The sequence below is a fragment of the Rattus rattus genome, chromosome 3, assembly GCF_011064425.1.
Source record: "Rattus rattus isolate New Zealand chromosome 3, Rrattus_CSIRO_v1, whole genome shotgun sequence".
NCBI classification, from domain to species: domain Eukaryota; kingdom Metazoa; phylum Chordata; class Mammalia; order Rodentia; family Muridae; genus Rattus; species Rattus rattus.
The window spans coordinates 173,628,847-173,691,319 of NC_046156.1; the positions used below are offsets into that span (position 1 = coordinate 173,628,847).

Consider the following 62,473-nt stretch of genomic DNA (forward strand, 5'->3'; position numbering starts at 1 on the left):
CCTAACACAGAGCACAAAGGATTGTGTTTACGTAAGATAAGGACACTTTAAAGGCACAGCAGAGTGAGGAGCTGGCCTCAGACTGTGAACAGAAGGCTATGTCTGGCCAAAGGAAAGATCAGAATGAGTTTCTCACATTCAATGCCCAAACTCGTGTGGGTGGGGTTATAAAGTTCTGGAGAAATGAGTAGACTTACTGACAATAGTTAATTTCAATAGAAACTATGCAGGATGAAGAACACAGAGTAAAAGGGGGGGGAGCAGCGGGTACTTTATGGTCACTTGAATCTTTATCAAGGAGCCAACTCCCATGTATAATGGGAGTGTCAGAAAGAGACAAGAAAGACAAGTGAGCTCAAAAAGCACTGACTGAAAATTCCTCGAGTTTGATTTTAAAAGAATGCATAAACTATTAAACTTAAGATCAGTAAATGTCAGTCAGGATGAATAAAAGCAATACTCTTTAAACCTTTACTACACCAGTGACAAGCGAATGACAACCAAAGATGTGAAGAAAATAGTCAAAGTAATCAGGGAAAACCAGGACACATTTTCTTTCTTTTTTAAAAAAGTGTATTAAGCATTTCATAACATGCGCATAGCGCATAATACCCTGTGTAGCCTTAGAGCAGGAACAGATGACCATAGCTGAGTAATTTTTTTCATCAGCCAGGAAAATGTGTCCTTAGTTCTCCAGGCCCTGGGCACACAGTAGCGATTGACTCTGGAGACAAGCTTATCCGTTCCATCAAATACCATTGGTTCTGATTTCAAGCAACTCTTTTTTCCTCCTCCTCCTTCCCCCATTGGTGACCATGTGGATATATGCAATGGACCCCCTCAAGGATAATCAAGTGCACCTCATAATGGCAAGGCCAGGGAGAATATTGATACACATCTCTACACCATTCATTACTCACACTCCAAGTAGTCACTGACTCTTCAGAGGTGACCTGGTTCCATGTTATTTGTGTGAAGTGTGTGTGTGTGTGTGTGTGTGTGTGTGTGTGTGTGTGTGAGAGAGAGAGAGAGACAGAGACAGAGACAGAGACAGAGACAGAGACTACCCAGATATGATTGTCATGATGGACGTGTGGATGTCACATGACAATTTTTGGAAGCCCTCTCCCTCCATCTTGAACTGATTTTGAATTAGGAACAAATTGGTCTGAAGTACAGACGAAGGACTTACAGTGGAAACAAGTATTACCTGCTCATTTGTACACAAGTGACTACTGGTGTCTTATAGGAAGGTGCTCATCCCGGAAGGAAGAGGCAATTGTCAGTGGAGGGAAGGATCCTAAGTCCCATCTCATTGGGGACAAATGAGACTAAGCAGCCCTACAAGGTAACAGAGAGATGAGAATTGGGTGTGGTGGTACTCATGTCTTTAGTCTCATCAGAGGCAGGTGGATATCTGAGTTCAAGGCCAACTTCATCTACCAAACGAGTTCCACTACAGCCATGGCTACACAGGCGAGTCCCTCCCTGTCCCTAAGAGAAGAATAAATCTGTATTCCTGCAGTCCAGCTGTATCAGTGCTAAGCAAGGATGGAGATTTGAGCCTTCAGCTTTTTGTCTTTTTTGTTAGGGCTATTTTCAGGCCACCTTTAAAAACTAACCTTCGGCATGGAGCGTATGATAGAGTTTCCTAGACGCCCAGAGCAGCACAAACTTGACAGCATTTAACTGCAGTCAATTTAACTTTTTCCCTCATCTCTGGAGGCCAGGAGCATGGCGCCAAGCTGTTACTGGTGTAGGTTGCTTCTCCAAGGCTCACAGGAGAATCTCCTACATGTCTCTCTCCCAGCTTCCGGTGGGTGTCAGCAGTCCTTGCCCTGCCTGACTTTGGCATGAGGCAAAATAGGTTCAGAGTCTGTCTTCCCGGGCATACCGTGTTCATCCTGGGGATTTGGGTCCAGATTTCCATCTTCTTATTAACATGGCCATCGCTGTGCTAATCCACAGTGACCTTGTCTTAATTCAATTAATCCTGAGATTACAATGCATATACCAACTAGAATGTTGAAAAAGGGAACATATTTAAGAAGTTACAATGGGACAAAAGTAAATGAACTAATGATTTTTATTTTATTTTTTCGGACAGACTATTATGTAGACCAGGCTGACCTGGAGATCACAGAGATCTGCCTGTCTCTCAAGTATTGGGATTAAAAACATGCCCCACTACTCCATTTTGACAGAGTCTCTTTCAACAACACTATTAATAGGAGCCCAAATTGAGTGGCTATTTATCCACAGAACTCAACCACAGAAATCCTTGTACCTCTGTGTTTATTGCAGCACCAGCACTGTTCGCAGGAGCTGAGCTACGGAGCCAAGACAGATGCCCAACTGTAGAGGGTTGGGTGAGGGAAACATGTATGCACATGCAATCAGACTTTTTCCTGACACACAGAGAGAATTATATTACTTATAGGACAATGAGTGCAAACGGAGATGACAATACTATGCAAATCAAGCCAATTTCAGGGAGACAAATGTCACCAGATTTTTTTCTTACTTGTAGTTCCTAGATTTCACATACATACATAAACTTATGCATCCATATATGACACTGAAGGGGAATTAGAACTGGCTTGGGGGACACTGGTGGTTGGAGAAAAAAGGGGAGATCTGAGGGAGAATACACTCCACACACAGGCATGGAAACCAAAAGCGTTATCGACATTGATGACTCTTGATTAATATGTGCATCTGCTAGAGGAAACCCCTCGCTCAAATGTTCCCATAAAGAAGATCCTGACCCACCCACACATTATTTTCTTACTTAAATAAAATCAAAAGGCCTTTTTAGTGGGTGAGAACTTGGCTCCACAATGTTCCTGAGGCCGTTCACGGCCACACTAATGGACTCACTTAAACTAAGTGATAAAAGGTGTGGCAAAGGAACATTCATTTACTAGACTCGATGTACCTTTTCCTAATTCTCTTCAAATATTTACTGTGCACTTCAGTCTTTGAGGCACCATTAGGTATTAGGTTTGAGAGGATTAATATCTTTAAAAAAAAAAAAGATCCTGTCCTGAAATGTCATTAGGGAGGAAGAAAAACATGCACGGACATGAAAGTAAGGCTTTGTAATAACTAATGTTGTTTCTGACATTGTTTTGAGGACTCCCAACAACCCAGTTACTGACTCTAAGATTGACTTGTGGAAGTCCTGATCTATCAGGATTTCCCTCAGTTCCCTTTCATTTGTGACTTTTAGGTGGTTTCCAAATGTGAACCGAACTGTGCCTTGGAGCAAGGTGTAATGTGTAGGTGGGCGGTTCTCCTGGCTTGTGGGTCTGGAGACCGACCGGTGGGAACTTGTTGCCACACCTGTGGCGATCTTTTCACGACAGTTCCCAAAGCCAACGTGGCTGTGGACATTTTACCATGCAACCATAAAGAGAAGTCAAAAATGTCTTTTAAAGTGCCCGGGCAATAAAGATCTGATGGCATTCTAAGGGAAATAAAAAGAAATGAGCTTTTCCTGGACAAAGAACTCAGGTCTGCAGGAGGCGTGGTCAGACAGGGCGTTTCCAGGTGGTGCAGAAGAAGCACGGTCCGTGGACCTCTGTTCTAACACGTTTGTCTTGCTCTGAAGGCTGAAAGTGAACACGATCACAAGTTTGACCCAGGAGTTTGTCATTTCGGGTAACTTTCAGACAGAGCGCTTGGGGTTGGGTCTTCCAGGCATCACAGGTGGCTCCGTGCAGGACACCTGGCACGGGGCACTGGGTCCCAGCTCGTCCCCTCTCCCTCCAGGAACAACGGGATGTTAGGGTGCAGCTTTTCCTTCCCAGGCCGCTCCCACTTCCCTTCTCACCGGTCCGGCCCGCCCCGTCCCGGGAACCGCGTCGATCGCTGGGTCCCGATCGTTCCCCACTACATCCCCTTTGGGACCAGGAGGCAAATTCCTGTGGGTCCCAGGAGTGCCAAAAGTGCTCAGCGAGACGGGAAATTGCAACAGTACTGGCCCCTCGGCCCTCCCCCGGCGCCTTCCCGTAACTCCCGCCCCTGGACACTTGCCCCGCAGCTGATTCATAGCCGGGGCGCGGGGCCGCCTCCACACGCCCGGACAGACGTCCGCACCCGCGCCCCTGAGGCCGAGGACCGGACGGGCTCCGGAGCAGGTCGCCAGGCCGGTGAGTATGGGACCCATGCGCCCAGCGCTGACCATGCGCCTCTTCCATCCGCTTCCCCGGACGGGGCGAGCCCTGAGCTTTGGTGCCCCGCAGCCTCTGCTCTGCCCTGCGTTGGTTTTGCCTCCCCTCTCTCCGGGACCGCAAGAGGTGTGCCAGACAAGTGCCGCCTACTTGATGGGCAACTCTAAAAGACTAGATGCTCTCAGTGTGAAGTTCAGGCCTGCTTTGAGGTTCACCACCTCCTGGCCTCTCACTCCAGTGGTTGGGAAAACACTGGCTAAGTTAGGATTCCAGTTTGGGCCAGTTTGATTTCTCTCCTAGTCCCTGTGGGAGTGGGAGTTGATGGCTTTCCTCAGTCTTTTGCTTCCCAATCCTTAACTCTCACCCATCCCTGCCATTTCTCCGGGAATAGGTGCTTCCCTCTCCACTCAGAGGAGAGCACCTGCACCAGAGGGATGCACAAGGTGGAGAGAGCGGGTACCTCTTCTCAAGATGCTTGAATGGAAGTGGCACCATTAACAGGCAAGGAAGCCCATAACGGTCAGTGTCTCTGAGACTAGGTAGCAGTGGGATGCTGAGATCAGAGCATGAATACAGAGATTCCTTTCACAGTTCTTGATTGGCTGCTTGTCCACACACTCTTCTTCTGTGCTTCCTTCTACCCTGCCTGCCCTGTGAGGGACCAGAGACACAGAGACAGGGATTGCTCTCAGACAGGCTGCCTGCCTGCGGGACACTGTGAAAGTGCTGTTTCCAGTTCAGGACAACCTGGACGACGTGAGAATGGAAAGTGCAAGCTAGATGCAGACCAGGGCATTCTGCTTTTAGACGCTAGAGTTGGGGGGGGGGGGTGGCAGGCGGTGGGGGGGAGGGGCGGGGGGGGGGGAGGCGGGGGGGCAGGAAGCAAGAGCCTCAGTAAGTCCAAACCATGACGTAAACAAACTTGGAACCAGAGTCAGGATACCCTTTTCATCTTAGTTTCAGTTTTCTTGTTTACATAATAATAAGGTTTCCTATAACTTTTGACCTGGAACTGTGAGCTTCCTTTTTATCAATAAGGAAAAGCCAAAAGATAAAGCGACTGGATGGCAGTCAGATAGTTAGGTGACAGAGTGGAGATTTCACTTCCGAGTCTCGTCTCATAGCCTCTCTGCTGTACTTCCAATGCTAGGGTTTTTTGGAATGGGACTGAGGTAGATGATCCTGCCTGGTCTCTGTACTACCTGGTATGAGTCATTGGAGTTCCCCAGTTGACCTGTGTTTGAGAATCATCCTGGCATTTTTCAACCACACCTACATCTGACACCTCCTGGGGATATCTCAGAACAGTGAGGAACACTCCTAGGTTGGGAAGGTCAGCTACTTTCACCGCTGGGCAGAGCTAGGTCTGCGCCACCACCAGTCTCTTTGGGGCTTTTGAGTCCAGTTCTGTCTCTTGTCTAAATTTTTCATCAAAGGCAGCTATGAGAGAATGGGTCTGGTGTCCAGAGTTGAGCCACAACACTCACTGCGGATGGCTTTCCCTGTCTTCTTCGCTTCTTCTGTACAGCCCAGTCTACCGGTTCCTATACCCCACCTCCACCCCATCATCGCCTGCCCCGATCCCATCTCCAGTGCACAGGAAGTCAGCGGGGGTTGATGTTTTGTTTTCCTCAGTCTGGCACACTGGTACGGTTCTGAAAGAGTGGCTGTTGACCATTCTACCTTTGACAAGGTTTGCGCTTTGCCTGTGGGAAGTGGGCTGAACGTTTGCAGATTCTGAAAGGAAAGCAGTGTGCACTCTCATGCTCGTGTATGGGAACAGTAGGTTTTGGCCCTCTTCTCTGGGCAGGAAACCTGTCTTAGAGAGGGAAGAATAAAGAACAAAACAAACAGCATGAGGTAAAACCGAAGCAAAGCACACAGCATTTTAGCATCTTTCTAAAGAAACTCTCTCCCCAAAGTAAACTTCTTTGTCCCTACCTGAGAGTTTCTTTCCTGTGACTGACCCTGGCTTCATGATCTTCCTTCCCTCCCACTTTCTTCTCTGGCTTCCCAGGTTTTGCTTACCTCACATTACATTTGATTTGGGTTGCTTTGAGGTAAAACAAACAACTGGCTGTCGACTGCAGGGAAGTGGATACAGCGAGAGCTTTTCCTCATCAGCTGTTACCAGTCTGGAGCGGACATGCAGTAGAGTGTATTATTTTTCTCTTTGTTGTGACAAATGCTGGAGAAGCAGCAGCATGAGAAAAAATGTCTTTGGCTCATGGTTTGAGAGAGTATAGTCCACCCTGAGACAGCTGGTCACCTCTGGTCACCTTGCGTTGGCAGTTAGGAAGGAGAGAGAGGCGAATGCTTTGCCCAGTCAGCTTCTCTCCCCTCCCCCATTTCCATTCTGTGGAGATGCAGCCTTGGGATAGCATTATCCACAGAAAAGGTAGGTCGTCTCTCATCAGTTATCCCTTTCTGTGACACCCTCAAAGACTCATCCAGAGGTGCATCTCCTAAGTGATTCTGAACTCGGTCAAATTGGCCACACAATTTAACTATCATAACTTTTCTCCTTACCAACTTGACACCCCAACATCACTTCTAAGTGATACATATCACTCTAAGATACTTTTGTTTATAATGATTTGAAGGACATAGCTACAAGTTTTTCAAGTATGTTTAAATATGTAAATTTCCTACCTGTAGTGTAGCACTTCCTTCTTTACGATCCAAGTTGGAGAGCTTTTTTTTTGGAGAGCTTTTTTTTCTCTCTATCTGTACATAGCTATTTGATCAAGGGTTTCCTGCGAACCTAAAGCAGGATAGAGTTTATTTGCTCTCAAATATAAGTGTGGCTGTGGAGTAGAACCCCAGGAGAGCTGTTTTAAGGACCAAAGTCTTACCTGACACCTCTACTTCATAGATAAGTGTGCAAGTCAATGTGTGAAGTTCTGAAACTCCTTACGATGACTAACACAAATATATGTATTTTCAAACTTGTAAATGGATAAGATCCAGGGCAACATTTTAATTTACATTTTGTTGCTTACTACTCCAGTTTACTATTTCTACATATCTTCGAATCATCTATGTCCTATAGTGCTAGGTCATACCGTTACTCGTTCTTATATTAAAAAGCAGATTACATTTATTTATTGACTTACAGGGGGAGGTTGCTCGTGCCACAGCGGGCAGGTAGAGGTCAAAGGGAAGCTTTGGGGAATTGGTGCTCTCTTTCCAGCATGTGGGTCCTAAGTAGGTGCCTGTAGCCACTGAGCTCTCTCTCTGTCTCAGGGTTTTTCTTATTTTTGTGCATCGTAGAAAGTCTGCCCTGTCTCAAATCATAATACACTGTGTGCGGCAGATAATGCAACGATTTCTACCAAAATGCTGCCTCTTCTCATTTGTCTTTGATCGTCGGATGAGACCATCTTAACCACTGTTCACATAATCACAGTAAGTTACCTCACGTCTAAAGCTCGGCGCCATCGAGGGTGTCCACAGCTCTCCAGCAAGCTGGCTTGGGGTCCTTTCCACTTTGCAGAACTGCAAGTCTGAGGCGTGAAACAGTGGTCCCCTGTTTCCCTCCCGTTCTCTGCCTCAGTCTACTCTGTCTTTTTCAACTGGACCGATGAAAGGCTCTCCTAGGTGTGGAGTCACAGGGTGTTTGAGTTTCTGCGTCTGTCTTATTTCGAGGAATACTTTTAAAGCCCGGCTGGCTGTAGTAGCTACAGGTCATCCCTGTGTTTTTGAGGCTGGCAGCACTCCGCTGTCTGGCTGTCTATTTCCTTATTCATGTGCTGCTGGTGTGACTGTCCTTTGTTGCACAGAAACTTTAACTTGATTCACCAGTGGGCTTTCATGATTTCTGGGCTTTGCCTAATTTGGGAAAGTCTTGGTCAATGAAAACTTAAGCGATCTTATTTCTGCTAATACTTTTACTATTTCGGTTTTTTCTTTTTTATCACAAGATTACACCTCACATTTCTAAGAAAAATAAACTGAACGTAACAATGGGACTTAATTATTTTCTAAAATTTTAAAAGGTTTATCCCATGCATTTATTTAATGGGCTATCATTTGAAACTCGGTTTATTACATGGTGACTGACAACCATCTGTAATGGGATCCAATGCCCTCTTTTGGTGTGTCTGAATACAGCTATAGTGTACTCATATAAATAAATAAATCTTAAAAAAAGAAAAAAAAGAAAGAAACTCGGTTTATGCCGTTTGGGGAGGGGTATTTAACACCAGGGCTCACTCTGTACCATGACTAGCCCTGCCCTCCTGATGTTGGGATGGTTGTACCAAGTTGAAATTTGGTTTTTATCATAAAACCAATTAGCTCTTCGTACCAGGCCTGTTTCTGGCCGTGTTCTCGCCAGTGATCCCTGGGCCTTTCCTGTCAATAACAGGATGTTAAGTACTGGAGCTTTACTAGTATATTTTTAGATCTAAAATATATATATTTATATATTTTTTTCAAAACAGATTTCAGAAGTGCCTCTCCTACATTTTTACTGTTCTTGTAAAGTTTCTAATCTGTTTGGTTTAATAAAGTTCTGTGGGAAATTTTTACCGAGTCTGAAGTTACCGGCAATGGCATTTTCCTCCCTGTTCATTCTAACCTGAACACCAAGCAGAGAGGAGGCTACGGTATACGGGAAGGGGTTGGTCTTTAGCAAGTGACTCACCTGGTTTCAGGTACTGACTTGATAGGTGGCTTAGTGTGTCACGGGCAACTTACCCTTGACCTATTTGTTACCCTCAGCATCCTCGTCTGCCTCTGGGGAGAGCAGTAGACTCGCCACCATAGGGCTTCTGGAAAACTCGTCCTCTGCTTTACCTCAGTTAACAAAGCACCAGGCAGTACATTAACCTCCAGTGCACAGTACCTGAGAGCACTTTCACATTTCATTGTATAGCCTACATTGGGCTGAGTGTCTTGCTGATAGTGGGAACTAACCAACCCTCACCTTTAATTATCGATAGTATTCTAGAAAACATAAGTATGTAATAAGTGCTGGCTGTAATACAGCACCTCAAGCATCCACGTGCGGTTCAATCTCCTGAGGATGTGGTTTATTTTCAAATTTTTCTACCAAGCCTGAAGTGTGGCTTGGGTTTTTCACTCCTCACAAGCAATCACGTGGCTTCCATGATCTCTAACAAGTGACTAACTGCTGTCAGCCCCTGGTCCATACTTTCGAGCATACAGTCTTTCAATGATGTCTAAAATCACACTGCGAGTAATTGTACCTCCTATTTGTAATATGTGTGGCTGATGTGATGTATAAGCTGTTTTCTTTGACTATTACATGGTAGGTGCTGAGGACATAGCTCAGTCAGTAAAGTGTTCGCTGAGAAAGCATGAGCCCCAGAGTTTGATCTTCAACGCCCATGTGATATAACACATGTAACCATGAAAACACACACACACACACACACACACACACACACACACACACACACACACACAAGTCTAAAGAACTGAATTAAAATCGTTTGGATTGATTTAACCTCACCTATACATTTAACATCTATTGGTCAGAAGGGTCGCAATGTTTTTCCACTCAGGACACTGGTCACTTCTTGCAATTGGAAGGTATTATTTTAGTGTCTGCACCGAGGGCCTGGGAGCTCACAGATTTTAAACACAACAAATGACACTCCCTAGGCTTATTCAGGTCCTAAAAATTGTTAACCTTTTTGCTGATCTGCTCAGTTCCCATGGGTTAGAATAAAATCAGAAAACAATGTTAGCTAGTCAACCTGGCATATATGGTGCAAATATAAAAATAATAGAATTCATACTGCTTTTGCAAGTATGAATACGTGAGTGTCAGTGTGCAAGCATGTAGGCCCATGTGCACAGGTGCGCGCGCAAAGACACACACACACACTTTAAAGAATGCTTTACAGGACCATGTGTCTGAGAAAACGAGCTTTTCCTCCATCCCCTGTCTCCTTCCTTCCGTTCAAGCTCTGTTTGTCAGTGTGAGTAGATGGGTGTTTCCTTCTGGGTTAGTTTGAATTGTTTAACCAGAAGACCAAGGACAGTAAAAAGTGTACCGAGGTGCTTATAGGAGACCGGGCAGACTGGAGAGGGCTTGTCAGGCCAATGCTCGCCTGACACCTGGGCAGAAGGAAGAGGACCAGTGTGGACGACTTCTAGCCATGGTGCAAGCTTTAGCTAGAACAGGGGAGCCGTGTTGAAGCTGCTCATCGGAAGAGGCCATTGTGAGAGGCTTAGCTTCGTCACTTGTCAGTGGATGCAGTCAATCATGACCTCCAATTGTGAGGCCCTTTAAGACTGAGCTCTGAGCAACTGTGTGGCACAGATGCTGTGCTTTTCCTGCAGAGATGCTCCAGCGCAAATGCTGCTCTGAAACTTACTTTTCCACTGAGTATTTTGGAAGATTCCTTCATGTCAACACATATGTCTGCCTTAAACTCCTCAAATAATGTGTCGTTTCCCCTTGTAGGGATGCATGGTAATTAATATCTCTGGTTCCTTTGAATGGGCACTTGATATGTTTGTCTTATCTGTAGGCTAAAATCCTAACGGTACAGTTATAATGAGTTCTGAATCAAGTCAAACACACACTGTAAGTTAAAAGAGCCAAGCAGACCACAAGGTTGCCCTCCTCTCAGTGAGCAGCAGTGCGTATGCCGTGAACACTTACTGGTGAACGGCATTGGTGGTGTTTAGAGCATTTCTATCTCTGACAATTTGACGTTGCATAGACATTTGCACACACAATTATGGCTTTCCTTGTTTACTGTAACTGTTTTGAGGTCTCACTGCATAGCCATGGGCAGTCGTAGAGCAACGTTTGCAGATCAGGCTGGCCTCAAACTTGCAATGATCCTCCTGCCTCTGCCCACCAAGTGCTGGCATAACAGGCACACACCATAAAACCGTTTAAAGTCAACTTTTATTAGTTCCTAGTAAACTTTCTTAATTTCTTCTTCTTTCTTAGTACGTGCTTTTTCTTCTTTTCTTGAATTACATATTCATGTTTTTCTATATTTTCTATAGCTGTTCGTCCTTAAATCTTATTTTAGCAGATTTTTGCATACTGGGAATCATAACTCTTTGTATGATTTGTATATATTTCAAGTTGGTACTAAATCTTAAAAATGTGTGTGTAGTCAGGAAAGTAACATTTATCTTTATTGCTTTTCGGTCATACGATGCCCACCAGATTACAAAAAGAAAAAAGGGGGAAAAAGCATCTATGTTTCATTAAGCCACTTTTACTGGTTTATACCTTGTATTTATGACTATCTGGGATGTATTTTGCTGGAAGGAGTAAAGCAGTAGCAGTTATGATCTCACGGGACTTACTGTGTGAAGTTGCCCTTAGTCTCAATTAATGTGCCTGTCTACACACTCTCGATTAATCCGCCTGTCTACACACTATCGATTAATCCGCCTGTCTACACACTAATACAGCCTCTTCCTCATTTACAGAAGAGGCAAGCAGTAACCCACTTGGTCATGCAGGGGCTAGGTGGTGCTTGACCCTATTAGTCTCCCATCACAGCCCAGGACACGGTAGACACTCCTTTCCCATGATTTAGGTTATTGTTCTAGTATCATTTATGAGAACACTATAGCTCTTCTCAAATGATTTTGAGGACGCATTTAGCGTATACTAAATTTCTGCATCTCTTTTAATCAAGAATATTCCGTGGATTGGGGTTTTCCGTTTCATCTTTTGGCTTCACCGGGTCAGAGCTTAGAGACTAAGCTGTAACTGAAGCTGAGGTCACACATCCTAGAAACGGTTAACCGAGCATTGATTTAAAACTAACTCAATTCCTTAAGCCAGGATTTGCTTTACGAACTTGGTGGACAGATGCTATCCACTGGAGAGATGCAAAGTGGGGATGGGGAAGAAATTCTGGAGCCCCCTGGGGCATTTGTCCCGGGGGTGGAGCCTGAGCCGAAGGGAAACTGGATTGGGTTGGGGGTGAGTCCTCAGTCTTAGAGAGAAATAATGAAAACCCTTCAAAGGGCTCCTTGATCCTAATGGCAGTGCCCTTGAAAAAAGGAGACGATGCAGAATTACCTCCAAACGCGTCACTCCGCACTGCAGCACAGAACTCACGTTGTTCAGTTCCAGTTTTTCCTCATTGAGGTTGAAACCGATTCTTGCTATGATTTCAATTTTTAGAAATTTGTTGAGACATGTGGTCTACCATATAACCTCTCTCGGAAACTTTAATTCTAAAAACAACCTTCTAGCCCGCGCACATGTACGTGTGCTCACACACACACACACACACACACACACACACACACACACACACACACACGGGCGGGGGCAGGGGGGGAGGACTCCTTCACAAGCTGCTTCCTTCTTTAAAATGGCATTTGCATATGCTAACAGTGGCTCACCCAGCCAGTTTTTAAGAATTTGGCAACACACCCGGGTTTTGGGAAGCAAAGGACTGTTACTACTGCTATGTCTCATGGGGGTTATCTGTGGTAGAGAAACTTCCCGGGAATAAATATCTTAGTTGTGGCTGAGCCAGACGTTCTGGTAAGACAAGGCGAACTACGTGTCCCTTAGCAGTGCACTTTAGTACGTGTGCAATATGCACACGGAAGGAGACTCGGAGGATCTGTGTCGAGAAAAGGAGTTTTCAGATAAGACTTAAAGAGCAGCCATGACTGTCAAAGAACACAGTGCAGCAAGCAAGATTTTCCCAGAGGAGTATTTGGTTGATATAAGCTGAACAGAACCCCGGGATGAGGATAGACATGGGGAGGAAGGAGTGAATGGAGGACAGAGTGTAAACTGAAACATAGGTAACAGTTTTTCTCTCCAGCTCCCCAACCCCACGTGGGCCAAAGGTTATGACCTGGGTAATATTTAGTGACAGAAAAAAAAAAGACCTAAAAAGAAATTAATTGGTGCTTTCATTCAAATAAGTTGAAAGCAGAGAGGAGAGATTGGGGGAAAACTGGTATCCATTTTTCTTCATTTCCCAGATGTTTTCTGGCTGGCAGCTGCATCCTCAGACTCTGATGCACATTTTCACATTTACACACACATATACAGATATAAACACACACACATAAACATACATACACATATACAGATACACATAAACACATACACACTCAAACAGACACACACATACACTTACACACACATATACAGACATAAACATACATATGCACACATACACACACAAACATACATACACATATAGAGACACACATACACACACACACACACTAAATAAATAAATGTAAAAATATGTAAGCTTACCTATTATTTCTGGAAGTTTCCTGACTGTATTGTCAGACTGTGGCTGGCTGAGGAGAACCAGGTGTGAGGACAGTAAAACAGTAGGAAAGCAGTTTGTAGATGACAAGAAATCCGAAGAAACTCTGTCTTTATGGTTCCTGGAGACGCCTGTGAGACCTATATGGTGGTCTTTGCAAATACGTGTTTTCCAGTTGCATTGCCTGGTGACCTTTCACCTCTGATATCTGCTTACCATTACTTCTGAATTTCTCAGCTGAGTATCTCTGTGCCTATGACTTTAACTTCTTGATGGAATGCCATGTGTTTAGAAATGTTTGAAAAAGCCTTGTCATAGAGAAACCATTTGAGGTGCATACCAGCTCCAGAGTCTTCTGTTTCAACTTTCTGATGTGATGTGAGAGGGCCCATGGTGGCCCCTTCATGGCCCCAGAGTGAGTGGGAGGGGACAGTGACTGAAGTCACTCTCAGCAGAGTGGCACACACATCCAGTCCCATAGGCCTCTTCCTTTGCTCCCTGGGTTCTGTGCACATGCACACACTGTTTCTCCCTGAATTGGCTCTCCCCCAAACCTGGGTTCTGGCATTCAGTCATCGTGTGCAGTTGTGAGTAGAGATCTGTTATGAATGGCATGACGTGTTTGCCAAGAGTAGCATGCAGTGCTGACAGAAATGTGAAGAAAGGCTGGCTACCACTTCAGCGCTCGGGCATCGGTGACTCAGCGCTCGGGCACAGGTTACAGTCGTAGGCATTTGCTTCATCCAGTTCTTGTCTTTGCTGTGGTTCCAATTTACCTGTACGACAGTTTGAAAATAAACAAGTGTGGCAGTGGGACTCATAAACAGGCTCGGGAAATTTAACTCCGGATGAATCTGGGCATTGGGGCAAAGGGCGAGAACTCGGCTTTCTATGAATCTCTGCTGACTCAGAGTCCTAAGGAGAAGAGTGAAGATCAGGACTTCCCCTGACTAATGGGCTTTAAACTATTAAACTAAGGACAACCTGGTCTTTTTGAGGTCATCCAGCCTTCTTCTCTCTGCCCTCAGATTGTTCTCTGATTGAAGCACCTGATGAATCAGTGGCTCTCTTTTAAAAGTGCAATTCGCAATTCTCTTAGGACAGAAAACAAAAGAAAATAAAAATGGTATTGAATAATGAAAACAACTAGTTCCCGGAATATGTTAACTTTTCCCAGGCTTCACTTTTGGTGAGAGGGAAAGGGGAGCGAATAGATGACCCAGATGGTTATTTTTTTTAATTATTTTAAAAATTCAAATAATTTATTGATTTTACCGTTTGTGCAGTTATCTTGCCCACGTGTATGTCTGTGTACCATATTTGTGCCCAGTACCCACAAAGGTCAGCACAGGGTGTCAGATCCCAGAACTGGGGTTACAGATGGTTTTGAGCCACTGGGTGGATGCTGGGAGTGGAACCCAGGTTCTCTGCAAGAGCACCCAGGGCTCCCAACCTGGGAGGCGTCTTTCCATCCCTTTGTGGGATTAATTTAAACTGAGCCCCCTTGAGACTATATTTGTCCATTTTCCAATCAGCTTTTGTTTGTTTTGTTTCATTTTTAAGTTTTTTTTTCTTTACCAGCTTTGTTTGGAGCAGTCAAACGAACCGTCGTTAAGGTCTTCCTACCAAGCCTCAATAATCCATAGCAGGACATCTTCACAGCTGACTCAAGGTCCCTTGAAACCTAGGCTTCTGACTTGCACACTGTCAGCTATACCTCTCTGATGACCCGAGGAACACTTCATGGGACAGGCTATATTCTTCCTCCAAAGGCAGATGACAAGAGACACGGATACCGGGGAGGAGAATGGGAGACTTTAGTCACACCTCTGACCACAGTTGCCCCCCAGATGCGTCCCAGGAGTTAAAGCTCTATGAAAGACCCTTTCTTGTCATTTATCTTTTTCAGATAATCAGACCAATGGCTTTCTCTGTGGTCCTTCATCAAGTGACCTTCCTTCTGGCAGTGCTGTCCCTGAGGACTTCCCAAAGTAAAGGTAAGAGGCAAAATCAGAAGGGAGACTATAAAGATACTCCAACAGATGCTTCGGAGAAGAGTTAAGCAATCTTTCCTCAGAGCTGGTGATTAAATCACATGAGATGGCGCTGGATTTCTGGAAGCCACAGAGGGCGTGTCCTCCCTCAATTGGTAGCATGTTTAATAAGCCCACTCCTTAGCCCTGGCTTCCTGCTCCATGCTCTGCTCATTGGTGTGGTTGTGAGAGAACCTGAGACCACAGAGCTTCATGACTGCTCTGTTTGATCTAGATCTTTGCCAAGGTATTTCCTTCTGAACCCTGCTGGGCAGGATGGAACAGCCCAGACTAGTTCTGGCTGCTGAGTTAGAACGAGTTCTGATGCCCCTTAGCCACACTTGTGAAAGCTGTTAGGCTTGTACAGGATGGCTGAAAGAAACCAGTCTGTAGGGCAGTAGAAACTCTTGAGTACAGACAAGGTACGATCTTCAATGCTGAAATCTGTTGACAGAAGTGATGTTTGTCCCGTAGCTCTCCCCAGCAGACAGTAGTTTGGAATAAACCAACTTTGTAAATGCACATGTGAGTGGGAACGCTATCAAATGTGTATGCCTACTTGACTACTTTGGACTTTGTTAAACATAGATTTTTTCTGGACTTGAAAGAGTTTCTGTTGGGTTGTAAACTTTCCCTGCATTCGTCCATATTATAAAAAAGTTTACAGTTTTTTTCCTCTTGTACTTATTCTTTGCTGTATTTGCTTTTAAACAAAGAATACAGATAATCTGCCTTTCAGAATGACCCACCCAAGTTCCATGTATGGATTTATGAAAATGACATTTTGCAAAGAATAAGCATAGAATCACTCATTTATCTCTTAGAACTGTAAGAAAGTATATGTGGGAAAGAGAGAAATTAGTTCTGCTCATAGCTCAAGTTCTGCCTCATGTCTTCTACATCTAGATTTGGTCTCCCAAAGTGGCAATATACTATTTTTCCTGGCTTTATAAATATCAGTTAAGGGGTTGGGGATTTAGCTCAGTGGTAGAGCGCTTGCCTAGGAAGCGCAAGGCCCTGGGTTCGGTCCCCAGCTCCAAAAAAAAGAACAAATAAATAAATAAATAAATAAATAAATAAATAAATAAATAAATATCAGTTAAGTGAGTTCTTCTATAAGCCAGGGCTACAAGGTGTCTGCGTCTCACCCTGGTGGCATGTGTAGCTCCCTCAGTCTGTCTTGCCTGCTGGAGTCTAAGTTCACGGCAACCGACCAGAGGCTGAGCATGGAGATGTTCCAGCCCAGATCAGAGCCCCTGGTTCTGAGACCCAACGTCCTCGCGCTGAGGGACTCCCAGGCTTCCACAAAGCTTTGCCACAGCTTGCTCCCCCAGCAGAATCTCATGATGTGACCTGACTGTTCATGGCGTATCTTCTCCACGTGAAACATACTGCTCTCAGCTCAGTCTCCATGGCTCTGTTTCTGATGTCTATCTAGATCAAACACGTTTCCGTAATTTCCTGGCAACCAGTTTTCTGTTTCTGCTTCCAACTTTATGGTAGGTCTTTGTCTTCCCCTGAACTGCGGGAACTCCTTTCCATTTCTGCTGCCTACTCCACCTCCACTCAAACTAGTGAGCTTACCACTTACCCAGAGACTGTATTTCAGATAACCTGACTTAACTTCTTCTAAGCAATAGAACATATGTGAGAGCCTTCAGTTACCCCTGGCCATGTTTCTATCAGCTGGAGGAGGTGATGTATTTTTCTGTCTTTGGGAATGTATAAAAACAGTTGCAAACATGTGGTGATTTTTAAATTATTTTTTTTACATTCATTTAGCGTGCATACACATGTCCCAATAAATGTGTGGAGGTCAGGAGCCAGACGGTGGGAGTTGGTTCTCTTTTCCTCTCCCATCATATGGGCTTCAGGGATGGAACTCAACCTAGTTAGGGCTAGCAGCAAGTTCCTTAAACACAGAGCCATCTTGCTTGCCTCTGACACACATTCTAATAAAGGTTAAATCATGATACATAGAGAAAAACATAATTGCAAGAGTGTGTGTGTGTGTTTGTGTGTGTGTGTGTGTAAACACTATAATCTGTATCTCTCTTCCAGGAAACTTTTTTTAAATTTAAACAATTAAGATAAATGTTTCCTTCTGATGATGGAGGTTCTTGGAATGATACTGTTTCCACTACTGCTACATGGTATCTCTTTCTGGGAATTAACCATGTATTATTTCCTTCAGCAGCATTAGGGCTGGTCAGAGAAACATTGTGGGAAAAGTGGGAGGGCATCTGTGACTAAGCCCGTGTTTGAGTCCCCAGATGGCCTCTTTAGCCACACTCCAGTTTCATGCTATGAGAGCTGGCTTGGGAGCCAGAAGGCCTAGGTCTGCTCCGGTACATAGCTTTGGCACAGTCCTTTATCCCCACGTTTAAGTACAACTAGCTTCTCTGAAAACAAAACAAAACAAAAAAAACAAACAAACAAACAAAAAAAACACAATAGGATTGGATTTGTCAATCTCCATGGTCCCTGTGATCTCTCGGGCTCCACCTTGGAACTTTATCTCCCTGCTCCCCGTTCCCCGCCACACACACATCTGAGTAACTCAAATGTTACTCGAATCCCTGAGTCATTCCACACTTGTTGATAACATAGTCAATGTAAGGAACTTCCCTTCTGCTGAAGCAACATAGGACAAGTGGCTAGAGCTTCCAGAAACAAGGTCAGACCTGGAGCTGACTCATTTGTCGAGCAATTGTGGAACGTTTATACTCACTCTGTGCTATCCATCTCGGCTTCCCTGAGCTAAGTAAGACTTAGTCGCACTCTTGGTTCCACCCCACCTCAGAGCAGCCTGTGACCACCTGCTAGGATCGGGGGTGAGCGAAGCCACGGGTCAGGAGATGGAGAGAGCACGTGGACATTCTTTACCTTCAAGTTCCTGGGACAAAATATTTGAAAGAAGCAGATTAAGGAAGAGTTTGTTTTGTCTCCTCGTTTGAGACACAATCTGCCGTAGTGGAGAGGGCCTAGAGGCTGGACTGTGGTGTAGATGGTCACAGTGCCACAGTAGCCAGCTGGCTTCGTCCCTTTTATTCAGTCTGTGCTACAACCCCATTGATGTTGCTGCCCACATTCAGGGTGGGTTTTCCTCTTCAGTTCAACTTTTATGGCAATACCCTCATCGACACACCCAAAGCTGTGTCTCCATGTTCATTCTAAATCCAGTCAAGCTGACAAAATGAACCAGGGTTCTAAAGAGCCACATTGATCCTAAGGGCAGCCTAGGCAATGACCACCTTTCACTAAGACCCTACCTCTATCTATCTATCTATCTATCTATCTATCTATCTATCTATCTATCTATCTATCTATCATCTATCTTCTATCTATCCCTCTGTCTATCTATTCAGTCATTCATAAAATATGTTTTAATTGAAATAGAATTATATTTCCACTAGCCTGTTCTTTACCTCCCTCTCATGTTCTCAAGTTGATAGCTTCTTTTTATTATTACTACATACATACTTCTTACTTACTTACATACATATATACATGTGTGTGTGCACAAACATATAAATATAATGTGCTGAGTCCACCTTTGTTGTTCATATCTATGCTTTCAGGACTGACCACCAATAAGGGTGCTCATTCCTGGGAAAGACTAATTCCCTAGGAAATACTAATTCTCCTTCTCCCAGCATTTCTTAGTTACCTGTAGTTCCTGGTAGGAGTAGAATCCTGTAAAGTTTCCCATTCCACATTACTATATCCATTGTTATTGCTGTTAGTTTAGTCTTGTTTATGCGGCCATACCTAGGAGAGAGCGTTTCATCACCGACTTTCTGGTATTCTGCCTCTTATAATCAGTTCATCCTTTCTTCTGACATGTTGTTCTTGGAGCCATAGATGCAGGAGCTGTGATATAGAGAGATTCATCAGGGCTGGGCTCCCCAGGATGTGTTTTTCTGTGATGGTCTCTGCTGTAAAGAAAGGCTTCTTAGATCTAGGGTGGTAGCTACACTTATCTGTGGGCTTAAGGATACGATTTAACATGTAGTAAAGAATTGTGCTGGCCCAGCAATGTGGCTGTAATAGATTCTTTTTTTAAGGTCTGTGACCTTACTGGCCTTGGGAGTCTGGCTGGGTTTCCGGTACCAGATGTGAATTCCATCCTTTTGAGTGGGCCTTGTGTCAGAGAGCTGTTGGTTTCCACTGGCTTTGTCTCTTAATGCTTCTGTCACCTTTGACCACATGGGAACCAAGCTTCCAAGAACCTCTGTTGGACACTCAGACCATATACAAACCAGAGCAATATGGAAAAGCGAAGTCAAAACGCATGACTCAAGCTCGACGAGGGGATGAGAGTGGAGTTGGCAGGAGTTCAGAAGTCCAACATTTTGTTTAGTTTTGTTTTATCGTAATCATGTATCTTGACATTCCTTATTGAGGTAACAGTCACATAACATAAGATTAAGGTATTTTTTTATGGTTACAGTGAGCCAATCATCAGTAGCATTTAATATTTCATAATAGTACTGTAACCATCCCGGTGGGAGTGAAGATAATCTGATTTTGTGCTTGTTTCCCAAGAAGAGATTTCCCAGTTCTAAGGACTCATTAGTCCGCCTTACAGGAAGACCAGAGCTGAGCCAGTGATGAGCAGGACCACACCTTGATTGTTTAGCTATTGTGATGCACACCTCTTGACTTCTCTTGAAACTTACACCTCATTTCAAACCAGACCTAGAATGTTTCTCTTCCCAAGGCAGACAATTGAGTAAGCCTGCTTTCTCTGCTGGATGCCATTACTCATGTCTTTTGTTGGCCTCTTGAAGATGAATGCTGGACCCTTGCTTCTTAATGTTGTCAGGGCCCAGGCAACCTAACAACTCCAGAGACACAGTCTACAGCTGCTTGAAACACTAATATCTATTAAGCGATGGTTTCTGATTCTTCTCGCCCCAGTGCCGGCAACCACCAGACCTCTTACTGTTTCTACGGATTTACCTCTTCTAGCTATTCCACATAAGTGAAACCATAGAATATACAACTCTGGATTCCTTTACTTATCATAATGTTTTGAGCTCCATCCAATCTGTAGCATGGATCACCACTCTGTCCTTTTTTTACTACTGAACAGTAGAGTCTCACTTTCTATGGAAATCACAACTTTTAATCTGAATGCCACCCACGGATGACCTGTGAAGTTTTTCCACCCTTTGATGTTTGTGCTCCAAACAGTCATGGGAAGACTTTTGCTTGAATCCTGGCTTCATCTGGGAAGTGGATAGGATATAGACCCAGGAATATAATTGCTGGGTCTGACTGTAATTCTATGGTAACTTTCTAAACAATTATCAAGATGTTTTCCACAGCGATGGGGCATTTTACATTCCACCTGCAGTGTACGAGGACTGCAAAGTTCTCTACACCCTTGTCTGCGTATGTGATGTCCATGTTTTAAATCGTTACTGGAGCCTTCCTTGAGAGCGTGAGGTGGCATCTCACTTGAGATGCTGTCACGGATTTGATCTGCGTTTCCTTGATGACAAGCGAATATGAGCACCTTTTCATGTTGCCCTTGGGCCGTTTGTTTATTTTACCTGGAGAAATGTCCGAGTCTTAGACCCATTTGTAAAGTGAACGTTGCTTTTCTGTTGTGGATTTGCAAGAGTTCTTTATAAAGTATAAATACGAGAGACTTATCTAACACGTGACTTACAGTTACCTTCTCCCATTTTGCAGTCTTTGTTTTCCTGGTAACACCGGGCCATGGTAACAATTTGTCTCCAGTGGACAGATTTTAATTTTGATGAAGTTCAAGCCGTTTGCTCTTTTCCACTGCTGCTTGTGTCTTTCATGTCCTATGACAGGACCCACTGCCGACTCTAAAGTGGTGCCCATGTTGACCACTTTCTTCCTTCCCTCTTCGCATATGAAAAAAATGTCCCACAGGATGGGTGACCTATCAATAGCTCTTTCCTTTTATGCGTATTCTTATGTCAATATCTGAGGCCTTCTGCCATCCTAGCGTAATGCCTTGCCTGCATGCAAAGTCCTCCGCTGTGGAAGCCAGAGACTGAGAGCTTTTCATTCTCACCTCAGCTCCGTCCAAAATCTCATCCTGTCAGCCGTACCCTGGATGCTGCTGAGGCCATGAAGCATACCTCTCCGGCATTCCATCCCAGAAGACCATGGATAGACCATGAGTCCTATCTTCCCGGTTGTGAAACAGTGTAACGAAGGGAGCTGGTGTCTGGACATTAGGGAGATTACTATTAAGTTTCACAGAGCTTTCGTAAATTGTTTAATCCCACAGAGCTCTGACTTCCTTATCTATAATAGAAACTGTCTTGTGGTTTTACAGCGTTTACAAGACACACCATTAAGTAAAGCAGCCACCGCCATGCTGGGTAAATAACGTATGTTCAGGATTGTTCCTGCTGTCCTCCATGAGAAAAACAACACAAGTGCACTGGCCATTCCGGGACCCTTCATGTTTTGCAGATTGCTAACATTTTTATTAGGAAGATACTCCTTTGCCTTTGTGCAGGGGAAAACCGCAGGAGATTGAACCCAGGGCTTTAACCATGCTAAATATGTATTTTGCCACCAAGCCACTCTTTTTCTAGACAATTTCTTGCCTTTAAGTGTGGTACAAGGGGCTTTCAGACCACCAGTGTCTAAGAAACTAGGAAAACAAATGCCAAGTTACATCCGGGAAAGCAGACACCAGCTGATTTTATGAAAGGAGTCTTTCATAACTTTTCAAAACCTTTGTAACGTTTACTTCAGACCCCTTCAGTAGGGAATAGTTGAATTAGCAACACATGAAATGTGGGTTTTTCCCCCAATTTTATATGCTCTTTCTTACTCTTATTATTGTCAGTAACCCAAGGTGATCCAGGCCCACCCTTTCGCTCACAGTGGACTGTATCAGCTGTTGCTTCTGTGTGCAAGCTATAGCTGTGAGCAAGCTATGGCTGTGAGCAAGCTATGGCTGTGGGCAAGCTATGGCTGTGGTGCCATTTAGGATTTGCAGTCTGAGAGACACTGGTCACCTCTCAGAGTCAATGGCCTGCACAAATCTGTTCATGTCTGAATTCCTGTTCTTTTACAGACTCATTGCACCACTCACTGCTCTAAGTTTATGGTCTCGATTATTTCTATGACACTGTTGTCTCTCCACTGAGACTCTTTCTTTGACTGAGGAACCATGTCACCAGTGTTTTGAGTCACATTTAGTGCCTATAGCTATTGCTGCCCCATCCAAAAAGTTCAGTGAATTCTTTCTGGAGGTGATTGAGCTCAGTGCATCGAAATACATGGAACCTTGGTCTAGATATACAATGTTGCCGTTTTCTAGGCTTCTAATAAGTCATGGAACCCTGAATTTCCAAAATCTAAATTTATTTTTTTTTAATTTTAAAATATGAGATTTTTAGAAAAAAATCTCTTTGTTTCTATTACGAATTAAAATCTGGCCACCCAGGAAAGACACTTTTGTGCTTTTTCCCAGATTATTATTATGTTGTGCATTACCCAGCAAGTTCTTTGCATAATGTGGGTCTTAATTTCTTCCTCAGCTGATATAACCTCTAATTCCTTCCCGGCTTACTCCAGAGTCTGATGCTAGGATGCTTATGAAAATGAACTTTCCAAGGCTCCCTAGTGTCTCTGTTTGACGTGTGGCTATCAAATCATGCCCCCACTGAGAGTTGTTTTATATCTGTTTTTGGTCTTTCAGTCTTGGGGGAGCCTTTACAGTTGACTCCTGAGATACACACAGTTTCTCTTCAATCTGCACTTCAAGAAGCAAATCTAGAATGGACTGTCCCAACCTTTAGTCATCAAGAATTAAACATTGTATTTCAGATAGAGATCAGTCGGCTGAGAACATCCAACACCATTTGGGTGGTAAGTACTTTGTGACTTGTCTTAAAAATTATTTTCCTGGGTTATGATTTGTCTTTTAGACCATTCAAGAACATTTCCCTCTCAATTCAGGCTTCCCAAACAATTGCATCCCCATGTTTTTAGTTAAGACGATGGTTCTCAACCTTCCTAACGCTGTCACCCTTCATGTGATCTCCAACCATAAAATTATTTGTGTTGCTATTTCATATCTTAAATCCTACTACTGTTATTAATCATAATATAAATATCTCTACTTGCTGAGGGTCTCAGATGACCCCAGTGAAGGAGTTGTTTAATCTCCCAAAGTTGTTTAATCACACATTTTGAAATTCACTGAATTAAGACAAACTAATATGGCCTCCTGGATTTGAACGGTCCATTCTTCTGTGCTCAGAACAGTTGCTGGATCTGGCCTTGTAAATACTGGATCTACATGTTCCGTGAAGATCCATTGCCTCACCCTTCCTCCTCTCTTCTCTATCCACTCAGGATTACCCAGGAAGCTTGGGTTATCCTGCATAAGACATAAATACCTACCAACACTTTTCTCACAGTGAGCCTTCCTGGGGAACCGTTTGCTTGCCCTGTGGTGAGTGCCCAGAAGAGCAACTCCCAGCACTTAGTGTGTGGCCAATGCAGAGGTTCTAGTGACATTGGATAGTGACTAAGTGTCCTCTGTTTCCTGGAAATTGAGTTTGCTAATAAATAAGCTAATTGATTAAATCTTTCTTGAGAGGTGGAGGCCAACGGATCAGGAGTTCAAGACACCCTGTGCTACAGAGTAAGCTCGGGGCCAACTTGGACTACATGAGCCCTTGCATCAAACTCAGTGAAAGAAAATCTTCCAACTTTTTTTCTGCTTTGAATTATTTGGGATATATTTTCACTCATCTTGATTCAGATAACAGAAGTGTCTATTGGGCCTTAACACAGTCTCATCTAAGAGCACGTTGGTCCCAGGCATTAGATATTGTTATGAGATGTCTAAGGACAGTTTGTCAAGGTGCCTTAGAAATCTTCTGGAGGTAAACGACACAGAGAGCTGAGACGGAGCCCCATCAGTGCCATCAAAGTCTCCCTTTTCTTGGGCAGCAGATGCTGGGCATCTAGGGATCAAGAAGGTCTACCCTTTCAGTTAAGCCTTTCACGAAGATTAATGTCTTCAGCTTTTCCCTATATCCATTACTACGTATGAAGTCTAAGAAACTAGTTGAAGATAAATAAAATCTGACTCAGTTCGTTAGGATTTATAGCAGGTCTGTTACTTGGCTGCCTTTTCCCACAATGGTAGCTGTTGAACAGACAACGTCACCTTGGTAACACAGATGTCTAGTAACGAGCTGTCCACTTGCCATTGTCTCAGATCTTCCCACCATGCTACCTTGTACTATGAAACCTGAGTGTGTGGTTCTGATGAGCCTTGGTTGGTGACCTGGGCCTAGGGAAACATTCAACAAATGTTGAATATTGAACAAAGAGTGCTCCTCCAAAAACAGAAGGTTGAGAGAAGTGCTAGAGGGATTTTGGAGCATTAACACGAATCACTATAACAGAACAGCATTGGTGTAGCAACAAGGGAATCCTCTATTTCCCTAAAAGGCAGTTCATATTAGTTCTCATATTAGGAAAGGCAAGGAACTTTAGTCATAGGACAAGTGGACCGCATTCTTTGTTTTCTTAAATCTGATTTCCTATTAGCTTCATGAAATGTCTCTTTGAACAAGAAAGCAGCAAAAATTATTCTGTAATTTATGAGGAGTTAAGATCTCAAAGGGTGGACTATTACACCATCTATTTATTTTTGTTGAACTCCAGAGCATCCAGCCACAGCTCTAGTACAACAGTGACCAAAAACCAGTGCACAGATATTTTGTGTGCACTTCAGTTGAGAATGACAGGGAGGTGTCCCCATTCCTCTTCCCCATGGTCAGACAGGGAAAACAGTCATGTGCTATGGCTAGGTGATGCTCTCGTATGACTGCTCTTGTACCTGAAGTTGGGGAAAGACGTGAGATCTTCCTTCAGCTAAGGAGAGAACATTCCTTCTGGGAAGTCAGTTCTTTTTGTACAAGCCAGGAATCCCATCACAACCTAGGCTGAGAGGGCAACATAGAGTCTCATCCTTCACTGCACTTCCAACACGCTAGAGGAAAAAAGCACATTGACCTAGGTGCTCAAAGTTAGAATAGGGCACCTCCCTGACAGTGTTGGCCACACAGAGCCCTACTGACAGGCACAGTACATGGCACTGCCCCGGGCCAAACTTCTGTTCCTCCCTCTAGGACGGTTTCTATATTCTTATTCAATAACAAGGGAAGGCAGAGTAACAGCTCAAACTTGGAAAGAGGCCTGTGGTGTGAATCATGGAGGGGTAGGACTCATGCCTCAGCAATGAGTCAGTGACCTCAGATATATTTCTATGTCTGTGTGTATGCCAATTTTTGTGACCTACTAATGTCTGCAAGGGATGTATTCAACTTGCCCCTTCAATGACTGAAAACAAAACAAAGAAAATTTGCCACAATTTTTTTTAAATCACTAATTTGACTGACACAGCCAAAGTTTATCTTCTTCATTGACAAGGCTATAAAGACCACAGAGTGTAAATTGAGGTTAGATAAAATCCACACAGCTTATAGGGAAACATGACCCACTGCATATTAATCAAGTGATTAAATTACTCAGCTCAGAGTGTTGGATTTGTGGGCCTGCATCTGGCATTGTGCAAGGAGCTGAGCACACAAATGGGATGTTCAAAATTTGTAAGGGGTGGACGGCTCACTAGTGAATGCTGGAGTTAGGCCTAATTTTCTCCCACGGTTTACATGGAAGATACTTTGAGCCAAGATAGGAAAGAGAAGTTGAAGTTAGTTTAATGTGAAATGTGGGAACAGGATCTCTGGGAAAACCCAATGGGAACCATCAGAGGCCTTGAGAGAGAGGTATAGGGGAACTGCCAGGTTTGAAGGCAGGATGCAGTGTGTGGGCTCAGAGACTATGGAGACAGGTTGGGGCAGGCAGGTGCAGGGCAAGACCACCCAAGCACATGATAGAACACTCAGATTGTGCTCATACCAAGGGCAATAAGAATAAGAGTATTGAGATGTTTTCTACTATTTTTTGTTGTCTAGTATTTTAAGAATATTTAAATGTAACATCGAAAGGCTGTTCATTAAGTTATGAAAGTTTCATGAATCAGGATACCCAAAACAGGCAGACAGAAACATATTTTGTGATCTAAGAATAACGCAAAATAATGAGCTGATATAAAATATTAACCATTTTAAAAATTCTGTTTTATGTAGAGTAGAAAGGAGGCACACAATTGAACGTACCTGGGTGGACCACAGTGTTCTCATCCCACAGCTGAATGAATTCTGTAGTGTACGTGCTTTAAGATTGGTGATCTCAGCAGGGCAAAGATGTTAGAGTTGTTGCTTACAAATGTGCCATGTGGTTACTGAACTGAGGACCTATCATTAGCACCGAGGTATATGAGTACAGACTGCCACTAGCTTCCCCAGGAGATTCAAGGTGATTGGCATCTCCATTCTCCAGCTGTAGGGAATGTGCCTTAGAGTCACTATGGCTGTGATCAAACACTGGGACCAAAAGCAACTTGGGGAAGAAAGGGTTTGGCTTTTTGGGTTTTTTGATTGTCTGTTTATTTTGTTTTGTTATTGGGTGGGGGAGTCATTGCTGTTTGTTTTTTTTTATTTTGTTTGCCTACCCTTCATCATCGAAGGGAGTCAGATCGGGAACTCACGAAGAGCAGGAAGTCAGGAGCTGATGTCCACAGAGGAGTTCGGCTCACTGGCTTGTTCCCCATGCCTGGCTCAGCTTACTATATTATAGAACCCAGGACCACCAGCCCAGGGATGGAGCCACCCACGGTGGGCTGGGCCCTTCCCCATCAGTCACTAATTAAGAAAATGTTCTACAGGCTTGCCTACAGTCTGATATTACAGTTTCTCAATTGAGGTTACCTCTTTTCAGATGTCTCTAACCTGTGTCAAGTTGACATAACACTATCCAGCACAGATTTGGGGGTAGGGCAAGGATTGTGGAGGGGCACACTCAAGAAAATGAATTCCTGGAGCTATGGGGGATTCAAAGAAGAAATAGTAGTCTCAGCTCCCTTTGGTCGCTGCCAGCATCATAGATAAATTCCAAGAGGGCTTTGTGGTGGGTAGAGATGGGAAGAATTTAAAGGAGAGAGCAGGAAATTCTTTAGGAATGTGAGGTGCAGCTCTGTAGGAGAGTGTGAGGCACTGGGTTCTATCTTTGACAATGAGATAGTTTAAGAAGACTTCATGAAAGAGATGGAGAATGCTCTGGGCTCCAATAATCCAGCTAATTCCTAATGCAGAGGGAGGTGGAGGACATAAGCCAGAAATGCCTCATGAGCAGATACCAAGATGTTCCAAAGCCCTCAAAAAATGTTGGGTAGAGTGAAGATAACCTCAAGGTAGTGGAAACCAGATTGTGGGGACCTTGAAAAGTAGAGAAAGATGTCAAACTGCAGTTGATCAAATTTGCAATGTGAGATTCCAACGTCTTAGAACGATTAAGACCCAGCTCACCCTGAGTAATATCAAAGAGAAGTATGAAGGTGCTGTTTGATTGGTGTCTCTAGGGCCTACCCTTCTGACAGCTGGAGCTTAAAGGAGGGACGTGGTCCATCTCGACACCACATCTAAAAAGATAGGAGAGAAAAAACAGGGGACACTTTCAGAGATGTTGGTGTTCCTGGGGTACCAGGGAGGATTAGGTAGTCTGAACTAACCTTAGCTAAAATGAAATTTTAAAAATACCAACAAATATTGCCTACTTCTAAAAGTAAGTACTCAATTAACTAGATTTTTAGAATTTTCTTAGTGGGTTGTATGTGACCAGCATGGTAGAATGTCTATCTCAGATCTTTGATGTGAGGCTTGAATGATTTCTCTCTTCTCTCTCTTGACCTGTATGGGTCCCCTAGAGAATGTGACAGTCATGGGGACTGAGCAGATAGGAGGTCATAGCTGCATCAGACCAAGGGAGTGATGTTGGAAACGGTCTTAATTTAGATAGACGATGGAGTTAAAGTATGGTAGAAGTTTGTGTTTGGAGTAATTCAGGTTGACCCACATTGCAGGATTGTAATGACTGTTTATTTTCAAATATTTCCTTTATTTTTTAGGGGAATTATAGCACCACTGTGAAGCATGAAGAAACTGTGCATTGGAAATGGACATCCGATATCCCCTTGGAGTGCGCCACACATTTCATAAGAATAAGGGCTATGGTAGATGACGCCCCGTACCCTCCACAGAGTTCCTGGAGCAACTGGAGTTCCTGGAAAGAAGTTAATGGTAAGAAGTGAAGTTGTTACAAGGGAAATTGCCCCAAGAATAATCAGATTTAATATAACTCAGAGATCAGTAATCAACTGGAGGATATCCCATTCCCTTTGAAAGACACTGAATTGACACTAGCATTATTTTTCTTTGGTCAAAATAGAACGTAAAAAGTGGTTTTGAAATTCCCCATGGAGCTCTAGATGTCTGAAATTTTACCTCTGAATATCTTCATTGAGGTAATTATGTAATTCAGATAATTCTGTATTCGTTTTCCAAATATGCGAAACATGTTTACCTTAAAGTTATATGTGTTTTCCTTAAAGCAGCACATGTGAGATATATATATATAGATAGATAGATAGATAGATAGATAGATAGATAGATAGATAGATAGATACACATACATACATACACTTTTATGATTGATTGTAGCAATTTGGTCTTCAGAAAGCAGGCTTAGACAACATATAAACAAATGAGGGCAGCTGTGTGTCAATAAAACTTTATTTATAAAAACAGATGGCAGGCTTGCCTTAGCTCATGGGCTATAGCTCTCCAATCCTCACTTTACAAACAGGGAGTAATGTGGGGAGAATAAAGCAGCTTTTCATTATAGTGATAGAATTGTGGACAAATAACTTTAATTGTCCCTTAATTTTGATCATTGAACACTGTTGTGGACTTTACTATAGCTTCACATGTTCCATTTGGCTACAGGCCAGACCTATAGCAATAGCATTTCTATTCTTCATTGTGTTACATGAAATTCTACCAATATAATCATTCCTTTGCCAAGCACTGATGCAAATTTATTAACTCTAAGTGGAACCCTATTAACCCAGGACTAGTTTAGTGCATACATTGATTATAATAAAATTACATTCTACAGTTCTAAACACTAGCCATTGGTCTAGCTATCACACTGACACTGAAAAATAGGCTTTATTTTTACCCTCACTTCATAGATACATAAAATGATGTCCAGGGAAAGTAAAGAATGTACACAGGTTATGCAGTTCACAACCATATCTACTGCTGAAATATGCAGAAAGAAAATATAAATGCAGAAAGATAGTAAGGAACCCAAGAATGTTGGCACATGACATCAGTGCTCAGGAGGTCTGAGTCAGGGGGTAAGATAAATTCAAGGTCATCTTGGATGGATTGTATAGAGAATTCAAGGCTGGCCAAGAATGAATAGTGAGATTCCATCTCTGAACACTCAAACGACAGTGGGAGAAAGAAATAAGCACTCCATAAACAACTTTGGTAAAATTGACTAGACTTCTCAGAGCTGTAACTGTAAAATTTATGCAAGTACAAATGGGAATCAATCCTGAGTCTCAGAGGGCGGTTTCTCCACTGTGAGTGTTCAGTAGAATCATTTAGAGATCTCAACAACCTTCAGAAGAGCTATGCACTCCACTCGGCTTGGCTGAGGTCAGTGATAACAATACCTAGGGGCCTGCTACATCAGGCTCAAGAGAGAGGTGAGGTGGCGAAGCCTGAGTGGGGGGTGGGAGGAGAAGATTCTTCTAGAAGGCCACCTAGAGGGAGACTCTAGAGAAGGTGGCAAGAATGAGGAAGTTCCTCTGAGAGGGAGATTCCTTAGGACTTTGATATGTCAAAGGTCATACAGAAGGAAAGACTGGAGCAGGAGATGGGAGTTGGGTGAGCAGCATCTCTGGGAAAGGGGAAGGATGTGATGCAGTGGGGTGGGTGGGGAGAGAAGGGTTTTGGAGCTGGGCAGTTTTTGTCATGTTTGAGCGATTTAAGGGAGAGTTCGTTTTGGCTCTTATTTCAGGCACACAGTTCATGATGGCAGGGACAGTCAGGTCGGGTTTGGACTTGCAACAGCTGATCACATCTCACCCAGCATGAGGAAACAGAACCAGTGCTCCGCTCGCATCCTCCATTTCCTACAGTCCAGGATCCCAGTCAGGGACTGGTGCCGACCACAGTGACAAAGTCTTCCCATCTTGATTAACCTAATCTATATGATCACGCATAGGTCTCCCAGACACTGACATTGACAATAGAGGATCTCCCAGGGGTTCTGAGCCTCAAATTGACACTCACAGAGACCCAGGAGAACCGAACAGGCTTTTGTACTACTGACAAGTGAAGCAAACTTAGCTCCGAGTCCCTGCCTATCTCGCTGGTGAGAGGTCTTGAGAGACTTGAGATAAGGAACCCAAACACTTCATGAAGGTTTCCTGCATGGTAGGAGCCCCACAGAGAGCAGCTACAAACAACAGCAACATCACAGGGACCAGAAGTGATGCTAGTGATGCTGTTTTAGCTGGGACCGTATGACAAAAGGTACCTCAGGGGGGTTGGGGATTTAGCTCAGTGGTAGAGCGCTTGCCTAGCAAGCCCAAGGCCCTGGGTTCGGTCCCCAGCTCCGGAAAAAAGAAAAGAAAAGGAAAAAAAAAAAAGGTACCTCAGTGGAGAAGTTGGTTTCCTCCTACCGAAAGGTCCAGGAATCACATGGTTTAGGCTGCCATTTTTCCCAGAAGGTAGAATAAAACCATATTATCTACAGGGAGTGGGAGGGGATGTGTCTTGAAACCTGAGTAATATTCTAACCAAGGCCCTTTGTCTTGCAGCACAAGTTTCAGTTCCACCTGATACATTATTAATATTTCCTGAAGACAGACTGTTGGAAGAAGGTTCCAATGTCACCATCTGTTTGATGAGTGGGCAGAATCTATATAATGTATCCTGTAAGTTGCAAGAAGAGCCAATCCGTGGAGAGCAACTTGATTCACACCTGTCACTAATAAAATTGAATAATGTAGTGTTCCTTAACAACGCAGGGACAAACGTCAATTGTAAAGCCATGAATGGTACTAAAAAAACATTTGGTACTGTTCTCTTTGTCTCAAGTAAGTATTAGAGTAGTGGCTCTCAACCTTCCTAATGCTGTGACTATTTAATACCATCCTTCATGCTCTAGTGACCCCCAACCACGAAATTATTATCAATGCTTCTTCACAACTGTAATTTTCTACTGTCAAAACCATAAACCATAATGTAAATATCTGATATGCAGGATATCTAATATGCGACCCCTGTGGGTGTCATGACCCCACAGGTTGAGAACCACTGCATTAGAATGTTAGGTCTCCTTCCCTCTTATTTACCAGAAGGCAAAGAAACATGTTCCAACTTGGTTTTAGTTTCCTTTGACTTCACAAGTTTTCCGAAAGAAGGTTCTGAAAATAATACGCAGCAGCAATACTCCCAGGATATCCTATTTACCCGAGACCTTTGGTATCAGTTTTATTCAGAGAACTTATAGTATTAAAGAAAGAGATTTCAGTTTATGACCTGAACCACTGAAAAATATTCTTCTTTGCCTCCACTCAACTGACCTGGAATCCTCTCCAAATCATGGAGAGAAGGAGGCTGCTGTCAGCCAGCCAACTACAGAAAGAGGGTGCACAGTGTCAAAAGCTATGATGACCTTATCTCCTAGCTTGGCCTATCCTCTTGGTCATTTCTGTAAGTGGCCATAGTAATGATTTAGAGAATCCATGAATATGAGAGACTTGTAGACGCAGTGTATTAGTTTACCAGCAGTGGCCAATAGTGTTCTTAACTGAGTGGCCTGTGGAAGTGAGGACATGCTGACTTCTGTAGGTCACAATATGCCTTGCTATGTGGTTTTCAGAGTGTGCTTTCAAGTTTCCATCAGATACCTAGACCATAGGACAGTATCTGAGACATCTCTTGCTGTAGGAGGGAATTCCAGCCCCAGATGCTTCCACCACCTCTACTCTAGGCTCTGGGAACTCTACCTTTTTGAGGAGCTTCACTATTCCCAGGACTCTCTGCTCCCTGCTGTAGAAGTGAACCAGTTCAGTCTGCTGACATACCTGGGCTTTAATGGAAGCCACAGAGCCAACATGGGACACCAACCCTCTTTCAGATAGACACGGTGTCAACCTCATGCACAATATAGACTATCCCCAAGATCTCCAAGAATGAGGAGAGACTAACACGGAGAAGCCCCTAAAGAACCTCTCTGGGGCTACTGATCTGATGACTTCCATCTTTTGATCCCTTCGTTGTTTGGGGGACTGTGATTTCAGACTCCAGGCAGAACTTTCCTTTTGACTTGTTTTTCAATGAAAGGGGTTAATTAGATCTCTCATCTTTTCCTTTGTACGGACAGAAGTGCTTGAGGAACCTAAGAATTTTTCCTGTGAAACCCAAGACTTTAAGACTTTGAACTGTTTGTGGGAACCTGGGATAGACACGACTTTGAGTTGGCATAAACAACGTTCCCAAAACTACACTTTATATGAATCGTGAGTCTGCTCTGGTTACATCATCTACAGGATTTTCCTTGTTCAATGGTCACGTGACAAGCGACTCTCTCTTAGAGAAGCACACACCCTTAGAGAAGATACACGTACTCTTGGGTGTGTCTTCCTTTCTTCTGGATACATCTTTTCCTCCTACCCTTTAGAGTTAAGCCTATATTAGTGTGTCTTTAGAAAGTCTTCAACTCTCCTCATAAAAAAGTCATATGGAATAGAAGGAGAGCTATACGTAGACATTTCAGAAAATGTTTTAGAACCACCTTCTGGAATCACAAGAAAATCTTTTCTACTGGGGGATAGAACCTTTTACCTGATGTGCTCTGAAAGAACATGTACAATAAAAATGAGAATAATAGATTGTGTATATTTATATTAAAATAGTTTTATCTGTTGATATGACTTTCCCCAACTTTTCTAAAGATTTAAGAATGTACAACTAGATTAATTGATGTCTTTACCACCCATAAGGAAATGTCATCATATACAGAAGTTCATTGAGACAGTTTCATTGTTGGTATCCATCGGTGACAGATCGATGAATTTATGGTTTTTAATGTCCCAAGGAATCAGGATACATCTGCTTTTATGGAAGTATTTAAACCCTGTCTTTGCTGTCTTGTTTTTTTTCTTTCCGTTTTTTAAGGTTCTCTGGGAGACGTGAGGTTTCTAACCACAGAAACTCGCATACCTGGCAAATCACTGAAGACTCACAGGAAACATATAACTTCACTCTCACAGCTGAAAACAACCTAAGGAAAAGAAGTGTCAGCATCAGTTTTAACCTGACCCACAGAGGTGAGACAGCAATGCCACAGCCCATGATGGCCACTAGCATACCATTATATACAATGCAACCCAGTGAATGCGCTGTAGATACTGGCCTAGTCCACAACCCGAGTGAAGCTGGTCTTTGTTCTTCTATCTGCTCACTCTTACCCTCATGGATGTGCACATTCTGAAGCACTTGTTTTGATCACATCTCAAGTATCAGTGAGCTCTCTAACAAACTTTAAAACTGGAAATGAGGCATGCACCTATGGCATGGCCTACCCCAGCACCTCTCTCTCTACTCTTCTACCCAGATCGCCGACTGCTTTCAGATGTATGTAGGAATATGGATTTGTATTCTCATTTCCTATTCGTTCTAAGGATCGGGAAAGTTCAGGCCTTATTGTATATCAAGGCATCTATAGTAATCTAGTAATTTTTATATAAAATTAAATTGGCATGATGTGTTTGCCCTGGCAACATTGCTGTGATCTCTTCTTTGTACTACTACATAGCACTTCCTGTGAACGAACACTATTTTGTTCATTCATTTTGTTCTTTCAATGGCTCGAAAGTTGTGTCATGTTTTCCTTGACGTAGAGTTTTGATTAATACTAGGATTTTACATGTGCCTGTACTCATATCCACCTTTTAGTATGTATCTAAGAATGGGATTGGTCAAGACCTAGTCTTCCTGAATGCTTACCTCTCAAATCATATTCCAAGGTAATTTTCCCAGTTACATGCTCACTCTGTGGGCTTACTTACTCTCCCTAAGGTCGAAGGATCACTTTTTATTTCCGCCAACTGAATTGAGCATAAGATGGCATTTCTTGATGGTTACAAGTTTAAATATCTCGTCTTATATTGGAAACACATCCATTTTCTCTTTTATGATATGCTGGGTCATGCTATTCATTCGTTCCTCTCTGGGTTGTCATGGTTTCTCCATGGTGAGACTGTAATTAACCACTCTATTACAAACAGCCCATCACGCTTGGTTCAAGCCTTAGCTCCACTTCCTACCTCTATCCCTATGTGGCGAGTGGAGGTAGGGAGAATGGCAGGAACAGAAGTGTGACTGTCACCACAGCATGTAGTTTGGCCCAACGGCAGATTGGACTACTCATACCCAATTTTAGTCGAAAGGTTGCCATCTACTGCTCAGATGGCAGCCACCACAGCTCATTTTGGTTTTGGTTAGACAAAGCTGTCAGTAAAACCTTGCCAGTAGGTTTTTAATTCTCCACATACACCTGGTAAGAGCTTAAGCATCACTTGACCCTTCTGGTAAGTGAGGTATCTGTTCATGGGGTAATTGGTCCTCTTGAACCCCATGGGGTTCATTGGTAATTGGTCTTAAATGCACAACTTCATTGAATAATTAAGCTCTGTTAACTCTGTTCCATTTCACTGGTAGAATTTGTATTTAACCAAGTAAGAGCTGATAGTTCATGCCATGGTGGCACATGCAAAGCCCTGGCTATCTGATGCCTGGTCTGAGAGTGGTGTTCAACAGCAAGCAAGGAACCCCAGTGTCAGGAAGTCCCAACAACCTGGGAAGCCGAGGCCAATTATGAGTTTGAACCTATCCTTTGTAATGTAGTGAAACCCTGGAATGAAGAAAAGAAGAAAGAGTTGGGACCGGGGGTGGGGGCCAGTGCCTATGCTCCAAATCTGAGAGTTAGATACACCTGGCGGCAATTTTCTGTTGTCTACTCTGGAGTCAAGCACACTTGGAGGTCCTGAACATTTATGACTGCATTAGGCTAGCAGACCCTAAAGGTTTTGAAGGTGAGGGTGTGAGGGTTGGATCATGACTTACTGAATGACTTGCAAGGCATCCTGTTACAGGAGGCTCCATTTAAAGACAGGGATGCTATTCATCTCCTTGAATGTAAAGAACCAAAATGACATGGCAGTTGTGTGTGTGCTGTGTGGAGAGAAACTCACTCATTCCTTACCTCCTACCTGTTTCTGAGTTAGTCAGGCCAACCTATCATTTTTCTTTCTGGGATATTCTTTTTGGCATCTGGTATGGCATTTGGCATGATATAAGAAGTCTGCTGCTTGTTTTCATGCTCAGAAAGCTTTAGGAATAGTCAGTTGGATATCACAAGGTGACCGGGTTATTTGAAACATTTTTTTAAATCTATGTTAAGTCCCATATAAGTGAGGCCATGTCCTGTTCTCCCCCCCCCCTCAGCGGGAGAGCGTTCCTTGAGTAATCTATAACTCAGATGACAGGCCCGAATGGACATAGGCACTGTGTGGTTCAAAGTTTCATCTGTGACAGGGACATTGCTCAGACAGGTAATAGTATCTGATCCACATTCCTCTGTCTAGAATGCAGCCAAAAACAAAAGAGCCTAACCCAGAAGCAGGTAAGAGTACCAAGGGCCACTCTTTGTCCTTTAACTGCTTGAGGTCGTCAGCTTTCTAATTTATTGGGTTTTTTCTTTGGGCAACTAAGAAATGTGCTGTGCTCTCTACTATCCAAAACCATGGAAAAGTCTAAAGTTTCTGATTTTCCCATGTGATATTTAGAGCCCATAGCCATTCTCCATCTTTCCCAGCTGACTCCCACCAGGGTCTCATCTCCCATACTGTATTTTCCGGTTCTAAAATTGTCTATTGGTTCTTTTTTTCTCCCCTTTCTTCTGTTATATTTTGGTTTACCCTTCATTTTGCACACCACTCTATGGGGAGAGAGGTGGACATTTAGAGTGCAGTTTGGTGCTGTGTTATAACACAGAACTGTTCTTGGCCAGACTTGTGGTACCACACATGTGTTTCCTCCTCTGTGGTGGGCCATGAATCCAAGCATAAAGGTGCTGGTTACCCCTATAGCATTTATCCCACTATTGTACCTCAAAGCATCTTTACCACACTGGTCATTATTACACTTCATCAGGTTCACAGTTGGTAAGATTGTTGATGGATTTCCTGTCCTCCCACAACAGTCTGTATAGCCCCTTCCAGAAAGACACCTAGCAGCAGGAAGCCTTCTGGTCACTACTGACTAGATTTCTCCATGTCCTGTGACTAATGTGTGTTGCAGCTTCAGCAATAATGTCTTACCGTCAAGTTTTAGTGGGCAGCCAAGAGCACTGGGAGTAACTTGGACTATTTTAAGAGTCTCTGGGATGCCTATGATCAACAATTTAAGGGAATGTGCTGAGTTTTTTATTTGCCAATGTATGGTACCTGGGATAAACATAGTCCCATGTGTAGTGTACTCTATTAAATCAAAATTATGTATATGATGTTCTAAAATACTTGTTTTCTCTATGGCTTTTCAAACATCCTTAGTATGAATGCCTCCTCCCCTCCTGCGCCACACCTCAGCATCCCTCTTCTTATGTAACTCACCTCTGCATTAGTCCTCCTTTCTTTTTGCCTTTTATTAGTTTCCTTAGATCCATTCCAACTGTGTGGCTTTGGCTCATGGACCTATTTTAAACTCTCCTGTGGCAGTTCTGTCACCTGGGTCATTTGGAGGCTGGCATTTGTTAATGATCTTTCCCCTTGACAATTGGTGACATTATTATTGAATGTTTTAGATATTGGATTGTTCAGGGTTACTTCCTTGATATTGTGAATATTCTTTTAGTTAGATTTAGGTTGTATTATAACCTTTCTCTATTGACTGCCTTCTTCAAAGTTTGACCCTCTTCCACAAGCTGACTGATTATATTTAATTTTAAGAGTCTGTGTTTTATTTCAGTGATTAATATACTTAGTATTAATACATAAGGCAATCAGTGAGTGAAAGAGATCATGTACTTGACACAATATATATTGTCAGCAAGTCACATTGTCCGCATTTTCCTAAACATAAGTAAAAAGCATTGGTGAATAAAGAAATGGTGAGATGAATTACCTGTTACCTGAGCTGCTTGACATCTCCTTTTGTTCCTCTTTCTTTTATTGACAGTTCATCCAAAGGCTCCCCATGATGTCACTCTTAAAATTGTAGGTGCTACAAAAGCCCACATGACTTGGAAGGTTCCCTCCCGTGGAGACTACACACTTTTGTGTCAGGTTGAACTCCAGTGTGAAGGAGCAGTGATACATGTAAGAACATCTGTTCATCTCCTACGTTTGAAAATCTTTGATGTACCTAAGCAGAGAAATGGCAGACCGAGCTTTTTATCAGCTCGGGTGTCACACACTCGTAATCCTACCGTCCAGGGGGCTTACTTAGGAGATCACAAGTTTAAAGAGATCTTTAGATACATAATTTGACTCTATCTGCAAAACCAACCAAAATACAAACAAGAAAAAAATGCCTATTTCAAACCAAGCATTCTGGTGCACACCTGTAATTGGAGAGGCACAGGCAGGAGGATTACTAGAAGTTGGAGGTCAGCCTGATGCACAAGCCAGCCAGGGCTACATTGAAAAACTTTGCCCCAAACAGAAAAACAAAAACAACAACAACTAAAAAAAACCAACCCCACAATAAGATAAATCAATCAGTCAGGCCCTTACTTCAATATTGGTTCATAGTATGGACGATGTGTTGGAAGGGGGCCCTGCAATTGATCTAAATATTTGGCGTGAAAAAAGCAAGCAAACAAACAAAACCTAAGGGAAAAAAATTCTCTTGAAAGACCTAGTCTTCATCCAAACCGGAGACTGCAGTATTCTGATTTGGCCTTGCAACACAAATGCAAGTGTAGTCTTCATTTTTTGTCTTCACTTTCTTGACCCAGGAGCACAACGTTTCTGTCCACACGAGCGCCAACTACCTCTTCAGTGATCTGGCACCAGACACAGAGTACAAGGCTTGTGTGCGCTGTGCGAGTGCCCACCACTTCTGGAAATGGAGTGACTGGATGCAAAAGAAGTTCAGAACACCCGAGGCTGGTATGTGGGCTCCCTGGTATTGATCTCACAGGTTTAAGCCACAGGCTACGGGCTGAGTTCCTTCAGAGATTTCATTTGTGCCAAATTCTGAGAGGAAAGTGTTAAAACAAAGCGGATGTCATACTTTAAAGCTGGATGACATGGGTAATGGGCAAAGACATTTGATGACAGTGTTACTTCTGTCTATGTTCTCTCAAGTAGTTTCTTTGCTATTGCTGGGTTGGCTTTGGATGTAGGTGTGGATCTTTAACTGGTGACTGAGGACAAAAGATGTGTCAGTGCCTTGGGAAGCACTGGCCTCATTCCACACAGGAGCAGACTGTCCTTGGGGATGTCATGGTCTTTGGGACAGTCACCTTAATTAGTAAGTGGTTCTTCTCAGTGCTGGTCCACCAGGGTCCTCTCCAATTGTCTTTGTAGATTTCCTTCAGTCCTGCGTATACATGACTGTTCTCCAAATTACGTCCCAGGACTTAGATGGGTGTCACACGGTGAGATGGCCCAACTCTCAAACCTTTCCAGTTCAAGATAAAATCATGCCTAGTATCTATTTCCTAGATGAGGCAACTTGTGCCCAAGTGTTGAAGGGACTCGCTGTGTTTGCTCGGATAGTGAACAGCAGACACACGATAAAGCAATTGAAGCTCATCTCCGATGCTTCACGATGCTTTGTGTTCCTTGTCATGTATGCAACTGATCCTATTCCCCACTTACATAGGAGACCACTAAGGCAGAGAGACAAAGACTGGGACTGCACTGGGGCTCGCTTGTAGCAGCCTGGCTCTGGCTCTCCAGGGCTGCAGTGAGGCTCTGCGTTCTTCCTCTGTCTCTCTCTGTCTCTCTCTGTCTCTCTGTCTCTCTGTCTCTCTGTCTCTCTGTCTCTCTGTCTCTCTCTCTCTCTCTCTCTTTCTCCTTCTCTCTCCTCCCTTTCTCTCTGTGTCTCTGTCTCTGTCTGTCTGTCTGTCTGTTTCTCTCTCTCTCTCTCTCTCTCTCTCTCTCTCTCTCTCTCTCTCTCTCGTATCATTGCACCTTTGATATCAGGAATTAGAGGGAACAATGAGCTGGTCATTGAAGCAGTTGACCATAGTTTTCTAACACAGAGATCGACTTTTGTGCACTGCCCCCTCACGGCCCTTCACCTCATATCACATTACTATCCTCTCAAAACCAAACCAGAACAGAACGTAGGAAAAAAGTGGAACAGCTTCATTTTGTTAAATATTATACATGCATGCTTGTTGATGTAACATGTCCATGTTACAAATAGACAGTTTTGAAGAAGAATGCCCATGCAAAGGTTGAAGTCCAACGAGAGAAGCTGGAGTTTTACTTCCCGGCTCAGCTGAGGTCGGATTTACAGCCAAGCATAGAGTTTTTGAGAATACGTGTGAGTGTGAGTTGCATCCATAGGGCCTTGCTGCAGCGAGAAGCCACACCTGTGACTCTCCATGAGCTAAAAGGATGCAGTCTGCGCTGTCAGCAGCTACCCCTCACCTTAGCCAAGGAAGCCCGTACCTTCCCTTTTGATGATTGCTCTCTCATTCATGTCAAAGTATGGCCATAAAAGAACACAATGGAAAATTTGGTTCTATGCAGAATACACAGTATTACACAAGTATGAAGCAAAATGAACTGCAAACCGGAAACTACGTACTCATCTTAGCAGCATTTGCATCCACCCTTTAAAAGCAAAAGGCGACAAATGAAAAGTGCGTTTTTTAGAAGTTTAAAAGGAAACACATTGATATTATTATTTCTCCATCACAGAGACATGCTTATGAGCATTAGGCCTGAAAGTGACCATCGGTTTCCTGAATAATGTCATAGCTGGGAAGCTGTCAGTCATGAGTTTCGGTGGCTTCAGTCTCCCTTCTGCATGTTTTAAGCAATTGTCTCTGAGCCTTATTTTCCTTGTTGAGAGAATGGGGTAAATAAGGATGAGTACACTGCAGAAAAGCAAAGGAGGAAACGTCTATAAAATAGCTACAACAGGCATGGTTCCCAAGTATCCTTTTCTAAATTTTACCACTGTTCTATATACATTAGATCTGCCCCCAAACAGCTTTAAAGGGAGTTACCCAGAGTAGTCTTGGCTTAATAGAGTGGTCCAGCTGGCTAGGGGTTCAAGGACCTGGATTCAACTCTAAACACTGAAAAAAAAATACAGATCAATGATAAGATTGATAGATGACAGATTAAAGGTAGATTAGATACATACGAGATCTTAGAGATAGATGACAGACAGACAGACAGACAGACAGATATAGAAAGATAGATGATTGATAGAAATAGACAGACAGTAGACAGGGAAGAGAGAGATTCCCCTTTCTAATATATCAATGGAGTAAGTTCAGATACAGTGCAGTCAACTCTCAGTTCACGTAAATGAGCAAAGGCAGAGAGAAAGGACTGGGACATGTCAGCAGGTTGCTTTCTGAGCTTTCATCTCACTTTTCACTCTTTAGACGGTGTTCCTGGAGCTCGTCCAAAGACGCGGGCCCAGAGCCAGAAGCTAGGGTTTCAAAGTCAGACGAGCCGAGGCCAGCAGCAGCTCCTCTTAGACTCTTGGAAGCAGCTTGTAGTGCCATCATTTGGGGACCAGTCAGCCAGCTCTCTGAGTGCCAATAGGAGACAGCTGACAGGATCAGGAAGCAGAGGGGATAGGGAAGTATTTCCAGGTTGTACTCCAGTGAGGGATCAGCAGAGAAAAACCATGAATGCCAGGCAGGGCCCCTGGGCTTGCTGGCCCAAAGGCCTAGGTTAGTGTGTCTCTCTTAGCTTTGTGCATGACAGTTGTTGGGAAACTGACCTACATCCTCTGAGAATTGTTCTGACCAAAAAAAAAAAAAATTATTATTAGTGACCTCCAGAGGCTCTAGGGCTCATTGGTGGGTTTCAAGTTTGGTATTGTGTTCGGGACAGATTAACTTTGTTTTAAAAGCACCTACTGTAAACTTCTATGAACATGTTCTTAATGTAACGTATCATGACCAATGAATATAGACAGTGAAAGCATTTAAAACCCACGCTGCGAGTGCTGAGTAAGCAGTGTGGCTGTGGACCCATGGCTAGACGTCACAGAAAGAGACAGCTTGGCCTACAAGCCCCTGGGAGGACAGGAACAAACATGGCTTGAAACAGCAGTTCTCAACCTGTGGGTCATGACCCTTGCAGGGGTTGCACATCAGACATTTACATTGTGATTCATAGCAGTGGCAAAACTACAATATGAAGTAACAACAAAATAATTTTATAGTTGTGGGGGGGGTCACCATGACATGAGCCGTATTAAAGGGTTGAAGCATTAGGAAAGGTTGGAACCACTGGCTTAGAAGAACATGGAATGTATGACCTTCTTTGCAGACAAAATGACCTTGGGACTTGTCTTTGGTTCATTTCAGCCCCCTCAGAAGCTCTTGATGTGTGGAGAGACGTGCGGACAGAGAATGGAAGACAAGTTGTGACCTTATTCTGGAAGGTAAGACTTGCCGCTTCTGGACAGCAGTGCCCTCCCCAGTTGGGAGAAACCATGGTGTCAGCCTCACAGGGCTGATTATCAGGGAGAAAGACCCACTCCATACCCAGTCCTAGTGCTTGGGCTACAACGTCCCTGAGCCCAACTGAGGGCTGATGGTTGATTGTGATTGTTAGAATCTTTTCTGAGTGTTCTACTTAGGTCCACTGCAACCTTTGCAAGGCTCAAGACAAAGAGCTCTGTCTAGAGTCACATTATCTGCTTCTGAATTATGGATATGTAAATACAAAAGTTTCGAATCAAGTTATTACTTTATAATAGAAGATCAACCTTTTGCGGCTGCCTGGCCCAATCCACTTCGTGACAACCTGAAAGGCCAGCTCTGTATTCAGGGCTCTGAGATTCCTCAGTGTCTCACACCAAAGCATGGTAGTTAATAGGCGATTGTTGGCCCATTGTCGCAGCCTCACCCAGCTTTTCTTCTCCCCTTGGGTTTGGCATGGTCTTTGGGTCTCTGCATATACATGTGTGGCTCTGCTAGGATGTCTGAGTTCTGTCCACTCCCTGAAAGGACAGCTGTAGCTTAATTTGGGATGCAGGGGTCCACAGAGCAAGACATAGCCTGCTCCCAGAAGAGCAGACCTCAGGAAGCTCTGATGGATGCTGACCTGGGACTGTGAGGGTCAGGACTTCTCTGTAAGCACGAGCATCTTCTAGAAGAGGGAATATGAACTAAGGGGCAGAGGTCAGGGTGAGAGAAGACCAGGTAAAGGGAGGCCAGGACACAGACTCTTCTTATAAAACTTCTGGGTGCTAGTTCCACTCTTGTGTCTTCCTCCAGCTGCCTCTCAAATCTTATTTCCTCCAGAGCTAAGGAGTCCATATTCCTTTTGACTTTTGACTCAGTCCCTGCCCTCTGGATATACTATAAATCTTTCATATAGTCTCTAAATGATTTTTGTCTCTGCTCTCTTCAGTTAGATTGATATGCCTGATTCTAAGCTTGCTGTTGAGATGATTTCTCTATTTAATTTGATGAATGTGCTGGTGCGTGAGTGTGTACACATGTGCACACACAGAGACATATTTATTCTAATATGTATATATGTGTACATGTGTGAATGTTGTATATATGTACATATGTATGTGCACATAGGTGTGTGCATATATATGAGTGGGTATATATGGTCTTATGTATATGAGGATTGGGCAGCTAAGGGATGGAAGAAATAAAAAAAGTAATTTTAGAGTAAAGCCCATTTTGAAAGGATTATCATCTTTTTCAGCCACTATTAAAATCACAGGCCAATGGCAAAATCATATCCTATAATATAGTTGTAGAAAATGAAGCCAATCCAACGGAGTCAGAACAGTATTCTGTTCGGGCGCCAGCCCTTGGCACAAACCTGAGCCTGGACCTGCATCCCTACAAGATTCACATCTCAGCCAACAACAGCGCGGGGGCATCTCCTGAGTCCTTGGTGGTCCTTTCTAGTGATTCTGGACATGGTAAGTCAGCGTTAGCCCATTTGGCTTCCGTTCTTGAGGGGAACTTTGATGATATTTCTAAATAGTGACAGACAAATAAAGCCATAACTTGAGGCAACAGTGAACCTTGACACTGAAGAGCTTCACGCATTTCCACAAATGTTCACTAAAACCCACACTTCAGGTTTTTCTGGGCGTCCGGTTTCACCTGAAAGTCCTAATTACTAGTTCGTTAATCACTGCATGGAAGTACGATGCTGCTCATCTTTCTGGACCTTGAAACTGTCACACAGCAGGAGCACAGGTCTAGACTACAGTAAAAGTTGTTGAGGTGGTTTCTTCAGTGTGCAGGTTCGCAGCGGAAGTTGACCCACACCGCTTCCTCCCCTTCCTCCGTCAAAGAGAGAAATCTGTCTCACAGCAAAACCGACATTTCCTCTTCACTTGTTCAGAGATGTCAGGAATGTGACCTCACTCTGTAAGAGCACTGGAGGCTCAGAGTAATGGGGACAAGGAGGTTCATCTCATGACTTTACAAAGCTGAGTGTGAACCCGGAAAGGCCATCGATGGAGCATGGAAGACACCTTTTGTCACCCTAACACACAAGTCTCCCCCATCCCTTTCCACTCGGGGTGAGAAATCAAGAACATCAGTTGGATGACCTAGCAGGAAAGCTTGTCTGCTAGTAATTTGCTACTCTACCCTTTTAGTTTGGTTGGTGGTGATGGGAGGTGTCCTTAGCAAGCTTCTCATCAGGGTTCCAGCATTTTCTGTTCATTCGTAGCTGCATCTAAGCTCGTTCGTTGGAGGCACTCTTGAAAGTGAATCATTACAAATACATTACAAGTGAACCATGTACACTAGACATCCCAAACTTAGGATCCTACCACTTAGCAAGCTGCTGCTTTGAGACTGGTTTGAAACATGATTTGAAGAATAGAGATAGTGAGGAACTCAATCCTCTATAGCAATTAGAGGTTCTTTCCTGTGAGAGACTGTGTTAGTCAACTTCTCATTCTTATGACAAAGTACTGGAGGGGAACAAATTATAAGGTGGTAGACACTGACATGGTGGGGTTGGTTAGTTTGTTGCCTTGGGAGCTGTGGGGGGTGAATATCATTGAGGGTAACTTATGATAGAGCAAAAGCTACTTACCTCATGGTGCTTGTGAAGCAAAGAGAGGACAGAGCCAGGGTCCCAATATCTTCTTTCATAGTGTTCCCAGGAATATAACTTCAGTCTCCCAATGTCAACAACTGAAAGAAGTCACTGCTTCCAAAGAGTGCCACAATCTGGGGGCCAAGGCTTTGGGTACAGAAGCCCTTGAGAAGCAAACATTGCAAGCGTTGGCTTCTTTCCTTCCTTGGAAATCGTTATATATATATATATATATATATATATATATATATATATATATATATATATATTATTAAACATAATAAAATACACACACACACAATGAACTGAATCAAAAGTATTATTCTATTTCTTTCTGCACAGAAGAGGTCCATGAAAAAACAATTAAAGGTATAAACAATGGATTCAATATTTCCTGGGAGCTGGTATCTGGAGACGCGATAGGCTATGTTGTGGACTGGTGTGCACATTCTCAGAACCAATACTGTGATTTGCAGTGGGAGAACGTAGGTCCCAATACCACAAGCACCATCATCACCTCAGGTGAGAGCTCTCTGCACTCCTCCTTGCATAGCCCTCTTGCAGGAAGTCTAACACAGACTTCAGTTCTGACCTACAGATATTTTGTGTCAGGCTAGTGATTTTGAAGTGACAAGTCCAGCGAGGTTGCTTGGAGATCAGACTTTCTGGGGATGGATTGTGGCCTTCAGACTTAAAAATCTACTGTAGCAGAGCATGTAAATGTAGGCCCATAGTGCAGATTTTAATAAATGTCTCCTCTAAATTAGAGGGACAGCTGAACCGCTTGCAGAAAGCTTTTGCAGATGGAGAGAACAACAAAAACTTGGACATTTAGGGCATAGAGTTGATGGAAACAGAATCAGCTTTCAGTCTCAATGAACTTTTAGGCATGATCACTCCCCTCCTGCAGTGAATCTACAACTTGCTAATGCCTGCTGGTTTAGAGAGGTCAAAGGGGCTCAAGGGAGTGCTTTAAGTAGGACATACAGGCTAAAGGACTGATTTGGGAATCATCTAGCTCCAGAAAGTGATGGAGACCCCTGCAGATTCAGGGGCCTGAGAGCATGGGTGAGGCGGGCTGAGGGTCCTGGCTCCAGAGCGCATGCCACTCTCCACTGACTGGAGACAGCACAATGTTCACAATACAGAAAGCTCCAAGGCCCAGCAGAAGGAAGGACACACTGGAGGGAAGAGTGGAAAGATCTTGAGAGAGAAACTACCGGGGGATGCTTGCTCCCCATTCATCCTTTCCTGCTCAGCTCAAATGATGTCATTGCATCGTCCTAAAAACTTTTGGCTTCTCTTCTCTAGACGCCTTTAAGCGAGGGGTCCGTTACAACTTCAGAATTTTTGAAAGATCTGTGGAACAGAGTGTTCGGTTAGTAGAGAAACAAAGAGGATACACCCAGGAAGTGGGTAAGTAGAAGGCACTTGGCACAACTCAGGAAGACTTGTGCTGCACCATAGTTTTGTGTTTAGAAGGATTGCATTCCCATACTTAATTTTATGGTTCCATTAACTTAAAAACAATTTGCATTACGTTTTTAAAGTCATATAAATGAAACATCTTCACTATAGGATATGTATAAATTATTGCATGAAAGAGGATGAAATCTTTGCTAATTTTAACACCCAAAGGGCAATGTCCAGCAACTACTGCAGTTACCCACTTCTCTATAGCGTTAAACTCTTAAATAAAAACGAGATGTTCAACGAAGTTCTTTGACTTCTTTCTTGATTAATGCCACAATATATTATTTAACCACTGTGCTACTTCCGTGATGGAAAGGAGCCCCTCTGCATGTGCCAAGCCACCTATTGTTGGACAATTTAGAATGAGTGCAATGATTTTCTTTCAGAAACTGAAAAATATATCTTCAGGTATCTTGTAGCTCTAAGTTGTACATCTCTCTTTTGCTGTCCACTCTCTTGTTCTGATCTGAATTATTTTCATTTTAGCTAACTCTTTATCTTTATCCATAATTGTGTGTGTGTGTGTGTGTGTGTGTGTGTGTGTTTCATCAAGTAGCATGTACCATGCTTTTTGAGTCTGTCTCTCACCGGCCTGAGCTCACCAAGTAGGCTATGCTGACTGGCCAGTGAACCCCAGAAATCTCTCTCTCTCTCTCTGTCTCTGTCTCTGTCTCTGTCTCTGTCTCTGTCTCTCTCTCTCTCTCTCTCTCTCTCTCTCTCTCTCTCTCCCTCTCTCTCTCTCTCTCTCTCCCTCCACATACACTGTGCTTTCAAGAAAAGCACCACCACTCTCGGCTTTTTGGTATGTGTTCTGAAGACAAGATTCAGGCTCTCATGCTTAGAAAGCAAGACTTTACCAAGCAAGTTATCATCTATGCCTATAATGATGGTGCTCCATGGACTCCAAGACATAGAATCCTCGGGTCAAAGGGTTTCAGCTTCAAAAAAATCTCCTCATTTCTTTTAGAATTGTCAGGAAATTGCCTCCTGTAAACATTTATCCCTGTCCCAGCACCAGAATAGGATGCTAGCTCTTCCCAATGGAGTGTTTGTCATTAGGGTCACTGGACTCTGGAAGCAGGCTCCTGGTTATCTTACCAATCAGACTGACTCTAACATTCTTCCTTTAGAAAAGCTGATCCAGTATTCATGGTGGACAGAGGGGACAGGAAGGGGCGTGTCACTTGTGAATGCATCTCTGTGTGCAGACACTGCACAAATGTGCGTGCTGGGGTGGGGGAGAGGATTTACCGGGTACATTCCCGGCGTGTTTCATAACACACATTGCCCTGTTCTGGGGACAGAATTCTCCAAATCCCCTCTCATATCTTTAAACATATCTTGCCTTCTCTGTCCCTCCCTCTTCATGCCTGTCAATTCTCTAGTTCACAAAGTGCTGTTGGGACTTCAAGGACAGGGCCAAGTCTAAGATGGACCTTTTATTTTTCACTTTTCCCCCTGTGGCTTTTGCACAAATTACTTAATCAATGTATGTCTTCATTTATGAAAGGCTTATATGAGAACTCAGAACTGTGTGTTGGTACACAATATCCAGGGAAAGAGATCAAAGCCCTTACCTTGACAGGCGCTCGGCGTCCAGAGCTGCCTGTGACGTGTGGTTAGTTTGCATAAGTGTTGTGAGACCATTCCCAAACCATGACTTGTTCTTGCTTTATCTTCCTTCCCTAGCTCCGTCGGTGAATCCAGGAGTGACGATTCATAACTTGACCCCAAACTCCTTCAGTCTAAAATGGCAGGATTATGCCAGCGACTTCCAGTCTGGCTTTATAAAAGGGTACCTCGTATATTTGAAATCCAAGGAGCTGCAGTGCAACCCAAACTGGGAGAGGACTGTTCTGTCAGGTGATGCTCACTCTTTCGGCTGTTTGCTTAGACTCAAAAGACCTCCTCACAGTTTGGGAGTCATGAAAGCGAGGCTGAGCTAGGGGAAAGTTTAGAAAAGGCCAGAAAAGACAGGGCCAGGCTGGGGACCAGGCTGAGCTCTTCCCGTGCCATTGTATAACCAATAGCAAAGCGAAAAGGGCTGTGAGCAGAGGGAGAGGAATTTGAATTCATTTCAAAACTGATGTGGGCCTGACCATCAGCCCTTACAGAAATCCTTCCATTTAGAAAACCTGCTTGCTCTCCCATTCATCAGAAGGTCTTAGACTTACCTTTACATACAAAGGTATATGTTTGTGGTGCTGAGGACCAAATACACAGCCTCCAACATACTATGAGCACGAAGTCTGTCTGTAAGCCACATCTCTGGAACCAGCTTATTTCCCTGTGTGTGCTTATTATGGCGGCAGAAGTCTCTACCTGTGTTATTGGCACTCCCTGCTTAGTGGATATTTTGTTTATTGTGGCACACCTTGAAAGCTGTGAAACTATTATTTGATTTGAGGTTGCCTCAAGGATGCTGATGGTACTGAGGCAGCCGGGGCATCAATGCCTGGCTCCCACACAAGCTCTCTGCCACACTCTTTCCTTTCTTTCTCAATAAGTCATGGAGCTGTGCATCCCAGGCTGGCCTGAACAAATTATGTAGCTAAAGATGGCCTCGAGCTTCAGCTCTTCCCACTGGGATTACACGCATGTGACGTCATGTCCAGTGTCTGTCGTGTTGGGAATTAGGCCCACGGCCTGTGCATGCTAGGCGAGCATTCTGCTAACTGGCCACAAGCAGGCCTCTGCCGTACCCTGAATATGATTTTCTTGACAACGTTGCTTTTCAATCACAGATAAGTCGGTGCTCTGTAAATATGACGTCGATGACCCAGAGACAAAGACACTCACGGTGGAAAACCTTCGGCCAGAGTCCCTCTATGAGTTTCTTGTCACTCCGTATACCAGCGCTGGCCAGGGACCCAATGAAACGTACACAAAGGTCACGACTCCAGATGTACGCTGTGAGTTTCTCCAAAGCAAACGTTTCCCTCAAAGCAAAAGTTGAGTTCCTAGACTTTCGACAGATCAGGACGCTTCAATAATGTCTTCTCCCTTTCCCCAGCCCCCACTTCTTTTTCTCCCTTCCACACATAAATGTTATTCGGAATCCCGTTCCAGACCCCAGGTTGAATCGGCAGTCACCTGACCTATGAACTAGAGACTTCTCGTCTTTCTCACTGACACTCGGTGTCTGCCTCTGGGAGTCAGTCTCTGGGTGATTTGAAAGTCACAGCACAGTTTAGAGTTGGCACCAGAAGAGCTCCCATCTTCTCACTCTAGCAGGCCGTGGATGATGGTGGGTAGCCTCCTGCCTCAGGAGGGCCAGGCTGCGAAACCTCAGAGACACTCAGTTTTGAAAAAGCAAGAGGCTTAAGCTGCAAGTTCCCGGCTTCCTCCGTGCAGCATCCATTCGCTGAAATCTCAGCCGTTGGGAGTTAGGGTGCTGGTCCTGGGGTGCCATAGTGGGTGTCACAGATGCATACGGCTGCAACAGCAGGTGTTAGCGATGACTGAAACATTGTCTGATGCCGCCGAGCCGATGTCCAGGGTTCGAGTCGCATTAAGATTTGAGTCAGAGGTTTTGATTATTTGAGCATGCTTGTCACTTTGCAGTCATTTCACTGGATGCAGCGGGTGCGTTTGAGATGGGGTGTCACATAGCCCAGGCTACATTGCGGAGGATGAACTTGAACCCATGATCCTCCCTCCTCCACCTTCCCCACACTGGCACGGCAGGCATGCATTCCCACGACCAACTCTGTATTTTTTCTTCCACATTTTGACTTTGTTCTGTGTGAGCGTGCACATACACATACACAAAAGGATGATTTCATTAATCTTGGTGGTAAACCTCATGACCTCACCTTTATCAATGATGTGATTGATAAGAAAGTATTTCAATTATTCACTACTTCCCTGACAGACACCTTTCGTTGCTGGAATTTCCAACCCCAATAAGCCCATATAAAATTCACATAATCTAGTTATTACATTTATAAACTATATGTCTAGATTGGGCAGATCTAACACTATATGATCTTATTCTCTAGCTGTGGGATCCTATGTTACTTGTAGTAGTTACTTTGTTACTGCTTCTCCTCCCCCTCCTCCTCCTCTTCCTCTTCCTCCTCCTCCTCCTCCTCCTCCTCCCCCTCCTCCCCTCCCCCCCCCCTCCTCCTCCTCCCCCCCTTCCTCCCCCTCCCTCTTTCCTTTCCTCCTTTCTTCCCTTCCTCCTCCTCCTCCTCCTCCTCCTCCCCCTCTTCTCTTCCTCCTCTTCCTCATTACCATCACCATCATCATCTTCCTCTTCCTTTTCCTTCCGTTCTTCCTCTCCCTCCTCTCCCTTCTCTTTCTCCTCCTCTTCCTCCTCTCCCCACCTCCTCCTCCTTCTCCTCCTTCTCATTCTCCTTCTCCTCTTTTATCCTCTCCTTGCCCTCTGGTTTTCCTCTCTCCACCCACCCCCACTCTAAAACAACCTCCCATCCCACCTTTCCCCTTCACAGCCTAACCACAGGCTCTAGCCGTCATTGACCAGTTAAAATGGGGAGAAGGTTCACACGGGATCACCTGTGTTGGGGCAGCCCCTCTTGAGGAAGCAGAATTAACATCAGAACACAAACAGCCTCAGGACAACCCACAACTCACTTTGTACACTTAAAATAGAATGTTATAGGACTCTGGTAACTCCATCTGTGCCCTGCTGACCAGGAATAAGAAATGCTTGCATTTGCTAGAAGGCGTGGTTAAATGAAACCAAACAAAAGGATCCAAAATGCAATGCCGACATGCCAAAGTGTAGACATTTTGCTGCCAATAGTGGGAGTTCTTAACAACAGGCCCCTTTCTTTGTGAGTTGGTACTTTTTCTTTGAACAGAGACTGGCTTAGTGAATAGAGACCGTGAGGCCGAGAGGTCCGCGAGCCCGTTCAGAGGTCTCTCAGGTGCTCACCCTCACGATCGTCCCTGTCTCTGCTTCTGCACAGTTGGACCTGTGTTTCCATTGAATTTAACTAGCACACAGGTGGTTCCCTACCTAATGATGCTCAACTTAGGACTCCTTTGCGTTGCTAGGGTGTAAAAGCAGGACATGCTCAGAAGAAGATGCTCTTTGCAGTGTGATCTTTTCCCAGGCTGGTGGAATGCAGGCTGGTGTAGCACAAGTCGCAGAGAAGTCTGCAGCAGTGTGCAGCGGCTGCTGTGAAGCCGGGCTGTTGGCGGGCTGGGTGTGGGGGATGTATTTTCCTGCAGCGCTTAGAACTTAACAATTTGTCGGGATGTAGTCCCTTGCCAGCCAAGGGGCACCTGGGGTTAACTTTTCAGCAGCAGGTTATACTCTGAAAGTTTGTTTTCAAAACTCGCCTGACGGTTGTTGAAGTCAAACAGATGGAAAAACAAAACAAAAACCAATGTTGGCAAAGATGGAGGAAAACTGGAACTCTTAAACCTTGAGTGTAGGTAGGAAAAAGTTGGCACAAAAGTAACGTAGGGAAACTGGTAGTTTCAGTGTCTCCTAAAGAAAGTGTGTGCTCGGTGTGGGGCTTAGACCCTCCCTCCTTGATATACAGCTTAAAGAAATGTCTGCATATGGGCATACACTCATAGACACTGCAAACACCTACAGACGAGCATTAGAATACCCACATCTGTACAATTCCTGAGGCTCGCAAGCATCCATCCCGTGAGAAGGATAAACAGCTCTGCTGTGGTCACACAGTGGAGAGTCATAAAGTAATGAAAACAACGTTCCTACAGTTATAAACTAGTATGGTGACACTTTCAAGTGCAAGAAGGAGTGAAGGGAGGCAGGGAGGAGTCCTGCTGTGAGGTTCTATGTCAGAGTGCAGGAAGAGACCGCCACCACACTCTGAAAGGGTCAGCCTGTGGTGTGCTTGGGAATGCACAGTGTCTGGGGTCCCTGGGTAATGCTGCTCTTGACCCATACACTGGTTAGATGGATGTGTCAAGGAAGTAGGAAATCCACTGAGCTGTATGCAATCTCTGTCTCTCTCCATCTACCTCTTTCTCTCTCTCTCACACACACACAGGTTGAATATGCTAAATTTGAAAGTCCCAATTCCAAACGAAAATATTCTGAGGGCTTTCATGCCACAGTGGAAGATTCAACTTCTGGCTGTGTATAAAGGGGCACACAGCACCCACTGCATAAAATTATCTCCAGTCTATATAAAGCAGACGAATCTGGTATGAATTTTGTAATTAGACTCTCTTCATACATCTCACCACGAATAGGCAAATATTCCCCAAATCAAAATAATGTGAACTCCTAAACCTCTGACTTCCAGGCGTTTCTGGTAATGGGTACCCACCCTCAATTTCAGTAGAGTATGTAAATCCATACTTTTACCAAATTTTAAAACTGATCATAGCACTTGAAGGTCTTGAGAGCAACTATTCTTACCACATAGCCTCTGCCCAGGGAAGGCTCCCTTACGGAACAACCCAACACCCAGCTGGGGAGCCAAACAAGGCGGTGTTTGTTCATTTGTTTGTTTGTTTTCTAGTCTAGGCTGGCACTGGGTGAGAGTGGGGAGAGTAAGGGAGACGAACTGATTGAACAGGACCGTATGTTCACCACACTGTCCTCGGAGCCCTCCTAGTCATTTGCCCAGGACGTTCCTTACACACAAGCTAAGTGATTGATTAGTTGAACTACAAGCAACCGGAACAAAGGGAGCATCTAAAAAATAGTAGTGTTCCAATATCAACCAACCAGACCCCTTCCCCCGCTGGGGGCTCCCAGGGGACTAAACCACCATCCCACGAGTACACAGGGATGGACCCATGACATCAGCTGCATATGTAGAGGAGGATGGCCTTGTCGGGCATCAGTGGGAGGAGAGCCCCTTGGTCCTGCCAAGGGTGGATGCCCCAGTGTAGGGGAATGTCAGGGTGGGGAGGTGGGAGGGAATGGGAGCATCCTCACAGAAGCAGGGGGTGGGTAGGATAGCAAGTTTCTGGAGGGGAAACCAGGAAATGGGATAACATTTACTTAACACGTAAATAAAAAAATGCAATTAAAAATAGTAGTGTTTGACACATTTGAGAAATAAAGCAGAATTATTAAAGGAAGTTAAGGTACACAAGGGTAAAGGAATTAAGACAAGGTTTGTCTCCTTTTCCAACCTACAGTCCACTAGTCACACGTACCCTGGGACAGTTCTGAATGTGGCCCAACTTCATTAAAATATTATGATTTATGTGATTTTTTGTAACTCTATTGCATAATTCCTGAGTGTGAACTTTATAGGGGGACGATGCTACACAATACCAGAAGGCCAGACACTCCCGTACCTAGCCAACTGTTAATATATGACAAGCAACTTTAGAATCTCAGTGACAAACAGGTATTTGTCTTCTAATCAGAGACTCCATGTCAACACGGCTTGGTTGACTGGGCCACACTGACCTCTAGGCTTGGGTCTAGGGCAGGTATTTTTCATATGAAGTCACTCATAAAAAGCAGGAGTGGACTGGGCATATTCGTTTCATGGTGTGTGAAAGAAGAGAATGACTGTGCAAGCATATTGAAGCCCCTCCTTAGACTATAGCTATGACCTGTTGATCATCATACTGACCAAAATAGGCATATGGTTAAGCCCCAAGGCAAGAGGCAAGAAAATACTCCCACCTGCTACAGACACAGGGTAGTGTCTTAGTTTGCTATGAAGAGACACCGTGACCAAGACAACCCTTATAAAGGCAAACATTTAATTGGGGCTGGCTTACAGTTTCAGAGGTTCAGTTCATTATCGTCATAGTGGGAAACATCATATCATGTGGGCAGACCTGGTTCTAGACACAGTGACACACTTTCTCCAACAAGGCCACATCTATTCCAACAAGGCCACTTCCCATGGACCAAGCATATTTAAAGCACCTCAGGTAGGGAGTGAGAGACTGGGCGTTCATGGTGTCTTCTATCAGACTTAATGAGTTTGAACTGTGGAGTGTTTGTTGACTCACAGCAAAGGGCTCCTTGCATTGGTTGGTGTCTCAGATGGCCCCTGTTGGCTTTGAACTCCTGCTACTTCTGCTTTACCTCCTGCGTGTTAGGAGTGCTGCAGGTATGCACCACCATACCTAGCCTTTTTGGTCTTCTCTCTTCTAGCTAGGCAAGACTCAGATTGAATTTTCCCTATAAGTTCCACCCGGTTGAGTTTCTCTAAATCTAATAAATAAGAACTATTTAGGTGTGAGAAGTGATTTTCTTTTTTTAGAATTAAAATCATTAAAAAAAAAATCTCATAGCGAGTCTTGGATAAATACATGTAGTTGAGAATCAGTAAACATGGAAAATTCTTCACCCCCATAATCTTTTCTTCCATTAAGGAGGCTAATGCATACATGAAAAAGATTCCTTTCTCTTTTCTTCTTTAGCCCACATGCTGCTGCAGATCATATTACCCATGACCCTCGGCGTCTTCCTCAGCATCATTGTGTGTTACTGGAAAAGTCAGTGGTAAGTGGAGAGGAAGCCATTAGTCAAGAGCTAGAAACAGCCCCTAAGACAGGAGTGATATGGAATAATATGGGGGACGGAATGAAAAGATCAAAGATATGTAGGTGAGCACAGGATATCTGGTTGACAGGTTTGCCTTCTGGGTCAGTAGAGGGGGAAAAGCAGACCCATTTCTGAGGATACTTGAGGGTTCGCTCTTATCGGCCCCATCAGTCTTGTTTTTATTATTCTTCCAGGGTGAAGGAGAAGTGCTATCCTGACATTCCCAATCCGTACAAGAGCAGCATCCTGTCACTCATAAAATCCAAGGTAAATGTGGGCGTGTTCTATGTGTACAATGCCCATGAAAGACTAATCCAGCCAGGCATGGTGGTTCATGCCTGCGGTCCCTACCTATGTGAGCTTGAATCCAGTCTGGCCTATAAAGTTAGTTCTAAGACTATGCAGTGAGACTCTGTTTCAAAAAACTGAAAGTGTGCCTGCATGCATGTGTGCGTGCGTGCATGCATGCGTGTGAAAAGAATGCATCTTGGTTTGGGGCTTTATTGATTAAGCATTCTCATACCTCTTCAGGAAAAGATAAGAAATTAGAAGTACAAACACAGCGATGAAGCAGGCTCCAGGTACAGCTCAGTGGCAGAATGGCTTTGCCTAGCATGAGTGAAACCCTGGTTTTGATCCCAGCGCAGATCAAATATGATTGCATCTTACTCGTTGTGGGCTACCAGACAAGTCAGTGGTGAGAAAGGAAGGCTTCATCCAACTGGGAGTCAGACACAAACTCCTAAGACAGAAAATGACTTGTTCTGTCTTGGCGAGTCATCTGACTTTTGTCAAAACCTTCAAGCTAACGTATGGCCAGGAAGGAATGTGAAACTCTCAGTGCACACACACACTGTATACACAATACACACTGTATACACGATACACACTGCATACACGATACACACTGCATACACGATACACACTGTATACACGATACACACTGTATACACGATACACACTGTATACACCATACACACTGGATACACCATACACACTGGATACACCATACACAGTGTATACACCATATACACTGTATACACAATACACACTGTATACACGATACACACTGTATACACACATACACACTGTATACACGATACACACTGTATACATGATACACACTGTATATACCATACACAGTATATACACCATATACACTGTATACACAATACACACTGTATACACGATACGCACTGTATATACACATACACACTGTATACACAATACACACTGTATACACGATACACTTGGATATTCCCTCTTGTGCTTTTATCTTACATATGCTTGATTCCTTTGCAGAAGAATCCTCACTTAATAATGAATGTCAAAGACTGCATTCCAGATGTCCTTGAAGTTATAAACAAAGCAGAAGGCAACAAGACACAGTGCGTAGGCTCTGGGAAACTTCACACTGAAGATGTACCCACTAAGCCTCCATCGGTGCCAACAGAAAAGGATTCCTCTGGCCCCATGCCCTTCATCTTCCTTGAGAATTTTACTTACGATCAGTCAGCTTTTGATTCTGGTTCTCATGGCTTCATTCCAGGACCCCTAAAAAACACACCGCACCAACTCGGACTATTGGCTCCGCCTAACAAGTTACAGAATGTATTAGAAAATGATTACATGAAGTCCCTGGTCGAAAGTCCAACTGAAGAAACTAGTTTGATTTATGTGTCCCAGCTGGCTTCACCTATATGCGGAGACAAGGACAGTCTTGTCACGAACCCACCCATGCCAGTGCACGGTTCAGAGTATAAAAAGCAAATGGCACTTCCGGGGAGCCTCACATCAGCTTCTCTGAAGGTGAACAGCTTGACCTCTTAGGCCAAGATGAACAGTAAACACCAAGCTGCACCAACGCACTTCACACACTACAGGCACTTTGGGGGATGTAGCTGGCACCATACCAACACCACGTGCCCTGGCCTTTGGCCCTGGGGTGCTCATTATCCGCAGTGTTATTTATCAACGACCACTACAGACTGGCAGACTGAAGACCAGAACTTTACAATGTGGTCTCCATTCACCCCGAAGGGCTCCTTAGAACTGGCAGGATCCTGGAGCATGCTGACCTTATTAGTCAGGCTTGCCCTGATTGCAGTACCCCTGAACTTGCCCTAGGGTAGACGCCAGTCATTTCACAGAGCCTACCTACTCAGAACTGCACAACGCAGCTCTGGTCCTGGGATTTTGGTTTGCAGTGAGAAAAACATCTTCGTGTAAACTTGACCTCACGCTTAATAGTTTAAGGGTGAAAATAAGTGGATCAGATGTTTGATGAGTGCCACAAGAGACTGATTGCTTTTATTGTATAGATTTATCACATTTAATGGAGAGGTTACAAACTGGACTTTGGCCATACCTTGAAATGAGAACTTGTAGTCACTGATAAAGGACAAAGAACTCTCTTCGTGTCTACACTGAACCTAACCAGAGATGTAGAAATGGAGAGGAGGCTCTTCACAGGTCTCCCGCTGTCTAGCTTATGGCAGTAAACCAGGAGAGCAAAGAGCTCCACGCTTACTGTCCAGGTGACTCTACCCTGTTCAACAGACTTCATTCTTCTTTAGTTGTTGACTACCTCAGAAGAGAAGAAAAGGACATTTCACAGAGTGATGCCTTTTACACATAATACACCCCCCCCCACACACACACTGCATCTAGAGGACCCACTTCACAAACTAACCTCTGCTCTTTGCACGCTCGGTTGTCTGGCTCACGAGAATTCCGTCTCACATTCCTGTCGTGCTAAAATGCCCTAGTACCGGGTGCAATTTAGCTAGAACTTTAAATGTAGAAGTCAGTTGTGTTGGCTCCGAATTCATGTCTTTTGACAAAATACACTTGGTCCTATCTGTGGGTTCCACATCCAGACTCAACCAACCTCAGAAAGAAGATATTCAGGAAAAAATAGTCTGTACTAAACTCATGTATTTTTCTTGTTATTCCTTAAGGTATTAATAATTTCCACAGCACTTACACGCACCAGGCATTATGGCACAGCATGAAGAACACCCACTGTATACAATGCTATTTTTAGGTAAGGCCTGAATTCCTGCAGATCTTGGCGCTCCTTTAATTAACTCCTGGAAAGTGCCATAAAGGAATGACTATATGGAATGGCTGAACACATACATTGGTTCCCTCTTCTTAACGCTTGTCACATTGCAGAACAAGGTGGAAAGGTATTCTTTTTTCTTGTTGTTAGCTAAGCCTAATAGGAGTGATGACTTTGTGCACATGTGTGGCTGTTAAGTGCATGTGGTCATAGAACATATAGTAATAGTAACCATGAATGTTCTACACAAGCTGTCCAATCTTCTCTTTACAGAATAGAAGCCTTTGTTAGAAAACATGGCTAAACCCAACCCAGGACCAGGCAGGATCTTGAATAGTCTAGGTGGGAGAAGACTTTGCTCAGTATTATGTTTTCCTGTCAATGGATTTCTCACCAGAAATGTTAATGACATTTGTGATGTTTTTCATTTCAATTTTGTTTAAAAAACAATCCACAAAACATTATTTTTTTTGCTGTTTCAATAAAGTCCAAATTAAAACATGTCACAATCACATTCTTTTAATTTCCTTAACAGAATATGAATTCAACAATTGAATATAGCCAAAAACATCACCTCACAAACTTAACGTGTAAATTGACCCCTTCAACCTAAAGAAGGCCTGTTCAGCACACATGTGTTCAGAAGCATATCACGCTCAAGTTTTCCTCTCCTCTTATGGTCCACTTCTTGTGTTTGTGTTACAGTCCTCACCCCATCAGCAACAGGAGTAATAGACTTTGAGACCAAAGGTTATTTTGGTCTCTGGCTTATTTCATATAACACAATGATCTCTAATTCCACCATTTCCCTACAAGTGTCACACAATTTAGAGCTGAATAAAATCCAATGTGAACATGTTCCAATTTCTTTATCCATCTGTTGATGGCTCTTTAGGCTAGCTCCCTAGCTAGCTATTGTAAACAGAGTAGTGATAAACACAGATATGCAACCATTTCTATGCTATGCTGATTTAAGTATCTGCTGGGTAGGTGTACATGCAGAAATGGTATAACGTGTAAATTGACCCCTTCAACCTAAAGAAGGCCTGTTTGGGTGTATGTGCAGTTTAAGGAACCAGCACATTGACATCCATTGTGGCTGTAGCTGTCTACACTGCAAAGGGGGTTCCTCTACGTCACATCCTCATCAACACATTCTTTCTCCATAGCAGGAATGTCCTTGACCCGGCATCCAAAGCTCCTAATTTGCCTGTACTGATGGCTAAGGTTGTACACTTTTTTGGAGTTTTTCCACTTTTAAAAATGTCCACTCATTAATGCCCATTAATTTAATTTTCTGAAGTTCCTTATATATTCTAGGTATCAATCCTTAAAGACTCCACAAGAAAATTATTAGACATGACAAACACATTCAGCAAGTTACAGGATACACATCTTCAATCTCAATGTATGTAAAGTTAGTTTGTAGAAGGAAGCAGCCATCTTTGAAAGTGACAACTACTGAAATAAAGGGATGAATCAGAGAAAGATCTGACAGAATGAGTCAGATAGGGTACGTCCAACTCTCACGACAGGAAAGAGAGGTGACTTCAGAGTAGTGGAAAAGATGGGGAGGAAGCAGTTTTACAGGGACAGTGTTACAGGGACAGGTTGCAGGTGAAGACAGGAGCCAGAAGATTAGAAAACACTGCTAGAGTTAGAGGCAAAGCAGAGCAATTCAGTCAGACACTGAGAGAAGTCAGTTTGAATCAGTCGGCTTGGAAAGTCTGAGCCAGAACAGCTGACTTGAGTTTGCCAGCCAGAGTTCAGAAAGAACTTGAAAAGGTGAGCTTATTTAGCAGTAAGCCTCCAAGACAAATATATCCGGCAAATACATTACAGTTACACATTAGAAAAATGGAAATACTGCCATGGGCCTGGATTAGTAGAATGCTGCAAAAACAAATGACTGTTAGTATGCTTACGCATCCAATGGAATGTCTATAAAAATTCAAATTGCATTCTTCATAGAACCAGATGAAATAATCTTCAAATTGACACAGAAGTACAAAAGACCCTGAATAACCAAAAGCAATTCTTAGCACAAAGAGCAAATGCTGAAGACATTTTAATACCTGACCATAAATTATTATATCCTCCAGGTCATAAAAACAAAACCATATAAAATGGGTTAAAAAAGAGACACATAGATTAATGGCATACAGCACAAGACTCAGAAATAGACCCAGATACGACCACCTAACACTTGACAGAGGTGCAGAAATACACATGAAAAAGAGCTAGGAGAACTGAAATTTCCCATCCTTGTGGTTGAAATTACATCCAATTTCTTTCAACCCAGTTTTCTGTACAAAAATCAGATGGATCAGACTGTGGTGTAGACCTGAAACTACTAGAAAGAACCATCAACAAAAACACTTTTAAGATATGGGCATAGGCAAGCACTTTCTGAAAAGGGCTTTTAACAGCACATGAGACAATGTTGACAACCAATAGGTGGGACTACATGAATTAAATGCTCCTGCACAGCAAACAATCAGCAAAATAAAGAGCCTATGGACTGTAAGATAAGGTTCCTGCAGGTCACAGGCATAGCCTAGTCAGGATCCAAGTTCACCAAAAGAGTCTTAGAGAGATAGAAAGAAAGATGTACACACTTGACTTTGGACTCTATGTGCACAGACGTCCCTGTATGGTCAGACCGCATGTGTCAGCCTCATGGTTGATCTCATTTACAAAGTATGTATTTATAAGGAAACTAAGTTGAATTAGATTAAAGGTCACACCAATGAACTCTGTTGACTAAGCTGGCTTTGTCTCAAAAGCTTAGAAAACACTGAAGTGTTTCTAAAACCCCAAAGGGTAAAACAGAGGTGAAGTCTTCAGAATCGGTCATCAAACAGGATCTTGAGTTCTCTCCAATTTCTAGCTCCAAGTGTATGAAGTTGGCCTCATGCTCCGAATAAGCACTAAGAAAACCACAAAGCTTTGAAATAGTTCATGTTCATTAAAAATGTTAGCACAGTGGTTTGAGTATTTTTAACAATTTGTGTATGTTTGACTCCACCTGTGCCTGTGTACCTGTGTGCTGGATGCCTATGGAGACCAGAAGAGGAAACTACATTACAGATGGATAGAAACCACAAGGCGGGTGCTGGGAATTGAACCCAGGTCCTCTGAAAGAAGAGCTGGTGCTCAAAACCACCGAGTTAATGTCTCCAGCTACTTGCTTTTATCTGGAGAAGTTTTAAAAATAAACCTACCATTTCCTCTTCATCTGGGTGCTAACTACACTCCTGGTAAACACAGTACAGGGTGAGAGCAATGATAGGAACACACAGGGGTCCACAGTCCAAACACCTGCCTTGAGTTTGCTCAAGGTGGGGAAGACTTTAGTAACTGTCAGGAGAGCCTGCCTGCAGGCTGAGTGTCTCAGCTGGCTCTTTTCCTGTGGTGGGATATTCTGCCCAGGGGCAGAATACCTGTTTTACCCTTTGGGGTTTACCCCATTCTGCAGGGGGCTGGCCTATCTGCTCAGGCGGTGTGTGCAGACTCCTGAGCATCTCACCATTTACACAGCATTGTCGTAGGACCTCAGCAAGTCCAGAGCTCTTCTAGTTCAGGATATCTCTATGTCCAAATCCTTCACGATAATGATTTGAAACTGAGGAGTAAGTATGTCACACTAAATTTGGAAGAATGCCAAGGAAGTACAATTGGGGTCTCTTTTCATGGTACAAGACCATCCCCATCTATAGATTCAAAAAGACGGATTTCCTGAAAAATCACACCTGTCAACATCAGCATCATGTGCTTCCCATAATGCCCAATGAGACACATTAAATCTTCCAATAACACCAACACCACCACAAGTTTAAGAATTTTAAGTACATTTTATTAACAATGAATCCCTTTGATAAGATTATGCTTCAGGAGGCTTTAATGCCCTTAACATAAACTGTACACATTATACAAAAACATTACAACCACAATAACAGTAACAACAACAAAAATCAAAGTGAGCAAAACCATTTGGGGGCAAATCTTATTTAAATTATACACAACTCAATGAAATATTCTTAAGGAAAATATATAAATACTTTTTCTTTCTATTTTACAGTTATACAATATAAATCAGATTTCAATGTCTGTTCAGTGACCTACAAACACCAGAACCTCCAAAAATGTAGCAGCGTATTACTAAATAAAAACACGTTATGTGGTCGGAGAGCATTAGCTGAGATCCTCTCTATGATCCCTTACCACTCTTCAAAGCTAACTGAACTTACATCATTTGTCTCACAATGCACCCTTAGGGTTTCTGACAGGCCAGCAATGGAACATTTTTCAACAATCATACATTAAAAATTTTTACCACTCCTGCTCTGCCCCAAGACTGCATTTTGTGCTAGATCAACCTAGTTAAGTGGGAAAATGATAAGATATGTTTCCTTTTTGGCATAAATTAATTTTTCATACTAAGTATTACAGAGTCAAAATGTGCAATCCATGCATCTGTGGCAGAGTTATCCACCTAACTATAAAAATACTCAAAGGGGAGGAATCCCACATTCTGTGAGTCGTATAAATGTACTATAATGAACCCCTCCTGGGGACCTGAAATTAAAAGAAAACGGCTCTTGGAAAGACTTGCGCAGACGTCTGTGTCTTCCTAAGCACTGCCTTCCGGGTCACTGGCAGGCCTGGGAGTGAGACTCAGTGTAGT

The 62,473-nt window shown here is 43.6% G+C and overlaps 1 protein-coding gene across 1 annotated transcript; it reads left to right on the forward strand.

Moving 5' to 3' along the window:
- The first annotated feature begins 4,090 nt into the window (after positions 1 to 4,090).
- Positions 4,091 to 58,289, forward strand: Osmr (oncostatin M receptor). Its single transcript, XM_032898815.1, has 18 exons — positions 4,091 to 4,154; positions 15,342 to 15,429; positions 23,171 to 23,340; positions 28,523 to 28,694; positions 31,292 to 31,570; positions 32,863 to 32,998; positions 33,657 to 33,808; positions 37,719 to 37,858; positions 38,500 to 38,653; positions 42,055 to 42,131; positions 43,415 to 43,637; positions 45,119 to 45,298; positions 46,088 to 46,192; positions 47,939 to 48,112; positions 48,994 to 49,161; positions 54,599 to 54,680; positions 54,917 to 54,989; positions 56,025 to 58,289. The coding sequence occupies exons 2-18, from the start codon at positions 15,354 to 15,356 to the stop codon at positions 56,550 to 56,552; spliced, it is 2,889 nt and encodes a 962-aa protein (XP_032754706.1). The 5' UTR covers positions 4,091 to 4,154; positions 15,342 to 15,353; the 3' UTR covers positions 56,553 to 58,289.
- The last annotated feature ends 4,184 nt before the right edge of the window (positions 58,290 to 62,473 follow it).

Excerpts from the sequence above, each read along its gene's own strand:
- Osmr (XM_032898815.1), top strand. The coding sequence starts at position 15,354 with ATGGCTTTCTCTGTGGTCCTTCATCAAGTGACCTTCCTTCTGGCAGTG. Across the intron at positions 28,695-31,291 it reads TTCCTGGAAAGAAGTTAATG|CACAAGTTTCAGTTCCACCT; the intron begins GTAAGAAGTGAA and ends TTTGTCTTGCAG. Across the intron at positions 43,638-45,118 it reads TTCTAGTGATTCTGGACATG|AAGAGGTCCATGAAAAAACA; the intron begins GTAAGTCAGCGT and ends CTTTCTGCACAG.